At 35.1% G+C, this 63,926-nt stretch overlaps 1 protein-coding gene across 1 annotated transcript; it reads left to right on the top strand.

Moving 5' to 3' along the window:
* The first annotated feature begins 5,560 nt into the window (after nucleotides 1-5,560).
* LOC128553181 (uncharacterized) lies at nucleotides 5,561-51,328 on the top strand. The gene is made up of 4 exons (XM_053534299.1): nucleotides 5,561-5,689; nucleotides 43,183-44,051; nucleotides 48,145-48,303; nucleotides 50,547-51,328. The coding sequence occupies exons 2-4, from the start codon at nucleotides 43,479-43,481 to the stop codon at nucleotides 51,228-51,230; spliced, it is 1,416 nt and encodes a 471-aa protein (XP_053390274.1). The 5' UTR covers nucleotides 5,561-5,689; nucleotides 43,183-43,478; the 3' UTR covers nucleotides 51,231-51,328.
* The last annotated feature ends 12,598 nt before the right edge of the window (nucleotides 51,329-63,926 follow it).

Here is a 63,926-nt window from a genome sequence, read left to right as displayed (position 1 = left end):
ACACAGAAAACATCTCCATATATGGATATAAATGAAGATAAGTTTCAACGAAAATGTATATTTCACAATAAAGCGTATCCTTCAATGAATTTAACACATCACTAAACAAATAAGGTTCACATCGGTGTTTGATTCTTTGAAACTTTCCTCGTTTTATTACAGGTGTTTTCATAATAACTTTCACGGGCGTGTACTAGATCATTTAAAGTTATGATCATTTAGAAATCATGCCTGTACCTTAATAGTGTGAATGACAGCAATTTTTCCGATAAAAAACCTTGACATAATTCGACCTTGTACCCGCTCAGCTTATTTACATAGTAATTAACGTGTCCTAAAATAGCGTGCGGACAAAAAAAATTAAATAGTTTAACCGTTTATTCATCCATTCCATGTTTGCACAACTTAAGCATTAAATGTACTGCTTTAATTGTACATATCAAGTGTCACGCTTCTCAAATCCAGTAAGTATCATGATTTATAACTTGAAATAAAGTTTAAGCTTTAATTAAACTGAGTTCTAATTTACACTCTGGCATTTTAGCATTATTTCGTTTTCATTTATTTGCAAAACTTTTCTTTTTACAGGCTGGCAATAAAGATACACGTTTTGTATTAGGTACAAAGACTGTTTACTGTTAAATGTAGGTAACTCACATAATACAATACTATAGACTCTTAAATTTGATAGACTTAACGCTAAATTGTATGTAAGACTTACAAAAGTACCATAACGAACTGCCTGCAATAAACAGGTAGAGTTCTTTTATTTCGAACAATTATTGCTAACTTTTGTGGGCTCTTGTTACCAGATATTCTTTTAACTTATCTATGTATTAGCATAAACTTTTTGTCTTTTATTTCGAACAATTGTTGCTAACTTGTGGGCTCTTGTTACCAGATATCTGTTTTGTTACAATAATCCCCACTCCAAGTATACTAGTAACTGAAATCTTTTAACAGATATTTATTCGTAAACTTTGCGTGCATATCAAGGAAAAGATGATATGATCTGTTTAACCTGTGTACAATTTCGTGACGCGATAGAAATATAATGGAAAATTGTGGGGATTACCCAAAATAATTTAGTTTCAGTTTTAGTACATGTATATTTAACGCATATCTATCAATAATACAGCGAATATTTCAATCTCACTGAAATACAAGATATTAACATTGTAAGCAATACATTTAAGGCGATGGTTTAAATCAGATTTATCAAAAGTTTATATCATTCTGCTAACTGTGAAACATTTTTCACCATAACACTATCTCGCCCGCTTAAAGATTATAAGGATCTTACATGCCTCCCTGTGTAAGACGGGGTTTTCCCTTCCTGAGGGCAGTGTGGAATGGAAAACCGAGCGTTAGCGAGGTTTTTATCCATGCTGTCCCGAGGTTAGGGAAAACAGCTGTCTTACACAGGCAGACATGTTAGATCATTTTTCTTGCCTATCATGTTCAAAATAGATCGTGGAGACAAATAGGGTTTTGGTATTTCCTGACATTATTTGAGCCGTGCCATGAGAAAACCAACATAGTGGGTTTGCGACCAGCATGGATCCAGACCAGCCTGCGCATCCGCGCAGTCTGGTCAGGATCCATGCTGTTCGCTAACAGTTTCTCCAATTCCAATAGGCTTTAAAAGCGAACAGCATGGATCCTGACCAGACTGCGCGGATGTGCAGGCTGGTCTGGATCCATGCTGGTCGCAAACCCACTATGTTGGTTTTCTCATGGCACGGCTCATTTATAAAGTTTATGACGTCACAATGGTACCAGTACTATGTGACGTCACCTTAGTGCACGCTATTTTAGACAAGCCTTTTCCTAGGGAAAGACAGGAATATCTGTCCCCGGCGCGTGCTCGGATAAATGTATACTTCCCCGCTAGGTAGGCAAGAAATAATTATCTTTATTGAGGTAAGCGTTGGTCTAGAGTATGCAAATATACCCTTACAATATTCATGAAATGAAATCTTGCTAACTGGTCTCAACAATAAAACTTAATTACGTATCCGTAGTCTGAATATAGGATGGCAGAAACATTATTAATTTAATTATGTCGGATAATATTCATTTACAAGTGCTATATATTTTAAAAGCATTTCTTATTGAAGTTGAAAATATATAAACTTTTGCATAAAAAGATTGGCTCGGTTCCGCTATAGAATCTAGGTGAATATTTCTTTGAAAGAAGATAAGTGTTTCTTTGGTGTCTGTAAATGTAACTTTTGTTTTAGTTGTTATATAATATCATGTTGTTGTTGTAAACACTGCATTTAACAAAGATCACTACCAAAATATTCAGTCATACTAGAATGTGTTTGTAGGACACAAGGTGTATCCCCACTTGTACATTTGTCACAAATAAGGGGCAATAATTCAAATGTTTTCAGTATTAAGGGGTGTAGTCTAAACAAACATTTTACAAAAAAGGATTCATTATTCTAGGCCATATACTTTTTAAGCTATGAGCATTACAAACAAACAAATCCACTATTTCGGATATTTCAACGGCAATAACTGTGTGATGAGTTCTAAGATTCTCAAGAAGAAGAATGCCAACTGTGCAATGTCATATCATAATAAAGTCTCAAGCAAGGTTTCATGAATTTATATCAAATACTTTTTGAGCTAGGCACATAATTAGTTGAAAATATGCATAAAAAATAAAAGGTGCGCAAGTTCATATCATGATAAAGACTCATGCAAGTTTCATCCATTTATTTCATATACTTTGTGAGCTAGATGCATCACAAGGTGAAAATGTTCATTTTTATTATTTCAGGGGCCATTACTCTACAAATAGGGGGCGGACCCAGATAAAAAATAGGAGGTGCGCAAGCTCATATTATGATAAAGACTCATGCAAATTTAATTAATGTAAATGTAATACCTTTTGAGTAAGGCGCGTCACAAGGTGAAAATGTGCATTTTTGACTATTTCAGGGGCCATAACTCTGAAATTTAGGGGCGGACCCAAATGAAAAGTAGGAGGTGCGCAAGTTCATATCATGATAAAGACTCACGCAAGGTTTAATCAATTAAAATGTAATACTTTTTAGCTAGGCGCGTCACTAGGTGAAAATGTGCATTCTTTTACTATTTCAAGGGCCATAACTCTGAAAACAGGGGGAGGATCCAGATGAAAAATAAGAGGTGAGCCAGTTCATATCATGATAAAGACTCATGCAAGGTTTAATCAATTTAAATATAATACTTTTTGAGTTAGGCGCGTCTCAAGGTATTTGTTTACTATTTCTGGGGGCATAACTGTGAAAATGGGGCGGACCCAGATGAAAAATAGGAGGCAATAATAATTAGACTCATGCAAGGTTTCATGAATCTATATCAAATACGGTTAGAGCTTATCATGTCACAAGATGAAAATGTGCATTTTTGAGTGATTCCGGGGCCGTAACTCTTTTGTAACAATTCCAATAACTCTAACTTGTATTTTTGACCAAATAATGCCCCTTTCATACTTATGTTTTTTGACACTTCGTTTTCTACACATAACTTTTGTACTATATAATATAATGACTTGAAACTTAAAATACATCTTGACCATCATCATCATTTCCTCTTCCACACTTGAACTTTAATTCATTTGAGTATAAGGTTCTTTTTACTACTTCTTGTATATTCCTTTGAAAGTAGCGGTCTCTTGTTGAGATGGAAATTCATTTTACTGTCAATTAGCCGAATATTGTGGCGCGGTGTCTTATGGACAGCTCTTGTTGTCATGATTATTAACAACAACAACAGCAGCATTTTATTACTATATGTTGACAATAGCGTGCCTTTTGCAAACGGATAGAGAAAACGCTTATAAAATTATGATATCATTAAGTCCGTGCTCAGCTAGACCCAATGTTTTGTTCACTTGAGATAATTCTTTAGGCTATTCAATTTGTTATATGTATGTTATTTAATCATTTTATTATGCCCCCACTTTGGGAGGTGGGGGGGGGGGGGGGGTATAGAATTGCTCTTGTCAGTCCGTCCGTCCGTCCTTCCGAAAATGTTGTGTCGCGCGTAGCTCTGAAAGTATTTGACGTAGAGTCACAAAACTTTACAGGAATGTTGGTCAGCATGTGTAGTTGTGCACCTGGGATTTCGCGTCCGGGTTCATCCAGTCATGTAGGAGTTATGGTCCCTGACTTAGTAAAAAATTGGTCATTTTAATGTTGTGTCGCGCATAGCTCCAAAAGTATTTGACCTAGAATCACCAAAGTTTACAGGAATGTTGGTCAGCATATGCAGTTGTGCACCTGGGGTTTCGCGGCGTCCGGATTCATTCAGTTGTGTAGGCGTTATAGCCACTGACTTAGTTAAAAATTGGTCATTTTAATGTTGTGTCGTGCGTAGCTCCAAACGTATTTGACCTAGAGTCACCAAAGTTTACAGGAATGTTGGTCAGCATGAGCAGTTGTGCACCTGGCGTTTCGCATCCGGATTCATTCAGTATTGTAGGAGTTTTGGCCCCTGACCTGGGAAAAAATTGTCATTATAATGTCATGTAGTGGGGGCATCTGTGTCTCATGGACACATTTCTAATTGGATTTAACGTCGCACCAACACAATTTTTGGTCTTATGGCGACTTTCTAGCTTAGATAGTGAGGAATGACCGCGTTGCCTCTCCGTGCTTCTGCCTTTGTCACAATATACGCTTCTTTAAGGTATTTTTAATTATTCAAAATATTTTTATTTTTATTTGAACACATTAAGCGTGTATAATCACAAACGTTATAGGCCTTAAACTAAAACATCATCTTTCAATGTAGATGAATTATCTTATGACATACATAGCGAACAAACTATTTCCATATATTAGGTAATGCATTCAGCGAGACGAGTGTTTCACCGACCATAAAAAAACAATCTCACAGGAGTCTGTCTCTTTTTTCAAGAATTTTATAGTCTTGACATTTCAACGTTTACCTACTGTTTGCAAATTATGCAATTATTTAATGTCAAGGTGTGCCTTTTTCAGGGCTTGCAATGCATTGAAAAGTTATATAAATTTTACTTTTTTTTAAATTTCATGAAAAACATACAATGTGAAAAAGTATATTTCTTCACTGCCTCGGTCGAAATAAATCTATAACAACTGAACTATAAATACATGGAACTATATTAAACTTTATGTGTGCAATATTATGAAGGATGTCCCAAACATTATAGCATGCTATCCATAAAAAATCATGTCATTCAAAAGAGATCGTTTAAAAGCGATAACTAAATTTGAAAAAGAACACTCCGTTCAACTGAAAACTTAAGCTCAATTTCGACACGTGCATGTTATGTTTTTGGAGTCATATAATAAATGGAAATGTTTGGTATTGGCGTAAATCATATTTAAAGTAATTCTGTCATATAGTTTTGTACTGAGAAAGACATATAACACGAGCCCCTGTAGGAAAGTCTTTTTAAACAGAGTACTTATCCACCGACAATTTTTCACAGTGACGTCATTTTATCAACAAACTATAAATAACCACGGTGTATCCCCAAACGGATGTATACTTATAACAGATAGAAATATGTCCTTATCGTATGAGAAACTCTAAGTAAGGTATAGTCCAGTGGATGTGTTGGCTTCTTGGTCGAATAGTATAAACACGGTAACAATCTAATAACAGTTTATTTGTGATTTTAAGCCTGGGAGTATTAACGATGTTGGTAAGTGTTTTACCAATGCTATAATTATTTTACTGAAACAAGTAATAGATTAATACTAGAAAAATGTTTATAATTTTTGTAAAAAAAAACAAAAAAAACATGAGAAATTCGTATTCATAAACTTCTATGCACACAAAGTGTGCTTACCTGTTTACATAAGGAAAATATTTAAGTGTTGTGAATATGTGACTATTGTACTATTTAATTGACCTGTCAAAACATGTTCCCGGCTTTCATGTTAATCTTATAATTATAGGCTCGAAGAGAATATAATGAAAGACGGGTCCATTTTTTGACAGGTCAAATAAATTGGACAATACCTGAAGACATTTATAAAACAACTAGACCATGGATTGGAAGGTTTGTTGTCTCAATCAACGGGAATAGACAAACATAGCTTAGGTAACATTCATTACACTTCTGTTTATCTATTTTTGGATAATATTCAATTCAGAAAGTGTTTCACTGCGAGGGTATGTTTCAATTGACAGATTTTCTTTGCCTTTAAAGACACATTCTGGTATGCAAGGTATGTGGCCTATGGTCTGCATATTGGCGGTAAGAGCCAATATACAAGACTGGACGATTGATAGACTTGCTTCTGTTTATCATAATAAGCTACTGTATAGCTACTGTGAAGTAAATAAATTGCAGGTTATATATTTATAGAGATGGTACCTACCCAAATAAATCAAAGGGGTACAACACTGAATTGATCAATAAACTGAAGCCAACATTAAGGTATAGGTCCATGTTTCGGAGAAAAAAGTTCGAACGTCATCAAATCATAGAAAGAAAGCATTGTTTTACATGAAAATTTAACAGCATATAAAACATTTATATTATTCTACAAAACCATTGTCAATTTACTGATTTATGTATTGAATTCCGGAAAGGGACTGCATGAAGGGGCCATACTTCTGGACAGTTCAGCGGCTTTAAAAACTCACCATTTTTTAAAAGCTCTTACATGTCTTCGTTTTGATGCATTTGCAACATTGTGCGAGTGTTTAAACTTTACATAACTAGGTAAAACATCGTTTTTGACAATTGTTTACATTTATTTCTTTACAAATGGCATTCTTATTTAAAGGGGGACAACTCATTAAGAATATTTTAAGTATCCAACTCTATGGGACAGAACAGTAAAACATGTATTGGACAGATAAGTTGTTTGTCAAGATGCTGTTCATTTACTTAAAAATCTGTTGTTTTGTGATATACTGCTAAACCTTAAACATTGATCAAAAGTGAAAAAAAATCAGATAGGTCCTTTTTCAAACAACTTATCAGGCAGACAAAATATGACCTACATACCTTGTGTAAATCCCTTTGTATTCAATACACAAAATGCACGCTTTTCTCGTGACTTACACTGACAGTTATTTTGTAAGTTGTAGTGAGGCCCTGATAGAAAGTTTAGTAATGCATGAAGATTATATAGAATAATGCATACATTCCTTAGAAGAAAATTAACGACATTAAGAAATGTTATTAAGTTTTGATTTTTAGCCAAAGTTCTTTATTTATTGTTCTCAATGGTGATACATTGGTTTACACAACATTTATATCTCAAAATGTAAAATGTATATATCCAACAATGAAAAATAACAAAAAAAGTTAACTTGCTAACACAAAAATGCATTGTCGTCAAATATAATTACAGTGTTTTAAGGTAGTGGTTGTAATTACTACATGTTAAGGTAACTGACAGGTATTGACTCTATGCAATGTATTTTAAGCAATTCTCAATTTAAACATTCTCTGGAGGGAACTAGCACGATCATTTGCTTTCCTTGAAAAACGAATAAATGCTGAAAAAGCATATGGAGATTACTCAGAACTTCAGAAAGTGAAATATTGATGTTTCAGAGACCATACTGGTGCATTGTTTGTTTTTCTGTTAAATGAAACAAAGAAAACATCAACCCCTTCCCTCCACCCCCCCAAAAAAAAAAAAAATAAATAAATAAATAAATATCGGCTAACAAATTGCATTTACACTGACGAATTAGAACTTTCATAAACTTTTTTAATATAATTTTACGAATTTTAATTTACCTGCTGAAGTTGAAGTAATTCCCGCGATAATTTTTCTCTGACGTGGAGAAGGAAATACCTTTAAATAAATTAATTGATAAAAACTAAAATAAAAAAAAATGAAAATGACGTTGTGTAAGTCAGTTACTTACATCTTAGATCGGTGTTCATGAATTCAAAATACCCGCGCTCGTGCGGTAACACCTCGGTGCCACGATTCGCACGAGCGCGGGTATTTTCAATTCATGAACACCTCCTACTCGGTTAGTAACCTACACATACAAGAAGTACATCGGTACGAAGTCACAGACAGTATTGTTTTGCGCGCTTTTAACATTCTATAAATGTGCACATTGTATCCTTTATATAGTATCTCATATTGTACAATCGCTAAAAAGATTACCCTTGAGGGAATATTATTTGCAAATTCTGCACCCCGCCCGCTTAGCTCAGTAAGTAAGAGCGTTGGTCTACGGACCGCTGGGTCGCGAGTTCGATTCTCGGGCGGGGCGTATGTTCTCCGTGACTATTTGATAAACGACATTGTGTCTGAAATCATTTGTCCTCCACCTCTGATAATTCATGTGGGGAAGTTGGCAGTTACTTGCGGAGAACAGGTTTGTACTGGTATAGAATCCAGGAACACTGGTTAGGTTAACTGCCCGCCGTTACATGACTGAAATACTGTTGAAAACGGCGTTAAACCCAAAACAAACAAACAAACAAATTCTGCTTTTATGCATTTGATTCTCAGGGCAGGTCACACTGCAAATAATATTGATTGAATCTTAACTGAGTTTTGTTCACTCTCGCATTGCTATGCATGTTTAGTATATTTTAGTTCTTATAACGATGAACTGTACATGTTCAAGTTATATCAATAAATTACTGTTCTGTTCTGTTCTATTTGATGATTTTCGTTACAGGTCGTAGTTAAACAAACTAAATGGTGTTTTATCTATTGTTGTAATCGGATAATTTCAGATATCAACATTAATTTAAAACATATACTGTTTACACAACTTGAAAAAAAGGTTTTTGTTGGGGCCTCTCATTTATAAATATATCAACAATTATCACCTGAATTGAGTGCATTCATGAGTGGAAAATATTGATGGTATTACAATAAAATGGTGTAGAGGTTTGTTTACAATATAAAATCTTTAATAACTTCTTTTACATTTTTGGTATGGTTTTGGTAAGCTTATATTAAAGAGCATGTCATTCTCTTTCACTCAGGATTTTTTCAAGTGTTTAAGACTCTTGGCTAGTCTTGGAAGTTGACTTTAATAAAAGACAAAAGGAAGTTCAGTATAGGCTCTTTCAAAATGTTGAAAGTAGAGTAGACTTACCTTATAAGGCTTATACTCTATTGAATTTATTTAGCTGTGGGAGCTTTTGATATAGACTATAATTGGGGAAGTCCTAAAATCTTGGGGAAAAAAACGGTCAATACAAGAGTTGTCCATTTTGCTTCAGACATTTTGAGAAAGTCATTTTTAGATATCAAATATTTCTGTTTTTGACATGGAGAAGACGAAAATCATAAATATATTTAGGACATTGGTGCACTTAGCTATCATTTTACTCTGAAAAAACTATAAAGATGAATTTGATATTTTTAGGTACCATCTCTAATATTTCTCACCTTTATAGCAAATCAGTTCTCACCTTTATAACGAGTTTAGAAAGCTTGATTGAATTAGGGCTAAATAAACAAAGTGATAAGATACAACAGTGTTTTTATCATATTTTTAATAAATCAAGTTTTTTAAAAATTGCATTTCATAATTGCTGTTTTTTTTTATCAAAAATATAAAAAAAATGCGTTCAGGCACATAGCTTTTAGAAATAATAAATTATAAGTGGACGCAGTGGTCCAGTGGGCTAAGACGCTTTCCTACGGAGGTGAAGGCCCCTGGTTCGAATCCTGGCTTCTCCCACTGCGGTGTGTCCTTGGGCAAGGCACTTTATCACGATTGCCTCAGTCGACCCAGCTGTTAATGGGTACCAGCAAATTGCTGGGGGTAAGGTATAATTGGTTTTAACTGTTCTTAAAATAGGGTCGCTCAAAAGCTCAACAGAGCTTATGTTAATTGTCTCACAAAGCGACGGTAAATAAAATTTACCTTTACCTTTTACCTTTAACTTTATGTGTATTTTGAACAATGATATATCTTTATTGCTGGATTTTATTATACATAAAAAAACGTTAAAAAACCTGAACAAAAGCCAGTCCTTGTACATTTAATCAGTCGTCCCAGGTCCTCTGAGCCTGTCTCACTGTCCAGCAACAAAGCCAGAACGGGGTTGTAATGCTTGCGTCCCTCTCTCGTCTAGTCCCATTACCTGGTTATCTAGAAAGATCAGTCAAATTGACTGATTGATTTCTAAAATAATTAGCTGGTCAATAGACATTATTGCTTATATTCTATTAATGTTGACTCAAATCTCGGTAGACAAGAATATCCATTTAATATATATAGAAATTATATAATATCTGTTTCCTTACAGTATAAAATCCTACACTGTTACAGAACAAATATTTGTATTTTGAATAAACCAAAGAAATATACACCGACCAAAGTTTCTTCTTTCATTTTTTTTACATTTTTACATTATATGTGATTTATGACTTTAAAATCTTTATTTAAGGTATATTTCTGAATGTACTGATAACAATCAGGTTTAATACAGAGATGATAATATATTTTGAGTTTTAGCTGGCCGGTTTGTCAACTGTGTAGTTATGACTTAACATCTGAGTTAAGGATCATGTAAACACCTTTGAGACGACCCCTCGGGTAGATTTTCATTTTAAGAAATCCTACCTGACAAACCAATAATTTTCATAACATATATATACAGAATTGTTCAGAAGGGATAGAACATACTTTCTGTAAAGGTCACATTGTTCGGTAACATGTATTTTGTCTTACAACACCTGTACTTTGATTGTCCATATTCTATTTTGTAGAAAATATCAAACTTCTTTTTCAAACATATTTTTTCTCTATATTTGTTTCTGTTGTGTGTCTAACATATTTACCTAGGTACTCCGGGAAATGAAAACTAACTGATTTTTTTTTTTTAAGATATTGCAGTTTTTTTTGGTCATTTTGACAGCTGTCACTTTCATTTTGCAACTTTTATATATTTTTTAAAATGTACATTGTTTGTAACGCTTTCAACTCCTGGAGTACCTACAGAAATATGTTAATAAATTGATAAAAGTAATGACAAAATACTTTTGAAAAAGAAGCTTGATATCTTCTAAAAATAGAACATGAACAGTCAAAGTATATGTGATATAGGACAAAATGTGTTGTTTAATAAAATATAACCTGTCATGAAAGTTTCTTCTACTTATTATGGATAGTTTGGCATATTGTATATGATAAACCATGGTATATGTGGCGTAAAAACTAAAACAAAAATTCACCTGAGGGGTGGTTTCAAGACTTTACAAGAACCTTAAGCAATGTTATATATATTTCCAAAGACTTAGTCAGTACGTGAATATCCGGGAACGAGAAAAGTTAAACCTTCGTTTGGATTTTTAGCCCACCATCTGATGATGGTGGGCTATTCAAATCACTCTGCGTCCGTGGTCCGTCGTCCTTCCGTCCGTCCGTTAACAATTTCTCGTTATCGCATCTCCCCAGAAACTACCAGGGGGATTTTGACCAACCTTTGTCAGAATGATGTATTGGTACCCTAGTTGTGTCCCCCTGAAAATAGACTGGTTCATCAATTGTTTAGTAAGTTATGGCTCTTTGTTTATTTCTATAATTTACATAGATTTATATAGGGAAAAACTTTGAAAATCTTCTTGTCCAAAACCACAGAGCCTAGGGCTTTGATATTTGGTATGAAGCATCAACTAGTGGTCATATACCAAGATGATTGAAATTATTTCCCTGGGGTCTAATATGGCTCCGCTCCGGGGGTCACATGGTTTATATAGACTTATATAGGGAAACACTTTGAAAAACCTCTTGTCCAAAACCACAGGGTCTAGGGCTTTGATATTTTGTATGTGACATCAACTAGTGGTCTTCTACTAAGATTGTTCAAATTATCCCCTAGGGTCAAATATGGCCCCGCCCCGGGGGTCACATGGTTTACATAGACTTATATATATATAAGGAAAAACTTTGAAAATCTTCTTGTCCAAACCACAAAGCCTAGGGCTTTGATATTTGGTATGAAGCATCAACTAGTGGTCCTCTACCAAGATGATTGAAATTATTTCCCTGGGGTCTAATATGGCTCCGCCCCGGGGGTCACATGGTTTATATAGACTTATATAGGGAAAAACTTTGAAAAACCTCTTGTCCAAAACCACAGGGTCTAGGGCTTTGATATTTTGTATGTGACATCATCTAGTGGTCTTCTACTAAGATTGTTCAAATTATCCCCTAGGGTCAAATATGGCGCCGCCCCGGGGGTCACATGGTTTACATAGACTTATATATATAAGGAAAAACTTTGAAAATCTTCTTGTCCAAACCACAAAGCCTAGGGCTTTGATATTTGTAATGTAGCATCATCTAGTGGTTCTCTACCAGGTTTGTTAAAATTATCCCCCTAGGGTCAAGTATGGCCCCGCCCTGGGGGTCATATGGTTCATATAGACTTATATAGGGAAAAACTTTTAAAAACTTCTTGTCAATAACCTACAACATTCAAATTTGGACCACATGTATGGTTTTGAGTGGCAAGATGAACCTTGACATGAGTTGACCTTGATTTTGACCTAGTGACCTACTTTCACATTTCTGTAGCTACATCCATCAAATTTGGACCACATGCATACTTTTGTGCACTGAAAAAGACTTTGACCTTGACATTGACCTAGTGACCTACTTTCACATTTTTGAAGGTACAGGCATTAAATTTAGACCACATGCATATTTTCGTGTTCCGAAATGAAATTTGGCCTTGATTTTGACCCAATGACCTACTTTCACATTTCTCAAGCTACAGCCTTCAAATTTGGACCACATGCAAAGTTTTATGTACCGAAATAAACTTTGACATTTACATTGACTTAGTGACCTACTTTCACATTTTTGAAGGTACAGGCTTCAAATTTGGACCACATGCATAGATTTGTGTTCTGAAGTGAAATTTGACCTTGATTTTGACATAGCGACCTACTTTCACATTTCTCAAGCTACAGCCTTCAAATTTGGACCACATGCATAGTTTTGTGTACCGAAATAAACTGTAAGATTGATCTAGTGACCTACTTTCAAATTTCTCAAACTACAGCCTTCAAACTTGATGCACATGCATAGTTTTGTGTTCAAAGAACTTTGTCCTTGAAATTGATCTAGTGACCTACTTTCACATTTCTCAAGCTACAGCTTTCAAATTGGGATCACATGCACAGTGTTGTGTACGGAAATGAAATTTGACCTTGAGCTAGTCAATAAGTCTTGAAATTTGGAACACTCAAAAATTACACATTGGTGGGCGCCAAGATCATTCTGTGATCTCTTGTTCAACTTTAAGTGGTATTAGCAATGACTCATCTTCCTAGTGCTATTTTAAACCTAGGGGTATGGTGGTGTAAAGAAATACTTAGGCGGAATATTTAAATATAGATGAACAATATCTTACAAGAAGTCATTGGGAAAATATTGAGAATAGAGATATTGGGTCATCGTCTGCCGCATGTAATAAATAAGTCTTATTTAGATAGTTTTCGTCAAATTGAATAATTTTGAAACTTGAAAAAATATACAGGTGGACACCACAGACGTGTCATGACAAGAGTTTTAAATATTCCTTCTATGCTAAAGTTTTATTCACATTTTTTCCCTTACGTATCTTTGAAATGTTTTTAGAAAAAGAAAATGCATGTTGTGAAGTAGCATCGGCACTATAAAATAAATCGTGATCTATAATATAATGTTGTTTTAAAGAATATTGTTACCGGATTATATATATTATTATTATTATACCAGATTTATATAGCGCCCTTTTAATGATCAATTTCACGTTCAAAGGCGCTTTACATAGTTCAAATGCAGCCACACCGGGCGCATAATTTATCCTCTACTAGTACAGACACAGAGCGATCTGACCAGAGGGACAGAGTGAGACAAAGCCCCCACGACAGAGAGATCAGAAATCAGATACAGGCTTGTCCGGCTCACTTAGCCTAGCTCGTTGCGAATAGACAGCCTGGTTCTTTAACGTGCCCAGTGTATAGCACTGATACACGCAAGGATTGCCTGGGTTCCTGACCAGTACACCTCTAGTTGGGTGGGAAACACTGAAAAGCGTTTCTGAAAATTCCCGAGTAGCTGCCGGGGATCGAACCCCCGACCTCAGGATTGGAAGGCCAGTGTGCAAACCACTGAGCTATCCGTCCACCCACTAAACAGACAGAACAGACTCTTTTAGAAACTAATGACATCCACTTTCCTGTGACCTAAATCTTTAGAGTACTGACCCCTTAGACAATTGGGTTCATCTTTTGACAGTTATCAAAAAACCTATGAAGATTGAATACTTTATTGAATGGATTTTGTGTCAAAATGCTTCAAAGGTAGATACACAACATGTAATGAGGAAAGTGTCAAAAGTATGTACATGTAAAATAGCGGTAAGAGGCTTTGCTGAATGTATGTAAGGCTAAGTTAATACTTAACGCCGAGTGAAAATCTGTTAGAATGCAAGATTTAGTGACTACTTAAGTATTACTGCTTTTAACATTCGTCAGTGCCAGAGTTGAAAAAGTGGCCAAACGAAATACATATTATGAAGTATTATCTGAATAAATCAGATAAGATATTTTCTAGAATTGCTGCAAAAGCGCATGTTTAGTTAATCATATCAGATCAGATATTGTTTGGATTAGCTTCAAATTTAGACCACATGCATAGGATTGTGTACCGCAACAAACTTTGACCTTGACATTGACCTAGTGACCTACTTTCACATTTTTGAACGTACAGGCTTCAAATTTGGACCACATGCATAGTTTTGTGTTCTGAAGTGTAATTTGACCTTGACATTGACCTAGTGACCTACTTTCACATTTCTCAAGCTACAGCCTTCAAATTTGGACCACTTGCATAGTTTTGTGTACCAAAATAAACTTTGACCTTAAGATTGACCTAGTGACCTACTTTCAGATTTCTCAAACTACAGCCTTCAAACATGATGCACATGCATAGTTTTGTGTACAAAGAACTTTGTCCTTGAAATTGATCTAGTGACCTACTTTCACATTTCTCAAGCTACAGCTTTCAAATTGGGACCACATGCACAGTGTTGTGTACGGAAATGAAAATTTGACCTTGAGCTAGTCAGTAAGTCTTGCATTTTTGGAACACTCAAAAATGGCACTTTGGTGGGTGCCAAGATCACTCTAAGATTGTTCAAATTATCCCCCTAGAGTCAAATATGGCCCCGCACTGGGGGCTCACATGGTTTACATAGAGATATATAGGGAAAAACTTTGAAAATCGTCTTGTCAATAACCTACAACCATCAAATTTAGACCACATGATTGTATGGTTTTGAGTGGCAAGATGAACCTTGACATGAGGCTTCAAATTTGGACCACATGCATAGTTTTGTGTTCTGAAGTGAAATTTGACCTTGACATTGACCTAGTGACCTACTTTTACATTTCTGTAGCTACAGCCTTCAAATTTGAACCACATGCATACTTTTGTGCACTGAAAAAAAAACTTTGACCTTGTCATTGACCTAGTGACCTACTTTCACATTTTTCAAGGCACATGCTTCAAATTTGGACTACATGCATAGTTTTGTGTTCCAAAATGAAATTTGACCTTGATTTTGACCTAGCGACCTACTTTCACATTTCTCAAGCTACAGCCTTCAAATTTGGACCACATGCATAGTTTTGTGTACCGAAACAAACTTTGACTTTTATATTGACCTAGTAACCTACTTTCACATTTTTGAAGATACAGGCTTCAAATTTGGACCACATGCATAGTTCTGTGTTCCGAAATAAAGTTTGACCTTGATTTTGACCTAGTGACATACTTTCACATTTCTCGAGCTACAGCCTTCAAATTTGGACCACTTGCATAGTTTTGTGTACCTAAATGAACTTTGACCTAGTGCTTTCACATTTTTATAGCTACAGGCTTCAGATTTAGACCAAATGCATAGGATTGTGTGCCGAAACAAACTTTGACCTTGACATTGATCTAGTGACCTACTTTCACATTTTTGTAGGTACAAGCTTTAAATTTGAACTACATGCATAGATTTGTGTTCTGAAGTGTAATTTGACCTTGATTTTGACCTAGTGACCTACTTTCACATTTCTCGAGCTACAGCCTTCAAATTTGGACCACTTGCCTAGTTTTGTGTACCGAAATAAACTTTGACCTCAAGATTGACCTAGTGACATACTTTCAAATTTCTCAAACTACAGCCTTCAAACTTGATGCACATGCATAGTTTTGTGTACAAAGAACTTTGTCCTTGAAATTGATCTAGTGATATTTCTCAAGCTACAGCTTTCGAATTTAGACCACATGCACAGTGTTGTGTACGGAAATGAAATTGACCTTTTTGCTAGTCAATAAGTCTTGAAGTTTGTAACACTCAAAAATGTCACATTGGTGGGCGCCAAGATAACTCTGTGATCTCTTGTTAAGATTACAATTTCTCATGCGCACAACATCTTATCTCTTATGCTTGACAACTTAACACCCAAGAACGATATCTCATCTCGTGCGCTTGACATCTCAACTCAAGCTCATGACATCTTATTTCGAGCGCATAACATCGTATCTCGTGCGCTCGACATCTTATATCGAGTACACGATAACTTTTACCGCGCACACGGCATCTTACCTCGTGCGCAAGACATCTTATCTCGAGTACATGATGTCTTAAACCGTTCGCACGATATCTTATCTCGTGCGCTTGACATCTTATCTTGAGTACACGATATCTTATCTTGGGCACACGACATATTGCCTCGAGCGCACGACATCCTATGATGAGCGCACGACATCTTTTTTCGAGTACACTATCTTATACTGTGCGCAAGACATCTTATCTAGTGCGCTCCATATCTTATCTCGAGCACCTGATATCTTGTACGGTGTGCACAATATCTTATCTCGTGCGCACGACAAACTTTCTTGGACACACAACATCTTATCTCATGCACGCGACATTTTAGCATTTGGAAATTGGCATGGCACACAGGCACCGGCCTTTCACGAACTCGTAACGAAACTTAAATGTTAATCATTTTATTACCAGAAATCAGCTCCCCAAAAAATCATATTGAAATCAATTGTTATAAATATAAAATAAATAGCTGGTGGCTGATTTGTGCTATTTCGCTTTTTTTGTTTAGACGCAGCGACACAAAAACAAACGTCGTTGTAGTGACCGGCCGACATAACCCCAGCAAATATCATTTTAGTTAAGTTGGTCTGCAGTTCGCAGTTCGCGATTCGAATTGCGAACTGTAAACTGGTCTGCACTTTACGATTCAAATGTCAACGTGCAGTCTGATCAACAATGTCCTGCACATTGCAGACAAGAATGCATTTCACAGTTGGTCTGCAGTTCTCGTTTCAAATTGCGAACTGCAAACTGGTCTAAAGTTTGCGATTCGTGTTGCGAACTGCAAACAAGTCTGCAATTTACGATTCAAATTTCAAAGTGTGCAGTCTGATCAGCACTGCCCGGCAAATTGTAGACAAGAATGCATTTCACATTTGGTCTGAAGTTAGCAGTTCGCGATTCGAATTGCAAACTGTAAGCTGGTCTGCGCTTTACGATTCAAATGTCAACGTGCAGTCTGATCAACACTGTCCTGCGCATTGCAGACAAGAATGCATTTCACAGTTGGTCTGCAGTTCGCGTTTCGAATTGCGAACTGCAAACTGGTCTGCAATTCGCGATTCGAATTCGGACTGCAAACTGGTCTGCAGTTTGAGATTCATATTGCGAACTGTAAACTGGGTTGCAGTTTACAATTCAAATTTCAAAGTGCAGTCTGATCAGCACTGTCCAGCGCATTGCGGACAAGAATACATTTCATAATTAGTCTGCAGTTTGCATTTCGCGTTTCCAACTGCGAACTGCAAACTGGTCCGCAGTTCGCGTTCCGAATTGCAAACTGCAATCTTGTCTGCTGATTACAATAAAAATTTCAAAGTGCAGTCTGATCAGCACTTTCTTGCGCATTGCAGACAAGAATGCATTTCACAGTTGGTCTATAGTTCGCAGGCTGTGTTTCCAGTTGCGAACTGCAAACTGGTCTGCAGTTCGCGTTTCGAATTGCTAACTGCAAACTGGTCTGCAGTTCGCGATTTGAATTCGAACTGCAAACTGGTCTACAGTTCGGGATTCGTATTGCAAACTGTAAACTGGGCTACAATTTACGATTCAAATTTCAAAGTTCAGTCTGATCAGCTAACTAATACAGATGGATAACTCTAGTTTTCCTAAACAGTGTTATTTTATGCTAAAATCTTTAGATAACGTAGGTAGAATCTCCTGGGCTACTCAGGTCAAACACTTGTTATTTTTGTATGGTTTGGGTTATGTTTGGGTTTCACATGATGTTGGAAATATTGACTACTTCGTTAGTATTTTTCGTCAAAGACTCATAGATTGTCATAAACAAAACTGGAAAGAGTCTATTGAAGAATCAAGTAGATGTCACCATTATAAACATTTTAAAACTTTATTAAATACAGAACGTTACCTTACAATAAATTTGCCATTTAAATACAGACTAGCAATGTCAAAATTTCGTTGTTCAAGCCATAAGCTGCATGTTGAATCTGGTAGGCACAACAATACACCTTTTGCATCTCGTATCTTCGTATCTGCCAATTTTGTTATAATAGAAGTAACACTAGTATTGTTGAATGTGAATATCATGCTTTTTTTTCAATGTGAGAAATTTAGTGAGATCCGTAATCAGTATCTTCTTAATTGGTATTCATCTGACAGAAGTATACAAAGTTTTTATAACATACTTAGCTCTGATAATGAAAAGGTGTTATATCTAACAGCATTGTATCTTGAGAAACTCTTAAATAATGTTTGACCTGTTAAATATGATATTCAGCAGCCTATGTTTACTACTCGACTGTGTGCTGAACCTATGAATATTATTTTAACTTATCCGATTGTATATGTATACATTTTGTGGGATCACAACTGTTTATATATTTACTTACTATATATTATGTAGTGTATTTTGGGTCGGAGGCCTTTGTTACATTTCATAAACTTTTGACTTGACTTGACTTGACTTGACTGTCCAGCGCATTGCGGACAAGAATGCTTTTCATAATTAGTCTGCAGTTCGCATTTTGCGTTTCCAACTGCGAACTGCAAACTGGTCTGCAGTTCGCGTTCCAAATTGCAAACTGCAATCTTGTCTGCTGATTACAATAAAAATTTCAAATTGCAGTCTGATCAGCATTTTCTTGCGCATTGCAGACAAGAATGCATTTCACAGTTGGTCTATAGTTCTCAGTCTGTGTTTCAAATTGCGAACTGCAAACTGGTCTGCAGTTCGCGTTTCGAATTGCGAACTGCAAACTGGTCTGCAGTTCGCAGTTCGCAGTTCGTGATTCGAATTGCGAACTGCAAACTGGTCTGCGGTTCAAGATTCAAAATAAAAAAATATTTGAACGTTACTCTTATACTTTTTAAGTAGTAGGTCAGTATTTGCTAAATATAAAATTTGGAGCCGTGCCATGAGAAAATCAACATAGTGGGTTTGCGACCAGCATAGATCCAGACCAGCTTGCGCATCCGCTCAGTCTGGTCAGGATCCATGCTGTTCGCTAATGGTTTCTCTAATTGCAGTAGGCTTTAAAAGTGAACAGCATGGATCCTGACCAGACTGCGCGGATGCGCAAGCTGGTCTGGATCCATGCTGGTCGCAAACCCACTATGTTGATTTTCTCATGGCACGGCTCATTAATGTTAATGGTCTGCACTTCCTCCCTCTTCATTAGAACTGCAAAGTTCCGGCAAGTCTGCGGCTCCTAGTTTTCGATTCGAATTACTAACAGCAAACTGGTCTGCAGTTCTCAGTTCGCAATTCGTAGTTCATAATTCGAATTGCGAACTGCAAACTGGTCTGCAGTTCGCATTTCACGATTCGAATTGCGAACTGCAAACTGGTCTGCAGTTCAAGATTCAAAATGAAAATGAATTTGAAGGTTACTCTTATACTTTAAAGTAATAGGCAAGTGTTTGCTAAACATAAATGTGAAAAGTCTGCACTTCCTCCCTTTCCATTAGAATTGCAGACAAGAATGCATTTCACAGTTGGTCTACAGTTCGCAGTTTGCGTTTCGAATTGTGAACTGCAAACTGGTCCGCAGTTCGCAGTTTGCCTTTCGAATTGCGAACTGCAAACTGGCCTGCAGTTCGCAGTTCGCAGTTCGCGATTCTGCGTCGAAGCCTGTATTGATTGTCCAGTCAGAGAGAGAGGCTAATTTTGCGATGAATTAAAATCAAATAGAATTCTTATGATTACTTCAATTAATTCACCAGTCGGTGTGGCAAGGAATATTTTGAAATATCTTTAATATTGTAGTTTGTATTTCTTTACAGAGCGCGTGTTTTTTTTTTTTTTTTTTTTTTTTTTTTTTTTGTGAAAACTTTGTATTATTTTATCTTTATTTTATCAGTTGATATATATTGTGACATGTTTCAATGTAAAGACATTTACACCCATTATAAGGGTCGTCTACAGCCAAGTATGGCCTAATGTAACTCTTGAATGGCTTAAAGCCCAACTCGTTTACTGTCATGATGTTATAACATTTTTTCTTATGGAATGTTTTTAACTCAAATACATTTCTATTGTATCTAGGACTTATTAAAAGGTCATAAAACACATGAACTGACATATAAAAAATAAAATAAAAAAATCTTGTGCAGCTTTTGCAGTAGTGCGTTGTTCCTGTAAAATAATTCAGCTTTACGTTGTGTGATTTCTATTACAGTACATGTGTGTATATCGTTTCAATTCTAAACAAAAATTATATTGCCCTTTGTAAATAAAATCAACGAAAAATTAATTGTAAGATTAATCAAAGAACTGTTTCATTTGACGGAATTTGCCCGGATATTGAAGTAACTAGCCGGAATGTTCAAGTCACTGTCAGCCCACTCAAGAATGCTCATCTCACGTCTGACTATAGCTCACCTGACTTTGGATTATTTCTGACATATAAAATATTCAGATTGTAACCTACAGGTCAATGCAAGCTTGACATTTCTGCGTCGAAGCCTGATTTGATTGTCCAGTCAGAGAGAGAGGCTAATTTTGCGATGAACTGCACCTGAGACGGGCTAATTTTTGCCGTGAACTTTACCTATTTCTAACTTTCTGAAACAGAACAATTTGATAAATAGTAACGAATATTATGACAGTAAAGTTGGTAGGCAGTTGGTAGTTGGCAGTTGAACATTCGAATAACCAACTACTTACTAACTGCCAGTTGGTTATTCAAAATGTATTAGCAAGTCCGATTACCTTTTCAAAATTAATAATAAAAAGAAATTCTAAGCCTTGTTTTGTTCTTTAATATTAATCTTCATTTCTTTAAATGCATTCAGCAGTCTCAAAAAGTACCTGGAGAGCCAGTTGCCAATTCGCGATATGTTTCAGAAAAGCCCTTTTTTTCAGACACAAATGGATAAAATCATTCAATTGAACATTTAATATGTTCTTTCACATCAATATTCGATACTTTCAACGTAAAGATCAGTCTTGGAAACACTCTGGAGAGCCAGTTGCCAGTTCGCGTGCGAATAACTAACTGCCTACTGGTAGGCAGTTGGTTATTCGACATTTTACAGACAGTCATTGTTTTGGTCGAAAATGATAAAAAGTTCTTTCTAATCCTTGTTTTGTTCTTTACTGTTAAAATTTATTCCTTTAAATGCATTCAGCAGTCTCAAAAAGTACCAGGAGAGCCAGTTGCCAATTCATGATATGTTTCAGAAAAGCCTTTTTTTCAGACACATATGCATAAAATAATTCAATTTAACATTAATTTTTTTTTCATATCAATATCCGACACTTTCAATGTATAGATCAGTCTTGGAAACACACAGGAGAGCCAGTTGCCAATTCGCGTGAGAATAACCAACCGCCTACTGGTAGGCAGTTGGTTATTCGACATTTTACAGACAGTCATTGTTTTGGTCGACAATGATAAGAAATTCGTTCTAATCCTTGTGTTGTTCTTTAATGTCAATGTTTATTCCTTTAAATGCATTCAGCAGTCTCAAAAAGCGCAAAGAGACAGTTAATTGCCAATTCGCGATATGTTTCAGAAAAGCCCCTTTTCGGACACATATGCAAAAGATATTTCAATTTTACATATAGTTTATTCTTTCATATAAATATCCAGCACTTCAACTATAGGATCATGCCTTGTGGAACACTCAGAAGCCAAGTTGCCAATTCGCGTGCGAATAACCAACTGCCTACTGGTAGCAGTTGGTTATTCGACATTTCACAGACAGTCATTGTTTTGGTTGAAAATGATAAAAAATTCATTCTAATCCTTGTTTTGTTCTTTAATGTTAATATTTATTCCTTTAAACGCATTCAGCAGTCTCAAAAAAGCACCAAAAGAGCCAGTTGCCAATTCGCGATATGTTTCAGAAAAGCCTTTTTTTCAGACACAAATGCATAAAATAATTCAATCTAACATTAATTTTTTTTTCATATCAATATCCGACACTTTCAATGTATACGCCAGTCTTGGAAACACTCAGGAAAGCCAGTTGCCAATTCGCGTGCGAATAACTAATCGTTCCTACTGGTAGGCAGTTGGTTATTCGACATTTTACAGACAGTCATTGTTTTGGTCGAAAATGATAAAAAGTTCACTCTTATCATTGTTTTGTTCTTTAATGTTAATATTCATTCCTTTAAATGCATTCTGCAGTCTCAAAAAGCACCAGGAGAGCCAGTTGCCAATTCGCGATATGTTTCAGAAAAGCCTTTTTTCAGACGCATATGCATAAAATAATTCAATTTTACATATATTTTGTTCTTTCATATCAATATCCAACACTTCCAACGTAAAGGTCAGTCTTGGAAACACTCCGGAAAGCCAATTGCCAATTCGCGTGCGAATAACCAACTGCCTACTGGTAGACAGTTTGTTATTGGGCATTTTACAGACAGTCATTGTTTTGGTCGAAAATGATAAATAAAATTATTCTAATCCTTGTTTTGTTCTTTACTGTTAATATATATTCCTTTAAATGCATTCAGCAGTCTCAAAATGTACTAGGAGAGCCAGTTGCCAATTCACGATATGTTTCAGAAAAGCCCTTTTCAGACACATATGCATAAAATAATTGAATCTAACATTTATTTTGCTCTTTCATATCAATATCCAACACTTCCAATATATAGATCAATCATGGGAACACTTAAAGAGCCAGTTGCTGATTCGCGTGCGAATAACCAACTGCCTACTGGTAGGCAGTTTGTTATTCGACATTTTACAGAGAGTCGATGTTTTGGTCGAAAATGATAAGAAATTCATTCTAATCCTTGTTTTGTTCTTTCATGTTCATATTTATTCCTTTAAATGCATTCAGCAGTCTCAATAAGTACCAGGACAGCCAGTTGCCAATTTGCGATATGTTTCAGAAAAGCCTTTTTTTCAGACACATATGCATAAAATAATTCAATTTTACATATATTTTGTACTTTCATATCAATATCCGACACTTTCAACGTATAGGTCGGTCTTGGAAACACTCAGGAAAGCCAGTTGCCAATTCGCGTGCAAATAACCATTTAAAGACATAAATATTAATATTAAAGAACAAAACAAGGGTAAGAATAATTTTTTATCATCTTCGACCAAAAAAAAATTACCAGTAGGCAGTTGGCTATTCGCATGCGAATTGGCAACTGGCTCTCCTAAGTGTTCATAAGATTGATCTATATATTGAAAGTGTTGGATGTTGATATATAAAAATAAATTAAAACATAAATTGAATGCTTCTGCTGTTTTATGTCTGAAAATAAAGATTTTCTGAAACAGATACCGCGAAGTGGCAATTGGCTCCCTTAGTACTTTTGACATATCGCGAATTGGCAACTGGCTCTCCTGGTACTTTTTGAGACTGCTGAATGCATTTAAAGGAATAAATATTAACATTAAAAAACAAAACAAGGATTAGAATGAATTTATTATCATTTTCGACCAAAACAATGACTGTCTGTAAAATGTCGAATAACCAACTGCCTACCAGTAGGCAGTTGGTTATTTGCACGCGAATTGGCAACTGGCTCTCCAGAGTGTTTCCAAGACTGATCTATACGTTGAAAGTGTCGGATATTGATATGAAAGAACATATTAAATGTTCAATTGAATGATTTTATCCATTTCTGTCTGAAAAAAGGCTGTTCTGTAACATATCGCGAATTGGCAACTGGCTCTCCAGGTACTTTTTGAGACTGCTGAATGCATTTAAAGAAATGAAGATTAATATTAAAGAACAAAACAAGGATTAGAATTACTTTTTATCATTATGTTTGAAAAGGTAATCGGACTTGCTAATACATTTTGAATAACCAACTGGCAACTAGTAAGTAGTTGATTATTCGAATGTTCAACTACCAACTACCAACTGTCTACCAACTTTACTGTCATACGAATATTAACGAAAGTAGTCCACACACAAGCAAAGTACGCAGTCGTATTTTGACAGTGTTTGACAAAATATTCATAGATAGTGTCATATAAAGAAGAAAGTCCGTATAATCTCGTCCCTGGCAAAACCAGCATATTACATACATCTGCTAATAAAATACCAACATTTAACACCATTCTTGCCGCCGCCTTCGGATATGTCCAAAGGTACCACTGGAATGGCTCATCGATAGACCCGTTTTATTGTCTTGGTATTATAATGAAATATGACATCAGAAATCTGCAAACGGTCAGTACTAGAGCCTGGGCTTTGATCTTGGCTTAGAAACATTACTTTATAAATCTTGTTTGGTTTAATGTAAGTGGGGCTTTGATATGTGCAGGTGTCTAATACTTTTAGAGATTTTATCTATTTGTGCCATTGATAAGTAATTTGAATTAAATTGTCCATAACTAATTGGAACGACGATATTTTTGACGCAGTCGCAATTATGCACTCGGCACTAAGACCTGCATGATTGGTCAACATACCTTAAATGGGCGTAAGAAGAGAGTTGTGTTGTTTGTCTGTACAAAATGTAACCAATCAAAGTGTTTAAATGATCCAATGGGACTAAAGTGATTGAATATATGTCTCGCAATTTTCTTAAAAAATATATGGACATTAAACAATAAATGTCAAATAATTTAGTTGTCTCCTTTCTTTGTTTTAATGTCATTTTTTACCAGTTCCAAATGATCGCTGATCAAAGTTCAATGCATTATTCACAATTTTAATTGTAAACTGCATATACATTATGACAGAGAGAATGTTTAATGTCCAGTGATTAATCCTTTTTTGTATTATATTAAAAACCGCTAACTTCAGGCCGTCTTTACGTATCTTTAGAGAACATCAATTTTTCCTACAACTACTTTTCAGAAAAGCTCTGTTACAAATGACAATAACAAGAAAATGGGGGTTGGATATTCCTATTAAAATGCCTGCCAGTTGTGGTCTGCTACCCTTAAAATAGCGCATATTTGCTCTAGACCGCACAATAAACATTTACTTCCAGTTTCGATCTGCAAAACTTGCTATGTGGGGTGTATGAAAATGTAAACTGTCTCATTCCATGTAGAATGTATTCCAGTAGTGCAAAAGTGTGATTTATCAAAGCACTCGTTCTACACGAATGTGCCCAAATAAAATGGGTAAATTAGGTACCATTTATTATGGACTGATTTCGAATATACCACGAACTTTTTTTTACCAATTTACTGACCCTTTTCCGAAAGGACAAAACATATAATGTATATGACTCTGATTAGAGTAATTTGAAATTATTATTATTATACCATGTTTATATATAGTCCTTTTCATGATAAGCCCGTTTAAAGGCGTTTTACATAGCACAAACGCAGTCACTCTGGTTGCGAAAGTAATCTGACACCGAACGATCTCACCAGATGAAGAGCTGGATCCCTCAGAGCAGATGGAGAGAAATCGTGTATTTAGATACAGACTCTTTGTGGAAAGACAGACTGGTGCTTTGATATACCTTGTGCATGACACTTTAGAAGCCTTCTTTTAGGAGAAGAACCGGTACAGGTCGCTTAGTCAGACCAGCTTACAGTTTACAATTTCGATTCGGATAAAGTGACTGCAGCTGAGGGATCATAACCTCTTTTAAGCAAAAAACTTACTGAGTACGAAATTCTAGGCCTAAGAGTAATGTTCCAATATACTTTCATTTTAAATATTGAACTGCAGACCAGTTTGCAGTTCGCAATTCGAATCGTGAACTGCGAACTGCAGACCAGTTTGCAGTTCGCGATTCGAATTATGAACTACGAATTGCGAACTGCGAACTGAGAACTGCAGACCAGTTTGCAGTTCGCAATTCGAATTATGAACTACGAATTGCGAACTGCGAACTGCAGACCAGTTTGCAGTTCGTAGTTTGAATCGAAAACTAGGAGCCGCAGTCTTGCCGGCACTTTGCAGTTCTAATGAAGAGGGAGGAAGTGCAGACCATTAACATTAATGAGCCGTGCCATGAGACAATCAACATAGTGGGTGTGCGACCAGCATGGATCCAGACCAGCCTGCGCATCCGCGCAGTCTGGTCATGATCCATGCTGTTCGCTTTTAAAGCCTACTGCAATTAGAGAAACCATTAGCGAACAGCATGGAACCTGACCTGATTGCGCGAATGCACAAGCTGGTCTGGATCCATGCTGGTCGCAAACCCACTATGTTGATTTTTTCATGGCACGGCTCAAAATTTTATATTTAGCAAACACTGACCTATTACTTTAAAATATAAGAGTAACCTTCAAATTCACTTTCATTTTGAATCTTGAACTGCAGACCAGTTTCAGTTCGAATTCGAATCGCGAACTGCAGACCAGTTTGCAGTTCGCAATTCGAATCGCGAACTGCGAACTGCAGACCAGTTTGCAGTTCGCAATTCGAAACACAAACTGCGAACTATAGACCAACTGTGAAATGCGCAAGAAAGTGCTGATCAGACTGCACTTTGAAATTTTTATTGTAATCAGCAGACAAGATTGCAGTTTGCAATTCGGAACGCAAACTGCGGACCAGTTTGCAGTTCGCAGTTGAAAACGCGAAATGCGAACTGCAGACTAATTATGAAATGCATTCTTGCCCGCAATGCGCTGGACAGTGCTGATCAGACTGCTCTTTGAAATTTGATTCGTAAATTGTAGCCCAGTTTACAGTTCGCAATACGAATCCCGAACTGCAGAGCAGTTTGCAGTTCGAATTCGAATCGCGAACTGCAGATCAGTTTGGAGTTCGCAATTCGAATCGCGAACTGCGAACTGCAGACCATTTTGCAGTTCGCAATTCGAAACGCGAACTGCGAATTGCAGACCAGTTTGCAGATCGCAATAAGAAACACAAACTGCGAACTATAGACCGTGAAATGCATTCTTGTCTGCAATGCGCAAGAAAGTGCTGATCAGACTGCACTTTGAAATTTTTATTGTAATCAGCAGACAAGATTGCAGTTTGCAATTTGGAACGCGAACTGCGGACCAGTTTGCAGATCGCAGTTTGAAACGCGAACTGCGAACTGCAGACTAATTATGAAAAGCATTCTTGTCCGCAATGCGCTGGACAGTGCTGATCAGACTGCACTTTGAAATTTGAATCGTAAATTGTAGCCCAGTTTACAGTTTGCAATACGAATCCCGAACTGCAGACCAGTTTGCAGTTCGAATTCGAATCGCGAACTGCAGACAAGTTTGCAGTTCGCAATTCGAAACGCGAACTGCGAACTGCAGACCAGTTTGCAGTTCGCAATTGGAAACACAAACGGCGAACTATAGACCAACCTGGAAATGCATTCTTGTCTGCAATGCGCAAGAAAATGCTGATCAGACAGCACTTTGAATTTTTTTTTTGTAATCAGCAGACAAGATTGCAGTTTGCAATTTGAAACGCGAACTGTGGACCAGTTTGCAGTTCGCAGTTGGAAACGCGAAATGCGAACTACAGACTAATTATGAAAAGCATTCTTGTCCGCAATGCGCTGGACAGTCCTGGTCAGACTGCACTTTGAAATTTGAATCGTAAATTGTGTCCCAGTTTACAGTTCGAAATTCCAATCGCGATCTGCAGACCAGTTTGCAGTTCGCAATTCAGATCGCGAACTGCGAACTGCAGACCAGTTTGCAGTTCACAATTGGAAACACAAACTGCGAACTATAGACCAACTGTGAAATTCATTCTTGTCTGCAATGCGCAAGAAAGTGCTGATCTGACTGCACTTTGAAATTTTTATTGTAATCAGCAGACAAGATTGCAGTTTGCATTTCGGAACGCGAACCGCGGACCAGTCCGCAGTTGGAAACGCGAAATGAGAACTGCAGACTAATTATTAAATGCATTCTGGTTCGCAATGCGCTGGACAGTGCTGAATAGACTGCACTTTGAAATTTGAATCGTAAACTGCAGATTAGTTTGCAGTTCGCAACACGAGTCGCGAACTGCAGACCAGTTTGCAGTTCGCAATTGGAAGCGCGAACTACAGACCAACTGTGAAATGCATTCTTGTCTACAATGCGCAGGACAGTGTTGATCAGACTGCACATTGAAATTTGAATCGTAAACTGCAGACTAGTTTGCAGTTTGCAACATGAATCGCGAACTGCAGACCAGAGTGCAGTTCGCAGTTCGAAACGCGAACTGCAGACCAACCCTGAAATGCATTCTTGTCTGCAATGCGCAGGACAGTGTAGATCAGACTGCACGTTGACATTTGAATCGTAAACTGCAGACCAGTTTACAGTTCGCAATTCGAATCGCGAACTGCAAACTGCAGACCAGTTTGCAGTTCGCAATTCGAAACGCGAACTGCGAACTGCGAACTGCTGACCAACTTAACTGATATGCAAATATCACCCCGTTTTACGTTGTAATCGCCCCGCCAAACGTCGCCGCGCCGAATGTCGCCCCGCAAAACGTTACTGCGCCGAATGTCTCCCCACTAAACGTCGCCCTGCCAAATGTCGCTGCGCCATACGTCGGCTTGCCGAATGTCGCCCCGCTCACCGCATTTCGTCCCGCTGACTGATGTGTTGACAAATGTCGCCCCGCAAGACATCATTCCGCCAAACGTTGTCTGTCTTTTTGCCGTCCATTTTGACATTATTGTATTAATTGTCTTCGAGATAAAAAGCAGTAAACTCTATGATTATTTATGATAGGCTATCTAGGATTTATTTAACTACATTAAAGACCCATCACGACATAGTGACCTACTTTTTTTCACTCCGAAAACTTCATGAAAATCATTCTTGAAATACAGATAATATACAATTATATAATGTTATTTGCATCGCATATAAGTTGAAAGCACCACATGTTAATTCAAATTAAATGTACATACAGTCGTAGGTACCTCATATACAGATGAAATTTGACAATACCGCAAATAAAGTAATTCCAATACAAAGTTATATGAATAGTATGTAGCTGAAAGCACAACATATACAATTGAATGCACCACATTTACAATAGAAAAAAAACTACATATTATGTTAAAAAGAACACAAATACGGATGGAATCGCCGCATATACTATCAAAAGCACCACAGTTGAAACAACAATATGCACGGTTAAAATCGCCGCAAATGCAGTTGGAAGCACCGCCTATACAGTGTTAAGCACATCACATACATATATAAGCACTGCACATTCAAGTAGAGTTTGGAAAGCTGCACTAACCCCAAACAAACAAAAATTAATTACTGCACGAAAATGTGATTCATTTGTAATCAAAACTAACCCTGCTCTTGTTATCAACATCATTAAGTGCTTTGTAACTCAAATAACTCAAGGACAGCATACATTTTAAAAGAAAATGACGTTTTAAATAGATATGTACATTTTCCTTACAATTTGAAATATTTGTTTTTATTTCCATTCTGAGGGTATTTGGTATGAAACTTCTTGTTCACATTCACATTGAATAAGTTCCAATGCAGATAATGCTGCATTATTTCTGTACTACATAACGTTGAATTAGTTCCAATTCAGATAATGCTGTATTATTTCTGTAGTACATAACGTTGAATTAGTTCCAATGCAGATAATGTTGCATTATTTCTGTACTACATAACGTTGAATTAGTTCCAATTCAGATAATGCTGTATTATTTCTGTAGTACATAACGTTGAATTAGTTCCAATGCAGATAATGTTGCATTATTTCTGTACTACATAACGTTGAATTAGTTCCAATGCAGATAATGCTGCATTATTTCTGTACTACATAACGTTGAATTAGTTCCAATGCAGATAATGCTGTATTATTTCTGTACTACATAACGTTGAATTAGTTCCAATGCAGATAATGCTGTATTATTTCTGTACTACATAACGTTGAATTAGTTCCAATGCAGATAATGTTGCATTATTTCTGTACTACATAACGTTGAATTAGTTCCAATGCAGATAATGTTGCATTATTTCTGTACTACATAACGTTGAATTAGTTCCAATGCAGATAATGCTGCATTATTTCTGTACTACATAACGTTGAATTAGTTCCAATGCAGATAATGCAGATAATGCTGTATTATTTCTGTACTACATAACGTTGAATTAGTTTCAATGCAGATAATGCTGCATTATTTCTGTACTACATAACGTTGAATTAGTTCCAATGCAGATAATGCTGTATTATTTCTGTACTACATAACGTTGAATTAGTTCCAATGCAGATATTGTTGTATTATTTTTGTACTACATAACGTTGAATAAGTTCCAATGCAGATAATGCTGCATTATTTCTGTACTACATAACGTTGAATTAGTTCCAATGCAGATAATGCTGTATTATTTCTGTACTACATAACGTTGAATTAGTTCCAGTGCAGATAATGCTGCATTATTTCTGTACTACATAACGTTGACAGGTAACGGTAAATTATTTCCATGTTATGTAAAACTTCAGTCACGCATACGGCTGCTCGGATAGCTACGTCCAGCCACGGATAGAAACGTATTGATCCGTATTGATCCGTACATGAGCCGTACATCAAAGTAGTAATCCGTATCAGTCCGTACCAACACTTGATCAAAACGTTTTCAAGACTTATACAAAATTTGTTCCTTCAACTTTTGAACATGCACAAAAGTTTGAGCGATTCGTAGCCGTTTGTCGAACTTGTTTGAAACTTATTCATCCGTAGTTAAACGTACTAAAACGTAGCCACCCGTACGGAAACTTACATTGCCATATTGATCCGTAACTGACCGTAGCTATCCGAGGCTGCCCATACTTAAGCGAAGGTCAGCGTAGTTCAGCGCAGACCCGTCCACACGATGAGCAAGTTGCCAGGCGCAGTAAAACGTAATTCAACGTAATACTTGTTCGTGACCTGTCTTTTCTTGTTCCCAGTATTTCGCCATTTTCCCATACTTAGATGTACTTCTCAGTACTTATCCGTGCCCATATCCCCACAGGCCATTTCCATCCTAACCGTACCTTAACGCACGAACATATCCGTATGTGTGACTGTAGCTTTACGTTGAATCAGTTCATAAGAGCTTTAAATTGAATTATTCCGTAGTACTTAGTTTCATGACAATTATCGTTAAATCATTGCTATTAAAAGTAAGTTGAGCCAGTTCCATGGTGCTTTAAATTGAACTAGTTCCGTAGTACTTAGTTTCTTGACAAGTATTGTTCAATAATTGATATCATAGGTAACGTTGAATCAGTTACATGGTGCTTTAAACTGAATTAGTTCCGTAGTACTTAGTTCCATGACAAGTATCGTTCAATAATTGTTATTATAGGTAACGTTGGAACAGTTCCATGGTGCTTTAAACTGAATAAGTTCCGTATTACTTAGTTCCATGACAAGTACCGTTCAATTATTGCTATTACAGGTAACGTTGGATCAGTTCCGCGGTGCTTTAAATCGAATTAGTTCCGTAGTACTTAATTCCATGAAAAGTATCGTTAAATAAGTGCTATCAAAGGTAACGTTGAATCAGTTCCATGGTGCTTTAAATTGAACCAGCTCCGTAGTACTTAGTTCCATGACAAGTATCGTTCAATTATTGCTATTATAAGTAACTTTCAATCAGTTACATGGTGCTTTAAATCGAACTAGTTCCGTAGTACTTAATTCCATGATGAGTATCGTTCAATCATTGCTATTATAGGTAACGTTCAATCAGTTCCGTGGTTCTTAAAATTGAACCATTTCCTTAGTACTTAGTACCATGACAAGCATCGTTCAATAATTGCTATTATAGGTAACGTTGAATGAGTTCCATTGTACTTTAAATTGAACTAGTTCCGTAGTACTTAGTTCTGTTACAAGTATCGTTCAATAATTGCTATCATAGGTAACGTTGAATCAGTTACATGGTTCTTTAAATTGAATTAGTTCCATAGTACTTAGTTTCTTGACAAGTATTGTTCAATAATTGATATCATAGGTAACGTTGAATCAGTTACATGGTGCTTTAAACTGAATTAGTTCCGTAGTACTTAGTTCCATGACAAGTATCGTTCAATAATTGTTATTATAGGTAACGTTGGAACAGTTCCATGGTGCTTTAAACTGAATAAGTTCCGTATTACTTAGTTCCATGACAAGTACCGTTCAATTATTGCTATTACAGGTAACGTTGGATCAGTTCCGCGGTGCTTTAAATCGAATTAGTTCCGTAGTACTTAATTCCATGAAAAGTATCGTTAAATAAGTGCTATCAAAGGTAACGTTGAATCAGTTCCATGGTGCTTTAAATTGAACCAGCTCCGTAGTACTTAGTTCCATGACAAGTATCGTTCAATTATTGCTATTATAAGTAACTTTCAATCAGTTACATGGTGCTTTAAATCGAACTAGTTCCGTAGTACTTAATTCCATGATGAGTATCGTTCAATCATTGCTATTATAGGTAACGTTCAATCAGTTCCGTGGTTCTTAAAATTGAACCATTTCCTTAGTACTTAGTACCATGACAAGCATCGTTCAATAATTGCTATTATAGGTAACGTTGAATGAGTTCCATTGTACTTTAAATTGAACTAGTTCCGTAGTACTTAGTTCTGTTACAAGTATCGTTCAATAATTGCTATCATAGGTAACGTTGAATCAGTTACATGGTTCTTTAAATTGAATTAGTTCCATAGTACTTAGATCCATGATGAGGATCGTTCAATCATTGCTATTATAGGTAACGTTGAATCAGTTCCTTAGTGGTTTAAATTGATCTAGTTTCGTAGTACTTAGTTCCATGACAAGTATTGTTCAAATATTCCTATCATAGGTAACGTTGAATCAGTTCCGTAGTGCTTTAAACAGAATTAGTTCCGTAGTACTTAGTTCCATGACAAGTATCGTTCAATAATTGCTATTATAGGTAACGTTGAATCAGTTCCTTGGTGTTTTAAATTGAACTAGTTCCGTAGTACTTAGTTCCGTGACAAGTATCGTTTAATAAGTGCTATTATAGGTAACGTTGAATTAGTTCCATGGTGTTTTAAACTGAACTAGTACCTAGTTCCATGACAAGTATCGTTCAAAATTTTTTATTAGAGGTAACGTTGAATCAGTTCCATGGTGCTTTAAATTGGTCTAGTTCCTTAGTACTTAGTTCCATGACAAGTATCGTTCAATTATTACTATCATAGGTAACGTTGAATCAGTTCCATGGTCCTTTAAATTGAATTAGTTTCGTAGTACTTAGTTCCATGACAAGTATCGTTCAATTATTGCTATTATAGGTAACGTTGAATCAGTTCCATTGTGCTTTCAATTGAACTAGTTCCGTATCGCTTACTTCCAAGACAACTTTATTAATTGCTATTATAGGTCGAATCAGTTCTGTAGTGCTTTAAAATGAATTATTTCCGTAGTACTTAGTTCCGTGACACGTAACGGTAAATTACTTTCATGTTTTGTAACGATGAATCAGCTCCACAGTGCTTTAAATTAAATCATTTCCGTAGTACTTCATGACAAGTATAGATCAATTATTGCTATCATAAGTAACGTTGAATCAGTTCCTTGGTGCTTTAAATTGAATAAGTTCCCTGGTACTTAATTCCATGACAAGTATCGTTCAGTTATTGCTATTATAGGTAACGTTGAATTTAGTTGCATGGTGCTTTAAACTGAATTAGTTTCTTATTATGTTTTTTAGTTCCATGACAAGCATCGTTCTTAAATTGGTATTATAGTTTACTTTGAGTCAGTTCCATAGTGCTTAAAATTAAATTAGTTCCGTAGTACTAAGTTCCATGATACGAAACAATAAATTAGTTTCATGTTATGTATCATTGAAAAAGTTCTATAGTGCTTTAGATTGAAAAAGTTTCGTAATACTTATTTCCATGACAAGTAGCATAACGTTCAATTATTCCCATTATAAACTACAGTCAGACATTCGGATATGTGCGTGCGTTGATGTACGGCACGGATGTGGTTGGTTTGTGGGGGATATGTATGGAGCAATATGTCTTAATACGGTAAAAACTGGTGAGAAACGGGAACAATCAAAACAATACAGGACGGAAATAAGTACAGATACGTTATAGTACTACATGTACATTGAATTACGTGTTACTGCGTCTTGCAACTTTCCCAACGCGAGGACGGTTTGTGGTGAACTACGTTAAACTACGCTAAAGTACGGGCAGCCTCGAATGAATAACTACGTTCAACAATGGAAAGGTACGTTTCAGTACAGATAACTACGTTTCAGAAGGTGTAACTACAGATGAATAAGTTTCAAAAATGTTTGACTTAAGTCACGCTCAAATGGCTACGGAGTTTTGTGCATGTTCAAAAGTTGCAGTAACTTGAAAGTTTCTGATAGGTCTTGAATAAAGTGTTTATCTGGACTGAGACTGATCACTGCATTGAGGTTCGCCTCAGGTACGGATCGATACGGATTACTACGTCTCTATCTGTAGTTAGACGTAGCTATCCGCTCTTTATACCACAGTCACACATACGGCGCAGATATCAACGTTTAGCTACGTATAGAAACGTAGTAATCCGTACCGATCCGTACCTGAGCCGTACGAATTGGTACAGATTGATACAAGTTACTACTTTAAAGTACGGTTCAGGTACGGATCGATACGGATCAGTACAGATGACTACGTTTCTATCCGTGGCTAGAAGTAGCTATCCGCGCCGTATGTGTGACTGGGGTATTATGTGTGACTGGGTTATTATTGGTAACGTTGAAATACTTCCGCATTACCTTAACTTGAATTTGTTTTGTTTGAAGTACGTATCGGTGAATAAGTTTCATAGTACTAAACGTTGATTTTTCCGAAGTACCTCATACTGAATAAGCTTCATTGTACATAACGTTTGATTTTTCCGTAGTATATAACGTTTGATGAAATTAATAGTAAACGTTGAATTAGTAATGAAAAAAAAAATTCTCGTTTAAGTTTAATAATTATGGGATTACAAACAGGCAATGGAGCTTTTAAAATAACTGATTGTCATCAACTTCTTTAAACATTTATTTAGTTCACAATAGCATAAAAAGATATAATAGATTAAGAGGCTATTTCCATAGAGTAGTACGCCGTGCACACGAGAAATTATGTAGTGCACAAGATATATTATGTCATGTGCTCAAAATAAGATGCCAAGCACCCGAGATAAGATGTCATGCGCCTGAGAAAAGATGAAGAAATCACGAGAAAATATGTCGTTCATCCGAAATGAGATGTTGAATGCACGAGACAAGATGTCATGCGCTGGAGGTAAGATGCCGAGCGCACGAAATGAGATGTCTTACCCTTAGGATAAGATGTTTTGCGCTAGAGTTACATATCGTTGGCGCGAAGAAAAATGTTTTCGCATGAGATTATTAATTCTTGAAAATGCATGTCCTAAACATCCCATCGTATATTCATTAATTGAATAAATAATGGCATACTAAAAAATATACAGACCGAGTCTATGTAATATGTACAGTCTGTGAACTTAAATATTATCTATCTGTTTCTATAGAGGATGTTGTAAATTAATATTTACAATGTAACAATATGTTATTTTGTACATGTAATACATGCACTGATCGTACGTCACAATTATAACAGGAAAGAATACCATACAAACAGAAAAGATTTGGTAAATATCTTTAAACATGTAAATAAGTACACTTGATGACATGTTAAAATTGAAACAGTATATCAAAACAGTGATATACTCTTGAATATAATCTTGAATATAATCTGTGATTATCATGATTCATATTGTTATTTCATATCAGTCGGGTTGCACCCTCGTGATATATTTCCTTTGCATATGAACTCTATGATTTTCAAACGATAAATCACATAATGAGATATACAGTATTTCAACTGATGAAAACGTCATTACATTAATGTCCCCAAAGGGCCTCCATATAATAATTTTTGATGTAGATGATAAATGTTTTTCCTTTCATCAGAATATAGAGTTAATTCTACAGCAATGATTACATATGTCAGTTCCGAACTTAGATATGTTTTAAGTATACTCCGAAATCGAAAAATGTTATTGAGCTGGAACGGTATCTATTTTTAATCTGAACTCTGAATGAAGTCGTTATTGCATTGTGGTATATACATTAACCTAAAATCTACACAAGGACACATTTAATAACTATCTTAGAGATGTGTATTTACATCCTCTAGGGAGAGATGAGCACTTATCTAAACAATCGCTTACGGAAGTCACACTCAATTGTTAATCAACAACTTTCACCAGCTGGCCTTAAACACCTAACTTTATACAATTTTTAGACTCAGTCACGATAGTCATCTTAATTGAATTGGTGTGACACTTTTCTTCCGCTACTTCCTTTCTGAAATTCAGACATTTTGAGAAAACTACATCGTTTAAGTGTTTCACATGTACTCATACAGAAACTAATTGCAATTAAGCTAACAGGGAGAGTGCAGATCTACGTTAAAGTTAAGTTACCTATCACGGATTGTGTGTTAAAGCCCTGGACCGGGCACATATTCTACCCAACAGCTTTAATCGTTCATCCTTCACCACTGATCTATGTTGAGAAGCAGAGAAGGTGTTATTACTTGTGCAAAATCCGATCACATACTCACATTAACGTAACTGAAATACTGTTGCAAAATATGATTTATTCGGCCTTGATAACTAGCCTTTAAAAGTTTTCTAATGACTCTATAAACAAGCTACATTTAGCTCTTACAGTTCGGCATCTAAATACATTCATACAATTAACAGCACTTACTGAACCAATCCCTTACGGAAGTTTCCCATCATAGGTTTCAAATATTTGGTAGTGCTTTTTACTTTTTAGACTCAAGTAAAATAGACATCTTAAAAGGAAATGAAATTTTGTACAGATATAAATTTTACATATATAATCTGAAATAACTACCGTTACTTCAATTCTGAAATTCATTCATGTTATTTGAAACCTTCTTACTTTTAATATTTATCTGCACTTTAGGTATTTTAACAACAACTGTTATGCAAATCTTGTCGGTAGAGTTTGAATGCAACAGCGTCTTGTGTAATGCAATCATCTGGATAATTCGCATACTTGGGGTGTCAAAAAATATTCGGAAAAGCGCTCTTAAATTTTCATTATGTTTCCGTTTTGTTTGAGATCACTGAATGAGATGTATTATTTCAAAAACTTAATAAATGTCATAAAATAAATGCCCCTCACGGGCCTCCGTAATAACATTTGACTTAGAGGATATATAAATTCCTTTATCAGAAAATGTAAAGCACTGGTATAACATATCAGTTTCATACTTAAATATCGGAAATATGAGCACTTATCTAAACAGTTGTTTACGGAAATCCAACCATTTTCAGATCCTTAAATTAGATGTCGTCGTGACACAAGTAAGAGGTTTGTTGACTGTTTCACAATAAACGTACATGTATGTGAAACCTTCCTTACAGAAATAAATACCGTTACTTCCTTTCCGAGAATAGTATATTGAACTTCTGACACAATTGGAGAGAATTAAATCGTTTAAAGACGCACCACAAAATAACTGTATTCTTTAGTATTTCCATGATGGTACTTATACCTGCTTTGTAAGAAGAAAATGAGAAATAACAATATTTAGTTACAAACTGACAGTGACTTGTATAAGACCAAGGCAATTTGTTTAATGTCTATATATATTAAGAAATTAATGACGTAGTACTCTCAGTATTTTCTGTATTAAGATGTGTTTAGACCACGTTTTGTTTCTACAGTGCAAGATAGTCATTATTCTATGTTGCAAAAACTATGCTGAAATTAGCTTGCAGATGAAGTTGTGAAAACACATTTATCGTGACGCTTATTACTTAAGCCCCGTCTACATACTCCAAGAAAATCGTGAAGGGCCCACAGATCACTAAATAATTTATCTCTTATACAAGCCATTAGTGTGCTGCAATATTTTTTGACCTTGGAACTCACATTAGTTTTAAATGGAGGGAAGTAATGACAGGTAAGTAAAAAAGATGGCCGAAATGATACAAAGTGTTTATAAAGATCAAATATTTAGAAATTCCAAAAATTAAGCACCAGTGTAAACATTTTTGAGAAAAACTAGTTAAAATAATACATATCCAGTTGAAGAACAAAGCTACTTAAAAGATATAATTACAGGAAAATGTGATAAAACAGTCATATTTTTTTAATAATATATGACCTTGTGAGAAACATCATTGATAATGTGAAAATACTTTTTGTGAACACCAAACTTGCTGATGTTACTCTTCCACTGGAGTATTTATAATTTTATTATTGAATTACATAAACTTGACTTTTGAACATGTCATTCAATTAAAACATCATTTTTTCCTGCTGTCCACACTGCCATGTTTAAGATCTCAATACACATTTAATGAATAAATGTAAACAAAATACCATACTGAGCAGGTTCTCCTCATAAAAAAACCCAGAGCAATTAACAGGACAACCATCCAAGAAAAATAGGATGAGTTCTAAACGCTACAAGATCTTGTAGCCAAAAATTATCTGGAAACTGCCACTCATAAAGACACTAATGGGGGACACAATGTACTGTCTACACTATACAGGTTGCTGTGAAATATATCTTGTCAAAGTTTTCTTGAATAATGTAGACGAGCCTTTATATATATATATATATATATATATATATATATATATATATATATAAGCATCCTCGATAAAGTTGATCATCGGGATCATGGCCTCAATTCTTACGTGCATTATCTGCTTGTGATCATTTTTAATATTAGCGGCCATATGGCATCCTCTACATATGGCTATACCTCATTTAAACATTTGTCAAGCTTCCAATAAGAGTAATGAATTCCAAGTGGAATATAAGAAATGGATACTAAAATTGTCCACACATTCTGTTTTCTACCCAAAGAGTATAACATGTTTAATATCAACAATTTCTGCTTCTTACATATATATCATTGATTTTATTTTTTTGTTGATTGCTGTTCCGTAAAAGATAGAAATGACTTACCCTCCGTACTAATTTAGGGGGCGTTAACCCAATCAAATATTATATCTTGTTTTTATAAGTATGTTGCTGAGTCGCATTCCTTACCCTTCATTTCGACAAACAAGAGACAATATTTGATATTCTCACTGAGGCGTCCGGCATTACAAAGCTAAGGCGTCTGGCATTACATAGCCAAGGCGTCTGGCATTACATAGCCAAGGCGTCTGACATTACATAGGCAAGGCGTCCTCCATAACATAGCAATGTTTATCCTTATGTTGAACGTGCTCCATTTGCTATACATTTTATACTGAAGACAAACTTCTGACCCACTTAAACAATGATCTATTATTAGTGTTAAGATCTTTTCGGCTCAGTTCTTTCTAAAATATTGTGTTTATAAATTGATATACCAATCTTGAATTTCATTGTTTTACAGCTTCATCTTATGTTTGCACTTTTCATCTTCATCTTATGTTTGTATCATACATTCATGTGACAACCTCGGTAGCCTAGTCGCCTGCTACGAATGCGGAGGTGGTGGTTGCGATCCTTTGTCATGTCATACCAAACACGTAAAAAATGGTACTAGTAGCTTCCTCACTTGTAGCGTTCAGCACTAAAAGGGTGACTTGATGGCGTATAATGTTTCGTGTCTACGGCATGATATTCTTGTGACGCAGCGGTTTAAAGTCAGCTATTGTGATCACTGCAAGTAAACACTGTCGTTAATATAACTGAAAAATTGCTGAAAGGATGCTTAACCCAAACACACATACATTCATATATCATACTTTTCTCTAACTCTTTAAACTTTTCATAAAAAAAAAAAAACTATCCGGAAATAATACTTCGAGTAATACTGACCCCCACCACCCAATTATTTGAATTATCCTGAGGATAGTGTAAGAGAAATCGCTATACTAACATAATATGCATATGTAATGCTATTAGGAAACACTACAACACTAAATGTATAATAAATGCCAAATTATTTTAAAATTGTGTGCATTACTCTACGGAATGAAGAAACGATAGTGGGCTCAGATTGCAAGGAAAAAAATGAGTATTGGAAATATAGTTTTTTCGCTTAAAATGTGTATTGTTCTTGACTGTTTAAGCCTTCAAAACACTTAATGTTGTTGAATACAATAGGAGGGGAACTTCCGTAAGAGATTGTTTCAATAAGCATGATAAGTATTGTCCAGATCAAAATCCAAGATTGTAATTAGACCCTAAAGTGGCATGACGTGCGCTTTCTCAAGTAGAGAGATAAACGTATTCTTAAAACAATTCTAAGTGGCGTACAAATAGCAATTTACGTTTCTTGACTAATCTTGTCGGGGCTAGATTATAGTTGAACAATACGTCAATTATATATCCTCTTCTGGTATTGAAATATTTTCTAATGTATTGTCAGTTTTGGCTTCGAAGTTTAGTAGACTTGCCTGAGTTTATTCGACGTTCGAAACAGAAAAGAAATCATCGTTCAGAGTATTTACTGTATCATAGTTTAGATAGTGTAAATATGTGAGAATTGTCATCATTATTAGTTGTGGTTAAGTTTACATTTTACCAGTTTTCAAAATGTATTGTTTTTGAAACATTTTCATATTTAATACGAAAGTTGTTTATATAGATATATATTTTCCAGTCTTGTGATTTTATTTTCTCATTTTCTTATGTATGTTTTACGGTCGAGCTGTCGTGATGTTTTGCGAATTATACCAAGGTTTGTCATTAGTGTGAATTGTAGCTTAAATGGTTGATATACATTATTTTGCAAGATTAAAAATTGCATCTACAAAAGATTCTACTGCAAAGTATCAACAACTTACTTCTGCATTTCTTAAAAGTGTACGTATTAGGAAGTTCCGAATTTCGAATACTCTAGAGTCAAAGTAATTCATATTATCTGTTAGAGCAACTGGATCAATTAATGTGTTAGAATTATTTCTTACCTTTCTTGGTTCGTTTTTACCATAAAATTCAAAGTATGTATTTAGCGGAAGTTGCGGTTTAATGAATTCATTTGAACTTCATTTATATATCCTGTCATTATAAAAGAAAATTTACTTCAGCTACTTTTTTCCAAAATTAAGTTACTTTTAACCTAGAAATTAACTGTGAATTTGGATGTCTGTACAGTGTACATATGTAAACAAATTTATTGTGGTTTTAACTTACAAATTGTTTCCGTTAAATAAAATTGTTGTTAATCAACTAATGGAATACAAATAAAAAACAAACAAATAAACACTTCGCAACCCGTTAACTATTCAAGTATACTTTTTTTATAGTAAAGGGATATTTTGCAATCTTCGGGCTCTAGATATGGGTAGTGTGAGACTTTGCTTAATACTGATTATATAACATTTTCGCGTAATAAAGTAGTTCGTCTTAGTTTATATACATGCACATATGCATACATATATAGGAATAGGTAAATACTACATAAGCTAAAAGCTAAATTTTAAAAGCCCAGCTTCTATCAAGGTTGACTATCAGTACTCTGCTTATAAGAAATACTTACATAATGAAGTAATCTAGTTCACAGCGAGCAACTGTATGTTATCCTTGATGCATTTAATAATAAGCATGTCATTGGGCTAAAGGTCAGAGACCACCAATTCAAAAAAGTACAGGGAACTTACTGGGAATGAGGTAAGTGTATACCTGGGAATAAGGTAACGTCTGTGCGTTCTGATTGGTCAGTCATGTAAACAAACCCAGGAAGTGATTATTTTTTCAAAATTGATATTTTTTCACTACATTTACAGTAATTTATTATACATTTTCACAAAATTTGCTACATTTTATGTGTATTGAAAAAAAGTTTTATCGAACGAATTTCTCCCGGCATGTCAATGATGTAAACAGGGGGTCATCTCATTCACACGAAAATTACTTAAATAAAGTATCACTATTCCTATGTTTTTCGTCCGATATTTTGGTAGAACTAAGACAGTTCTTGAAAAACTTGTAATTAGATATACATGTTTCGATGTATGGAAGGCCGTACACGCCATAATGTTACAATGTAAGTCTATGGGAAAACAATTGGTGGTCTCTAACCTAAACTTGAAAATTTGATGAACTCCTTTCTGTGAAAATAAGTCATATACCTTGCAGTCAGCAATCCAGGTCTTGCTCAAGTCTTTACTTCACTTCTCACAAGTTTTCTTCCTTCATAGGGCATTTCCTCAGGGAAGCCAGTTAAAATTTAATTCTCATGTTACTGTATGTCAACTAGCCTGACAATGTGCTGCCTCTAGCTAGAAAAGAATTACACGTCTGCCAAATTACAGCATTTCTAGAGATTTATCTTAAACTATCATCCTTTCTTGCTGTTAAAACATAGTTGAAGCACACAGACCTTAGGATATGTGTCTGGATGGTAATTTGACCAGTTCAATTGTCAAAAGATTTCAAAAAAGGATGTGTATGGGAAGCTCTTATGGGTGTAACCATATTTATAAACCGATTTCTTAACCTTCGACAAAATCAGAAGAAACAAATAAGCTCTGTTTAAATTGCTCCTAATGTTCGTTCGTCATATTACTATACTGTATAACAAAAGTTTATCATACTAGGCCATTATATTATATTTGCAACACAGTTTACCATTTCATTTCGCTAGCAAAACATTTATTCAAATAAACACATCATTCAATCATTCAATCATTATATGTCTCACTAGGTATCTCAGAATGACTGATTACATACCGAAACAACGTCAATGATAACATGCTAATTTTACCAGATTTCTGATTTAGTTTTGCAGTCCGCAGACAACGATGGCGAAAATTGGCATTGGTTACGGGAAATTTCTCTAAAGATTCCCAACCTTCGTTTCTACAGGTGACAATTTTAAACAAGGATGGATGGTATGATTTGACCACTCACACAGGATAAACTTTTTCCGAAGGAAGATTTCATAGCTTTAACTTTAAAGATAGTTTTATAGATAAGAAAAGCTTCAAACTATTTAGTGAAATAATGAAGCTATAAAATACTGATATCATGGACTGAACATATTTGTGTACCTTGGTTCATAGGTTGTGTAAAAGCTATGGCTACTCCAATGTACAGTTCAAAACTATCGGGATCAAAATTCAAGAATTGGATTAAGGCTGGATTAGGTGTTCTATATACTAAAGAAGGCATTGAGCCTTTTGTTTGTGATGAAATAGAACAGTTCCAGCAGAAATGTTTGAACGATATTTGCATCAACAATGGACTTCCTGCTGGTACCACGTGTTCTGGTTGTTGCACAGAAAATGTTATTGTTTGTCCTACGAATAGAATTTGCAACGCAAAACGTGGGAAATGTAGCTTCCATAGAAATTCTGCCACGCAATATCTCCCGTCTGGCTGCCCTAACAAGATATGTCATAATTTCAAAAACGAAATCCAGAATGCTCATCGTTTCTGTGGTCCATCCTATAAAAACACTGATGCCAGCCAGTGGTGTAGCAATGCATGGGAAGTTGCTAAATGTTTCATGCCGCCAGACGGATACAAGGATGTGACAAATGCAGCAAAGACTGATTTCAATGGAATCAACAGTGTAATTATCAACTTTAAAGCATTTCAGTCAAAAGTTAAAGACGATCTTTCCAAGAAATTCAACATCTTTGAACAGGTAAGTCTAAATGACTATAAAAGCGGTTAGATTTTGAGATATATTGAGAATAGTTAGCATGCGTTTTTCTGAACTTAACTTTATTGATCAAGCCGGAAAAAGGGTTAACCATGCTACGCATGATCAAATGTTTGAATAATTATAAGATATTCTGAAATTTTGATCCAGTTTAAAGTGCATTAAAAAGTAAAGGTATGGTTGCCAATGTATAAGATCACTTGTTACAATCAAAGTACTAAAAGTACAGAATGGCTGGCTACCACAAAACACTGGATGAAATATGTGCTGGAAAGTCGATATATTAGGAAGAAAAACTCAACCATGTATTTCGGGTGTGAACCTGCGTTTACGAGTCTTAAACCCCTGTATACGACTAGGTTTATGATCTTGAACCATAGTTTATAGACATGACATGTGTGGAAATCGTCCAATAATTACATGAATCCAGATTCGCAGTCGAAAAACTAGGATTAACGATGGATAAACTAGGTTTTTCAAACTTAAAAGCATGTAAACCTATTCTTTTGAGCGAAAACAAAGGATATCGTCGTAAACCATAGTTCACACTCGTAAACATAAGTCCACATCTGTGAACCTAAGTTAAAGTTCAATCGAGAAACCTAGTTAAACGAACGTAAACATGGGTTCAAGAGCGTAAACTATGGTTTACTCCTTTTGTCCTATGTTTTCGCTCGAAAATATATGTTAGTATTCGATAATCTTAGTTTTTCGAACAAGAATGTAATTATTGCATTATTGGATTGCCGCGAGCATTGTTTACTTTGGTTTACGAGATGAACCATAGTTTACGAACGTGAACCTAGATTAACGTTCAGTAAAATTGGTTTCTCGAACAAAACTATGATTTTTGGTCGTAATCCTATGTTCACGAGAGTGAGCATATGTTTACGGTCGTAAACCCATTTTCACTGTCGTAAACTTAAGTTCCCGATCGTAAACACATTTTCACGTTAGTAAACTATGGTTTTACACTCGTGAACCCTGTATTACACCCGTAAACGTAGGTTCACACTCGTGAACTTAGATTATCGACCGAAATTCATAGTTCAGTTAAAAAAATATAGTTGAAACCTGGGTTCACGGGCATAAGCTATGGTCAACGCCCGTTATCTTCATTATTTCTCTTTTTTTCAAGTAGGATAAACTGTTGGATTTTATTTTCAATACTTATTATCGTTGATTTGTCATACAAAAGCGGAAATGTTTCATTTGATTAGCCATTTCTTGTTGTTTAATATGAATTTAGCTTGAAGGGTGAACGTTTAGACATCTTTGAAAAGATTTTGTTACATTTTGTAAAAGTTCTTGATTTTGCATTTATTCTTTAGTTTACAAAGTTTGGAAGAGATGTACGTAGGTTTTACTTCTGCCCTATGGTTCTTTTTGAATGCAGAGAGCAAGGCTTACGAGATGGCGCTTAATTTTTGTCCGATTAAATTCTCTTACTCGAGGCTCCCAAGAAAACTTGTTATCGACAATTTTATTTTGCGTTTTCTAATTGTTACGTAATACTTTAAGAGGTTTCATTTAGTAAAATATGTGGTAAAATGACTTCTCTGCGATATTTTGCGCAATGGCTATCACTTTGAAATTCGCCTCTGTTTCAGCAGTAGGAAAAACCCACAGGCCACAGTTGTGACCAAATATTAATGAATTTTTGCCAGAATGTTTGTCTTGATGATCTCTAGGTCAAATTTGAAACTGGGTCATGTAGGGTCAAAAACAAGGTCAGTCCAAATGAAAGGAAAAGGTTGTAGACACTCTAGAGGCCAAAGTTGTGACCTAATATTTTTGAAACTTTGCGAGAAAGATTGTCTTGATGATTTCTAGTTTCATTTTGAAGATGAAAAACGTGGTCACCCAGTCAAATCAAAGGAAAAGCTTGTGAACACTCTAGAGACAACAATTTAAGTTTGAAACTCATTATAATTAGTCAGAATATTTGTCTAGATAATCTATAGGTCATGTTCGAATCTGGGACATGTGAGGCCAAAACTTAGGTCACACAGTCAAATGAAAGTAAAAGCTTGTGAACACACTAGAGGCCACAGTTGCGACTCAGTTTTTATGGAATTTTGTCAGAATGTTTGTCTTGATGATTTCTAGGTCAAGTTGGAATCTGGGTCATGTGGGGTATAAAAGTAGCCTAGGTCAGTAGGCCAGATCAAAAGAAAAGCTTGTGAACACTCTAGAGGCCACAGTTGTGACCAAATATTAATGAACTTTGCCAGAATGTTTGTCTTGATGATCTCTAGGTCAAATTTGAAACTGGATTATGTGAGGTCAAAAACTAGGTCAGTAGGCCAGATCAAAAGAAAGGCTTGTGAACGCTCTACTGGCCACAGTTGGGATTCAATCTTAGTGAAACTTAGTCACAATGTTTGTGTCTGTGATTTCTAGGCCCAGTTTTAATCTGGGTTATTTAGGATTAAAACTAGGTCACATTGTCAAGTCAAGGGAAAAGTCTACAAACTAAAGGCAACAGTTGTGACACAATCTATATGAAGTTTTGGTCAGAATGTTTGTCTTGATGATCTTTAGGTTACATTTGGTCATTTGGGGTCAAAAATAAGACACTAGGCCCGATAAACTCTGGTGAGCGATATAGGGCCATCATCACCCTCTTGTTTTCATTTATTTCAGTAGCACCATACACCTGTGGTTTTACGATCTATGTTACAGTTTATAACTCTTAAAATTATTTGCATTTATTGCAGCAGTTGAACATTCTGCAGTCCTAACGAAAAACTAGTTATAGAAATAGATAAAAATGTACTTTTAATCAGTATTTGCAAACAGAAATTTGCCAATCGCAAAACTTGTTTAATGTACGGCCTAGTGCTTTGATATTTGGTGTGTAGCATCATCTAGTGGTCCTCTACCAAGACTTTTCAAATTGTTTTCCTGAGATCAAATATGGCCCCGCCCCGGGGGTCACATTGTATATATAGACATATATAGGAAAAACTTTGAAAAACTTCTTGTAAAAAAACACAAGGCCTATGGCTTTGATATTTTGTATGTGACATCATCTAGTGGTCCTCTACCAAGATGGTTTAAGTTATTCCCCTAGGGTCAAATATGGCCCCGCCCCAGGGGTCACATGGTTTAAATAGACTTATACATGTATAGGGAAAAACTTTGAAAATCTTCTTGTCCAAACTACAAAGCCTAGGGCTTTTTATTTGTAATGTAGCGTCATGTAGTGGTTCTCTAAGTAGTTTTTACACATTATCCCTAAGGGTCAAATATGGCCCCGCCGCAGGGATCACGTGGTTCGTATAGACTTATATAGGTGGAAACTTTATAAATCTTCTTGTCCATAACCTATAACTTTCAATTTTGGACCACGTATATACTATTGATTTTCAAAATGAACCTTGACATGAATTAACCTTGATATTAACCTAGTGACCTACTTTCACTTATCTGTAGCTACAGCCTTCAAATTTGGACCACATGCATAAGTTTGTGTACCGAAACGAACTTCGACCTTGACATTGACCTAGTGACCTACTTTCACATTAAAGGCTTCAAATTTGGACCACGTGCGTAGTTTTGTGTTCCAAAATGAACTTTGACCTTGAGATTGACCTCTTGACCTATTTTCACATTACTCAAGGTACAACCTTCAAATTTGGACCACATGCATAATTTTTGTGTACCGAAATGATTTTTGACCTTGATATTGACCTAGTGACCTACTTTCACATTTCTGATGCTACAGGCTTCAAATTGGGACTACGTGCATATTTTTGTGTTCTAAATTGAAATTTGTCCTTGAGTTCTACCTAGTACCCTTTTTACATTTCTCAAGCCACAGCCTTCAAATGTGAAGTTTTGTGCACCGAAATGAACTTTGATGCTTTCACATTTCTCAAGCTACAGCTTTCAAATTCAACCACATGAATTGACCACATGCACAGTTTGTGTACCGAAATGAACTTTGATTTTGACATTGAGCTAGTCTTCAAATTTGGAACATTCAAAAGTAGCTCAATGGTTGGCGCCAAGATCACTCTGTGATCTCTTGTTCAGATTCTGAAACAGATTTTATGACATTTATTTGTAGGGTAGGGAGGTGGGCAGAGCAGTTCGACATTCTCCACAACTAGAGATGGAAGATACAGATCTACATAAGTATTTTACAGACTTACAGAATCTGCTGTCAGATCCTACATATTTGTCTGCTAATACCGATGCGCAGAATGCTAAAACGAAATTATTACAGGTAATATTTTAGATTATTGGTAACAAAATACATGTCCATATTCTTAGTCTTATTTCCAGGTTTTTATAAACAAAACAACACAAGCATCGTGTCTACCCGAATTTTAGGGGATCCACTGAATTAATAGCAGTCGATCACAAAATTGTTCAAACTATTTTTCAAAAGGTATTTGTTCAATTTCAACGAAATATAGAAATGTAAAGTGAAACATATACTAATAAAATCTGTTAAAATCATTTAGAAGCATAGAATCCAATAAAGCAGAATAATAGCAGACTTGTAGAAGCATAAAATATAATAAAGCAGAATAATAGCAGACATGTAGAAGCATAGAATACAATAAAGCAGAATAATAGCAGACTTGTAGAAGCATAAAATACAATAAAGCAGAATAATAGCAGACTTGTAGAAGCATAAAATATAACAAAGCAGAATAATAGCAGACTTGTAGAAGCATAGAATACAAGAAAGCAGAATAATAGCAGACTTGTAGAAGCATAAAATACAAGAAAGCAGAATAATAGCAGACTTGTAGAAGCATAAAATACAATAGAGCATAATAATAGCAGACTTTTAGAAGCATAAAATACAATAAAGCAGAATAATAGCAGACTTGTAGAAGCATAGAATACAATAGAGCAGAATAATAGCAGACTTGTAGAAGCATAGAATACAACAAAGCAGAATAATAGCAGACTTGTAGAAGCATAGAATACAACAAAGCAGAATAATGGCAGACTTGTAGAAGCATAAAACACAAGAAAGCAGAATAATGGCAGACTTGTAGAAGCATAGAATACAACAAAGCAGAATAATAGGAGACTTGTAGAAGCATAGAATACAACAAAGCAGAATAATAGCAGACTTGTAGAAGCATAAAATACAACAAAGCAGAATAATAGCAGACTTATAGAAACATAAAATACAATAAAGCAGAATAATAGCAGACTTGTAGAAGCATAGAATACAACAAAGCAGAATAATAGGAGACTTGTAGAAGCATAAAATACAATAAAGCAGAATAATAGCAGACTTGTAGAAGCATAAAATACAATAAAGCAGAATAATAGCAGACTTGTAGAAGCATAGAATGCAATAAAGCAGAATAATAGCAGACTTGTAGAAGCATAAAATACAATAAAGCAGAATAATAGGAGACTTGTAGAAGCATAGAATATAATAAAGCAGAATACAATAAAGCAAAATAATAGCAGACTTGTAGAAGCATAGAATACAATAAAGCAGAATAATAGCAGACTTGTAGAAGCATAGAATAATACAAAGCAGATTAATAGGAGACTTGTAGAAGCATAGAATACAATAAAGCAGAATAATAGCAGACTTGTAGAAGCATAGAATAATACAAAGCAGATTAATAGGAGACTTGTAGAAGCATAGAATATAATAAAGCAGAATAATAGGAGACTTGTAGAAGCATAGAATAAAACAAAGCAGAATAATAGCAGACTTGTAGAAGCATAGAATATAATAAAGCAGAATAATAGCAGACTTGTAAAAGCATAGAATACAATAAAGCAGAATAATAGCAGACTTGTAGAAGCATAGAATACAACAAAGCAGAATCAGAATAAGAGGAGACTTTTAGAAGCATAGAATACAACAAAGCAGAATAACAGCTGACTTGTAGAAGCATAAAATATAATAAAACAGAATAATAGTAGACTTGTAGAAGCATAGAATATAATAAAGCACAATAATAGCAGACTTGCAAAATTTCAAAAATACTTCGCTGCTTTTATGACACATTCAAATGCATGTATTGGTAAAGGGAATTTTGATATTCTTTTTTCAAAACTTTTGAATGATACTTCTCAAATATTGTTTTATTTATCTGATGCTTAATGTTACAAAAAGTGTCAGAACAAGAGTTCTTATACTCAAATAAATATTTGATCCTCGCAAAATGAATGTAACATGACGAAATAATGTAAGTAAAACTTTATCTTCTTGAGGCAGCACACATATGATATGATTAGCGATAATTCATATATAATAGGACGTAAATCACTTCAACCTAAAACACAGCACTGTTTATACAAAACAAACATATAAATTTATTCTATTAAGTAATTGTTTACACTTTCAAATGTAAATCAGTGTCTTACTAATTTTATCTTTAAGTATTTATCAGCATAAAAATATCAAATAAACATAACATATCCTAGCTACTTTTTAAAAATTTCTGAATACATTTTAACTATTCACTACGGCATTTATTTTAGCTTCAAAACGATACTTTGATCATTGGTAAAGATGATATCCGGAACGTGCTGGATGATGTTGCCAAGGCAGTCCAAGATAAAATCAGGACTGAAATAGACGAACAAAAAAAGGAAGCCGAAAAGACAAAATTAGAACTGATCAGTATCACAAACGCGTCTGTTAAACGTATTGAAAGTCAGGAAATATTATCCATTTCTCAACTTGACAAAGCATTGGACTCTGCAATTAATGATTTAGAAAAACACACGAAGGCATCGCTTAAAAAGGTACAATCAGAAGCTGATATTGCTAAGAAACAGATAGGGGAGTGTGCTGATAAAGGGGTTAGCAAGTTGAACGTCGAAGCCGACACTGGAGTGAAACAGATAGAAATATCTGCTGATAAAGGGGTTAGCAAGTTGAAAGTCGAAGCCGACACTGGAGTAAAACAGATAGAAATATCTGCTGATAAAGGGGTTAGCAAGTTGAAAGTCGAAGCCGACACTGGAGTGAAACAGATAGAGAAACAGATAGAAATATCTGCTGATAAAGGGGTTAGCAAGTTGAAAGTCGAAGCCGAAGCCGGAGCGACAAAGATTTCTGCAAAAGCGGATGAAGCATTAAAGAAGATTGAGGAATCAACAACAGCGAACAAAGAAGATAAATACAACAAGTTAAAAGAAGGTAAGTGTATTTTTGTGTGAGTGCATGTATTTAGCTTGGTACATATAGGTTCTTCATTTGCTTCTAATGTGTTTGAAAAATCTTCATATTCTATGCAGAATTATAATAATGATAGCTGAAGTGTTACTAATAAGATTTTCATTTGTAACATTGTTTTCCCAGTCATTCTTAAAGCAGCTAAGCAGAATAACTGTTTTGTATTATGCACTTAAAATTGAAAAGTCTTTGCACAAGATGAAACTTTATAAATTGAATAATTAAAACTATTTAAAATACATTTTTAACTACATTTATTTACCAATAAATACAAACTAGTGTCACCTATCGTCACATTAGTGTGAACAAATGTAAGGTGACTTTTAATGCGATTTCAGTAGAAGGGGACGTTACTTTACATTCTTTATTAGAACATGGTGTAACTGATATCGCTTTTAAATGTCACAGCGATTTCTGTCTGTTTTAAGTTATGGTTTAAAACTGGTCATTTACTAAATACACTTTGTGTGGTCAAATTACAAGATTGTTGATATTTGGTGCTTTTGTAACACAATTTCTTTTTGTCTCTCCAAATCTCTCGCAACATTTTGAGTATGGCCTGTAGCAGGTCTAATCAATTTTCAATTTCGTGGTTAGACATGCTTATGCAGGTACATATATGCTCCATATCCGACAAAAGTGTGATTTTCTAAGTTTTTTGTTATTGTAATACTTGAAATGTATAGTGCCTTGGTACAACTTGTATATTCTTATTACTATATTTCAATGACCTACAAAGTATTTATAATGTACACATTTCTAATAACTGTAAAATAATCTTCGAAGATGAATAATGATGGAGCATTTGTCTTGCGAGGTTAAAGACTTTCATTTTCTATTTTCTATTCTGCCTAAAAATGTTATATCATTCTACAAGAAATCACAATTTTTTCCTGAATTAGCATAACATATCTCGTTAATATAAGTAATGTACATTACATATAATTTAGAAAATGCAAATCTCTTCATTATCACATTTACATAAGATTAATTTTCTCCTAGTTTTCATTTTCTGTTTTCACACGTACTGAAAGGGTAGTTAGTTTCCAACTGTTTTAAAAGTGTTCTCTACATGTATACGTATGTAGTATAATATTGTGTTATATATGTACATGTATATTGCTGATGCTGACCAAGCATAAATCTGTAAATAAACGAATTGAATTGATGAAGGCATTTAATGAAATATTTTGAGTTCGGCTATTCAAAGAATAGTAGAGCTATTGGATTCGCCCATGCGTCGGCGTCCCGGTCCGCGTTGGCGTCCACGTCCGCGTCCCGATTTGGTTAAGGTTTTGTATGTAAGCTGGTATCTCAGTTACCACTTGTGGGAATAGATTGAAACTTCATACACTTATTAACTATGATAAACTGACCTACAATGCACAGGTTCCATCATGCCCCTTCTTCGACGTAGAAATTCTTGATTAAGGTTTTGTATGTAAGCTGGTATCTCTGTAACCACTTGTGGGAATAGATTGAAACTTCACACACTTATTACTGTGATTAACTGGCCTTCATTGCACAGGTTCCATAACTCTATTTTGCTTGTTTTACAAAATTATATCCCTTTTTCGACATAGAACTTTTTGGTTAAGGTTTTGTTTGTAAGCTGGTATCTCAGTACCCACAAATGGGAATGGATTGAAACTTCACACACTTGTTCACTGTCATAATTTGACATGCACTCTACTTTGCATTTTTTTTTAAATTATGCCCCTTTTTTTCTGACTGAGCAGTTTTTGGTTAAGTTTTTGTATGTAAGCTGGTATCTCAGTATCCTCTAATGGAAATGGATTGAAACTTTACACACTTCTGTTAACTGTCGTGATCTGACATGCACTGTGTAAGTCCCATAACTCTCTCTCCGCATTTTTTTCAAAACTATACCCTTTTTTCGACTTAGCAGTTTTTGGTTAAGTTTTTGTATGTAAGCTGGTATTTCAGTATCCACTAATGGGAAAGGATTGAAACTTCACACACTTCTTCACTTTCATGAGCTGATAAGCACTGTGAATGTTCCATAACCCTTTTCCCCATTTTTACAAAATTATGCCCCCTTTTCGACTTTTGTATTCATTTAATTGACAAGGCTGTTGAATAGTCGAGCGTCGCAGTCCTCCGACAGCTCTTGTTCTTTTTCTTATCTATTTATCTAATTTCAATTTATAAAAAGATAACAATTGAAACTTTGTATTTGAATTACATTATACTACAAACATCTAAATGGTAAAAGTTTTCTTTTTGAGTGGTTTCTCATTTGTTGTGGGTGAATAGTTATTTTTTAAATTTATAGCTAGTGTGGCCAATATGATATATAATAAAGAATATAATATATGACTTATATTCATAATGCTTAATAAATTTTCAGTCATGTCTTGATGTTTATACATGAAATATGCATCTATGCGTAAACAGTTTATTCCTCTCATACAACAATGCAAATGTACATCCAGTTAGGATGATCCTAATTTTAATTTTCGTCGTTCTGTGAAACATATCTAGTGCATTTGGTTTGAAACAATTTTTGTACTTTTTTTTAGTTTCCTGTAAACATCTATTATGTTTTTATAATTCGGTGAACATACATAAGTGTAAATTATCAGTTAGTTAAGTCTCGAACAAATCCATTGGGTGACCGAAATGTGATTTACCACCTTTAAACATCATCGTCTTAATAAGAAAAACAAACGTTCCTTTCCAAAGGCTTATAATCTAAGATTAGATACGAATGCGATATGATACTCATTGTGGAAGCAAATTAACCAGACATGGGAGAGCACAGGCAAAAGGGATAGTTTAAGGGCATAATTATTTTGATTATAGTATGTATGTTTGAATTATTTCATGTTTAGAATTAAAAGTTTAGCTTTGATATTATGAACTAACATGAGATAGGAAGTCAGGCGAACGTTCTTGAAAGAGTCTTTAAAAGTCAATTTTCAGATAATATGCCACCAGTTGTTATTGTGAAATTACATAGTTAAAATGATAAAAAGAAAGTGCGAAGTTCAAGGAAGAAATTAAAAAAGAAGATATGAAGGTGTATTTATTCATGCAGAGCAGAAAAAAAGACGAAAGACAAATGGCGTCAAATATAAAGTTGCTACACATTGAGGAAAACGTGATAGCTTACGTGTTCATGGCCGTCAGGTAGTTAGGTAGAAACTGACGGCTGTTTGGGGTCTAGATCGGAATCTGGCCGCGATCTTCAAAATAGAAACAGCAGATTTGACATACCTTCAAATTCATATGGGAGAGAAAGTAACTACTGGCGAGACTGTCATATGTGGTGTTCAGCGGGACCTTGACGAAAATGTCACATATGACAGGGCGACTCAAAATGAAAATATTTTTGAAAGAGTTTGCAAGTACATTACTGTAACTGTTTACCAATATATAAGACAGTATTGAAGGAAAAATAATTAATTCAATTTTATATACTTAGTTAAATTACATTATTTAATATATATCATTCAATCATTGAAAACATAATGACCAGCCTTTTGACGCATTGAAGTTCGAAATACCCAAACCTGAGGCAAATTCTAGAGCTTTAATTTCAACAAGTGGCCCTGTAACAATTTAATCCTTCTGCTCACTGCAACTTTAACCCTGATTAAGCTTCTTAATAACTTTAATTTCTCTTCTAAGGTAAGGACAACTCTTTCTTTCTTATGTTCAGCCATTTTGTTGTTTATAATCAGCTGATGTGATCTTGCGAGCAGCATGTGTTGTCGTTAGGATTTTGAGCTGTCACTGATTCGGTCTGGGGCATATCGACTATATTGTTACACTGGAAGACAGATTTCGGCGATACATTGAATATCGATTTGCACATATAGATGAGCCAGTAACAGACGCATTATTTACCTGATTCTCTTTTTAAATTAGCTGTTTGTGTGTGTATGTTTGACTGCTTATAAGACATGTTTTTGTAATACATGTACACTGTATTTTGTCATATGGTGACCCAATCTGACAGAATAACAACTTCAATTACTGAGCAAAGTACTTTCGGGCAGGAAAAATTGAATTTCAGTTGGGAAAGAAGTTTTTTTTATAGATTTTGTGGATCTATTTATGGGTCTATGTATCGAGTGATATTTTAAAAATGTGTATCGATAATCGATCGGCCTTCAAAAGATCATACATACATCGATATCGTTTCTATCGATGACAGTTCTACTGTGGTAATAGTCAAACGCAGTTACTTTACTTTTCTAAGGGAACTTCTCAATAACGTTTTGAATGAAGGGTGGACTCAAAAATCGTTTAATACAGACAATGAGGCACCGCGGGACTGCAGAAGTATGGTCGCTTGTGGCAAAAAGGCGGGGAGTCGTTTAATTCAACTAATTTATATAGCAAACTATGTTTGGCGGGCCGAAACAGGGTCGTGAAAGGCAAGGAGGCGTTTATTTCAGTGTGTCAGTCAAACAGTCCTTATTGTATAATAGGAGACTTTATAATTATGGCTCTAATAAAGCTGTGGCAAGTGGAAGAAATCAGCAGGATAGAGCATATAACAGAAATGGGTTAATAACAGATTCAGACAGAATGGAAAATAGTTATCAATTGGATTTTTGAATGTAAATCGTCGCTCTAATTCCATAATGTTGTAAGTCGTATTTTGACCATTTCGAGAAAATCGAGCTCAAAGATTGAAAAGGCTATAAAATACTCATTCAACCGATTTTTATATAAAATATATCTGCTTGTACACACTTATTTTGATTTTTACCATTTAAAATGTGAACAAATTGCTATGGACATTTTTTTAAATATAACTAAAAACAAAATTTGTAATTTACTTTAAATTCATATTTTTTCAAAAAAATGTAAGAACCAGATTGTTGTTAAGAGTTACAACAATCTGACTCTTAACATATCGGGATATTATTTAGATAAAACAGTATTGAATAAAGAATATTTTACTCTATTAAGACTTAAGATATATTAATTTAACAGTGTCCTGTTTAGCCATTACAGAATTATTAAATATGTTTTACTATACACTGACGTTGCCACAATAACCCTTTCCGATTAAACGGAAGGGTGAATGGACAAAATTACAGAAACGATACCGTATATAGTTATACCACTTCGATATAAAACAACTTACCAAATTGGAAACCTCATTATCATATTGATATCAAACACTTGTTTTACAAACATAAATACATTTTGTAATTCTAATAAACCCTGATATAAATAAATGAATTTTGCCGGATTACACAAAATATATTTCTCTTCAGTTTGCTCACAAGATTTATTTAAGAGGTGGTATAATGTACAGTAATTTCATTGACTAATGACTTGAACTCTCATTGCTTGCGAGCAGACAATAGTTTTAAAAAGTAAGAAAAATATTTCTAACTCACAAAACACAACAAGAAATTTGCAAAGTAACAGATATGCTTAAAATGGATAAAACTTGAAAATTGTACTAAACTGCAAGAATTTATCCCCTTTCCTGGAAATTTCTAACTTCGTAACTTACATAATAAAACAAAGTAGTACTTTGGTATAATATTCTAAACTGAATAATTGTTCTTCACTTACAAACTTAAACAATATGTATTAGATGGTTAATTAACATAACAATCTGAAAGCTTTTTCAGTTACATAAAATAATGTCTTATGCAGTATTAGTGTTATACATATACAAGAGTGCTGTTCATTCACACTTACACATGTAAGAATTGCTAAACTTAGAAGTACAGTATGCTGTTTTCTATGTGTTTCAATCATAATGTGCTTCTACCTATGAGTTTCCATCAAAGTGCATACATGTAATTTCCTACTGACAGCACATTCTCTTTCTTGATGGCTCAAGAAGGTCACTAGAAATGTTATTGCTTGTCACTATCGATTTCATAACTTTGTAATAATGTCTGTCCGTTTCAGACATAAATTTCAATATACTTGTCAAATCCCGTTTCTTCTAAAGGAAAATGACTGAGGTTTTGTTCATATGTGTAGGCCTTTGTAAAGTAAGACAAGATCAAGCTTAGAACAATCTTTAAATACTAGAAAGTCATCACTTATGAGTAGTTTACATTAGCAAAATTGCACAATTTCCAAATTTGGTGCATCAGTTTAGAAGCTTAACGTTAACTCTGGTGCAACACTTATATTCAAATTCTGTAATTGTCTTCCATGTAAGTATTTTGTTAACACATAGTCAAGCTCAGGAACACTGCAAGCATATTTACTGTATGGGAGAAACACTAGTAGTTTGCAAAAAGAACTTGAATGTTTTAGAATAATCTCCAAGTCCTGTTTCGTAAGTTCAACGGCATGGTTAAGCTCTATATTTCTCCAGAGACAGGATACTGTTTTGATGATGTTGTTAAAGTTTTTGCATGTGCGGTTGACTCTAAATACAAGTTCTTTCGGTTCGATATAACAAAAGATTTTAACAATCATTGGCAGTTCAAGAAAATTTGTCCTGTAAAAACAAATGGTATCAAAACTATGCAAGTTATGCTCTGCTAATTGTCTAATAAATCTGATATCTTCTCATTTATTAGATCAAATTCAAAACAAGAACCCACGAATTTATAAAACGTTCACATTTCATATATACACACTGACAGGACTGGTGGAATTGATAGAAAATAAAACAAAGTTATCCCGAATGTGTTGTATCCAAATAATGCAGCAACTATGATGGTCTAAATTTGATAGATCAGTTCAGAGCAGCTATAATTTCAATTCAATTTATAGAACAGTGCAACAAAATATACATATTTCGTTAACCAAATATCCTTTTAAGTCAAATACTTACATGGTATAAGACAAAAATCAACCTCCAAAAATGGTTCTTCTGTATCTGAAACATCTACCATCTTGTAAACACGGCATCATATGACCATAATCTTGGAATGCTATTGGCTCAAAAGTTACAACAATATGAATCTTATTTTGTTTGCAATTTATGGACTTACAACATTCTGCTCCTAATAAAATCGCCTTGTAGGTTAGTTCCACAGTGATACTGGTCACACCATTACATAGAACTTGAGAAGACGAACATTTTGATACCAAAAACTCATTTTATTTTCAAAAATGGAGTTACAACACTATGGAATTAGGGCGACGAAATGGTTTGACAGAAATAGTGATGTGCTAAGTTAAAAGAATTTTGTATTTAAGCTCTCAATTTAGATATTATACGCGTGGCTGAAACACATTTACCTGGAAGTGACATTATTGATGTTTGAAATTAAAAATGGGTAGAAAATAATAGACAATGTTTACATTTTAATGCTTTGTAAGGGTCAGGTGGGGATAGAATACGTATAAATTTTTGCATGTTAAATGGAAGGAATTATATAAAAATGAATATACTTGAATAAGACCGCAAGTTTGCCTGTAGTTGATTACTGTTGTAAAAGCCATGATTATATAGATTATTTTCAGGATTTTAATGTATGATCATCAGAGCTTTAATTATCCCCCGCCGATGAAATCGGGAGGAGGGTATTGAAATGGCGTTGTCCGTCCGTCAGTCCGTCCGTCCGTCCGTCCGCAGCCATTTCTCAGTAACTACTTGGTAGAATTTCATGAAACTTGAAATAAACATGAACCAACATACTGCGATGATGCCCGTCAAGTTTTTTTTTTGATTGGTCTATTTCCCTCAGAGTTATTGCCCTTGATTTAATAAAAAATGTCCATCTGCAGCCATTTCTCAGTAACTAACAGGTAGAATTTCATCAAATCTGAAACAGACATGAACCAAGATACTGCGCTGATGCCCGTCAAGTTGTTTTTTTTGATAGGTCAATTTCCCTCAGAGTTATTGCCCTTGATTTAATGAAAAATGTCCGTCTGCAGCCATTTCTCAGTAACTAGCAGGTAGAACTTCATCAAACTTGAAATAGACATGAACCAAGATAATGCGACGATGCCCTTCAAGTTTTTTTTCGATTGGTCAATTTTCCATAATTATAGTTATTGCCCTTTAATTGTTTAAAAATCCACAGATCTGTACATAACAAACCAACCAATTGGAAGAATTTCATTAAACTTCTTTCATTCTTTTCCATGAACATTTATTATAAACATGTGATGTTGTGTACCTACACCTGGTCACCACCTTACCTTGGTCACCCCCGTCCCCCTCACCCCCGCGCCCCACACCCCCCCCCCCATTTTTAGCCCACCATCATCAGATGGTGGGCTATTTAAATCACTCTGCGTCCGTGGTCCGTCGTCCTTCCGTCCGTCCGTCCGTCCGTCCGTCCGTCCTTCCGTCCGTTAACAATTTCTCGTTATCGCATCTCCTCAGAAACTACCGGGGGGATTTTAACCAAACTTTGTCAGAATGATGTATTGGTACCCTAGTTGTGTCCCCCTGAAAATCAGACTGGTTCAACAATTTTTTAGTGAGTTATGGCCCTTTGTTTATTTCTATAATTTACATAGATTTATATAGGGAAAAACTTTGAAAATCTTCTTGTCCAAAACCACAGAGCCTAGGGCTTTGATATTTGGTATGAAGCATCATCTAGTGGTCCTCTACCAAGATGATTCAAATTATTTCCTTGGGGTCTAATATGGCCCCGCCCCGGGGGTCACATGGTTTACATAGACTTATATAGGGAAAAACTTTGAAAATCTTCTTGTCCAAACCACAAAGCCTAGGGCTTTGACATTTGTAATGTAGCATCATCTAGTGGTTCTCTACCAAGTTTGTTCAAATTATCCCCCTAGGGTCAAATATGGCCCCACCCTGGAGGGTCACATGGTTCATATAGACTTATATAGGGAAAAGATTTTAAAATCTTGTCAATGACCTACAACATTCAAATTTGGACCACATGTATGGTTTTGAGTGGCAAGATGAACCTTGACATGAGTTGACCTTGATTTTGACCTAGTGACCTACTTTCACATTTCTGTAGCTACTGCCTTCAAATTTGGACCACATGCATAGTTTTGTGCACTGAAACAAACTTTGACCTTGACATTGACCTAGTGACCTACTTTCACATTTTTGAAGGTACAGGCTTCAAATTTGGACCACATGCATAGTTTCCTGTTCTAAAATGGAATTTGACCTTGATTTTGACCTACTGACCTACTTTCACATTTCTCAAGCTACAGCCTTCAAATTTGGACCACATGCATAGTTTTGTGTACCGAAACAAACTTTGACCTTTACATTGACCTAGTGACCTACTTTCATATTTTTGAAGGTACAGGCTTCAAATTTGGAACACATGCATAGTTCTGTGTTCCGAAATAAAATTTGACCTTGATTTTGACCTAGTGACCTACTTTCACATTTCTCGAGCTACAGCCTTCAAATTTGGACCACTTGCATAGTTTTGTGTACCGAAATGAACTTTGACCTTAATATTGACCTAGTGGCCTACTTTCACATTTCTGTAGCTACAGGCTTCAAATTTAGACCACATGCATAGGATTGTGTACCGAAACAAACTTTGACCTTGACATTGACCTAGTGACCTACTTTCACATTTTTGAAGGTACAGGCTTTAAATTTGGACCACATGCATAAATTTGTGTTCTGAAGTGTAATTTGACCTTGATTTTGACCTAGTGACCTACTTTCACATTTCGTCCTTGAAATTGCTCTAGTGACCTACTTTCACATTTCTCAAGCTACAGCTTTCGAATTTGGACCACATGCACACTGTTGTGTACGGAAATGAAATTTGACCTTGAGCTAGTCAGTAAGTCTTGAAATTTGGAACACTCAAAAATAGCACATTGGTGGGCGCCAAGATCACTCTGTGATCTCTTGTTTTTATTTTTTTCATTTTTCGTTTTCTATCAATATTTATAATCAACATGTAAACTGTTGTATCCTCACCCCACCCCCCACCCAAACAAACCATTCATTTTCTTTTAATTTGATTTTGACTAATGAAATTATTTGCTTCTTGGTAACATTCTTAACTTTTTGCTGGATATATTTTTTTGCCGTTCCTCAACTCTGACCCTTTCGGCGGGGGATTCCAATTTATCAAATTTGCTTGTTTCTGTTGGACTTTGGGGATCTTTGAAAATCCAAAATCCAAGATCATTCTTCATCGTCATGGAATATTTCACATTACTCTTTGGATTGCGGTTACAGATAATTTTCTTTTGACTCTAATTCAAAATCTATTAAATCTGACATGAGTTGCATGCTAACTGATTTTTAACATGTTAAGGCCTCACCAAATTAAAAAGTTGTTCATCGGATTTGCCGCTCGTATATTTTCAGAAACACACAAAAAAATATTTTTTGTTTGTTTTTGGCTTGCGCTCGCCCCATTGAAAAAAATCAATCCAAAATTTTTTGGTGCGCTACATTTTACGGACGTAAAAGTGTATAAATTCTTATAATTCCAGTCCCAGATTGTTCTCAAATGGATTTTAATCAAAATAAATACATACTACGCACACATCGTCTATAATAATCATAACACTTATATTTAGTTGCATTAAAGTTGTTTCCCCTTGATGCAGTTACGCCATTTTCTTCAAATGTTTACCAAATTGCATGCTACAAAATCGATTTATTTCATTGAAAACTGGATGAAGAAGAACATACTAATTTATTTGATATTCTAACACGATCCGATTTATTTTCCTATTAACAAAGAAGGAAGAAAACAGTGAATTATCATACAACAAATCACTGTTCTGACGTCACAATTATTACGTCATGGCGTCAAGCGGCGTAGCGGCGCGCTGGAAAAGAAACCGACTGGAAACGGGCAAATATTTAATGCATGTCATCAAGGATGTACTTTAAAATCCTTTATAACGTGTTAGAATCGAAATAATATATCTCATTTAGTGATTTGCTCTTGAATAAATCATTGCTTGTCGTTCAGATGCGTATTATTATATCACTCGGGCTACGCCCTCGTGATATAATTCCTTCGCATCTGAACTCCAAGCAATGATTTATTCAACGACAAATCACTGGATGAGATATATTATTTTTTAAACATCAATCTACGTTATTTTCGTAAGGGTAAATACTTATAATTGATACATGTCACTTATCTGTTTTCTTTTTTTCCTGTCCAAATGATCAGCATTTGCATACGAAAGTTGGTGGGGTAAGGAATTTACATTATGAGTTGTTTTCAGAACAGTTTCGATTTTCAAATTTTCCAGTCATTTAGTAGACCAATGTTAATGCACGTTAATCTCCATTTCAGACTTTGATTGAGACTTTGTTTCAACAAATTTAATATGTTATGAAAGTTTAAAGTTAGAAAAAGAGCTGTACATAAGACATCATGCTCGACTTTTCTGAATCAGAGCTTTGCCAGTAAAAGGGGCATAATAAAAGCTTTGAAAGTACAGAGCTGTTGGTCATTATATGAAACTTAATTAAAAATATTCTATGTTAAAAAGGGGCATAACTCTGTCTAGATTCAGACTTAAGAGTATTGTTTCTCCAGGTATAGACTTTGACAGTTAATAACTGTTCTAAGTTTCAAATCAGAATTAATAGATCTAGTAACACTCACATAGATATTTGATGTATCAAAAACTTTGTAAAGTCAGCTAAGAATGCTACATTTTCATAGCAGTAAAAATTCAAGTCACATATGTATGTAGTAAGTATGGTGTAAGGTTATGCATTGTTGTTTATTACATATTTTCTAACAGCATTTTCAAAAGCATGCATTATTTGATTACAGTGTACTGTATGACAATGTTATTATTATTATACCAGATTTGTTGAGCGCCCTTTTCATATGTAATATACGTTCAAAGGCGCTTTACAATTAAACATGTGACACATCGCAGATATGTAGGAAAATAACAAAACATGACATATGCAATCACAAAACTGAAACTGAACAATTTGATTAAACGCCTTTTTTATAAAAGATATTTTCAATGGCGTTGTACATAATAATAAAAAATAATAGTTATTACAACAATATCATAAATGAACAATGATAATATTTACAGCCTTATTGTAACAAACAGCCATGACCACACCCCCACCCCCGAGGTCGTTTTACCCCTATTGCCAATACCAGTGCTTTAAACATCTGGTACGCCCAGACGGGCTGCATATAGTGGTTCAACCTCCCGGTAAATGGTGCCATCATGTACTGTTACCTTTTTTCACGAGTTCGCTTTGTTGTGCGTCTGCAGGTCAGATTTTCTCAATCCCTAGGGACTTACTTTTTAATTTAAAAGGGCTATACATTCTATTTTAAGGTTTTTATTAGTCAGTCGAGAGCCAAATGAAGACAAATATATTTCTTCGCTCTTCGCTCGCTCCAGATTTTCTCAAAAACCTAAAAAAATATTTAAATTATTTTTTTCGCTCGCCGCCTCAATTTTTTAATTTTTTTCAGAAAAAAATCCGATGAACAACTTATCAATTTGATGTGGCCTAATATATAAAGCTGAATTTGCATAATACAATTGCTCATCTCGAACAGGTCTTTCGTACACGAAATGATACTGACGACACTTACAATACACTGTGTCAGTCAATTAAAAGTGAAATGTTGCAAAAAAATGGAAATAGATATATTAGAAATAGTTTTAATATATCTCTCGCAGGCGTGTACGGAACAGAACAGAACAGAACAGAATTTTTTAAGACTTGTACATGGTACATCGCCATGCATAATAAACAACATATTATGATAATACAATGTCACGTTAACATGATC

This window comes from Mercenaria mercenaria, unplaced genomic scaffold (assembly GCF_021730395.1).
Source record: "Mercenaria mercenaria strain notata unplaced genomic scaffold, MADL_Memer_1 contig_3564, whole genome shotgun sequence".
Classification (NCBI taxonomy): domain Eukaryota; kingdom Metazoa; phylum Mollusca; class Bivalvia; order Venerida; family Veneridae; genus Mercenaria; species Mercenaria mercenaria.
The sequence above is the reverse complement of the archived record's forward strand: the minus strand, read 5'-3'. Positions and strand labels throughout refer to the sequence as shown.

What these genes read in the sequence shown, in the direction of transcription:
- LOC128553181 (XM_053534299.1), top strand. Translation starts at nt 43,479, where the DNA reads ATGGCTACTCCAATGTACAGTTCAAAACTATCGGGATCAAAATTCAAG. An exon ending in AATTCAACATCTTTGAACAG is followed by an intron (nt 44,052 to 48,144) that starts GTAAGTCTAAAT and finishes ATTTATTTGTAG; the next exon opens with GGTAGGGAGGTGGGCAGAGC. An exon ending in CTAAAACGAAATTATTACAG is followed by an intron (nt 48,304 to 50,546) that starts GTAATATTTTAG and finishes CATTTATTTTAG; the next exon opens with CTTCAAAACGATACTTTGAT.